The sequence below is a fragment of the Euphorbia lathyris genome, chromosome 1 (genome assembly GCF_963576675.1).
Source record: "Euphorbia lathyris chromosome 1, ddEupLath1.1, whole genome shotgun sequence".
In the NCBI taxonomy this organism is placed as follows: domain Eukaryota; kingdom Viridiplantae; phylum Streptophyta; class Magnoliopsida; order Malpighiales; family Euphorbiaceae; genus Euphorbia; species Euphorbia lathyris.
In genome coordinates, this window is record NC_088910.1 from 63,106,359 (window position 1) to 63,178,447 (window position 72,089).

The 72,089-nt window shown below is 36.7% G+C and overlaps 3 protein-coding genes across 7 annotated transcripts; 1 reads left to right on the plus strand and 2 right to left on the minus strand.

The window, feature by feature from the left end:
• The first annotated feature begins 35,338 nt into the window (after positions 1 to 35,338).
• Positions 35,339 to 41,305, plus strand: LOC136235385 (nicotinamide adenine dinucleotide transporter 1, chloroplastic). Of its 2 annotated transcripts, XM_066025044.1 has the most exons (10): positions 35,339 to 35,846; positions 36,005 to 36,100; positions 37,268 to 37,374; positions 37,993 to 38,041; positions 38,195 to 38,307; positions 40,150 to 40,244; positions 40,359 to 40,447; positions 40,537 to 40,631; positions 40,713 to 40,812; positions 40,907 to 41,305. In XM_066025044.1, exons 1-10 carry the CDS (start codon positions 35,768 to 35,770, stop codon positions 41,014 to 41,016), a joined length of 933 nt encoding a protein of 310 aa, XP_065881116.1. In that variant the 5' UTR covers positions 35,339 to 35,767; the 3' UTR covers positions 41,017 to 41,305. The 2 variants fall into 2 exon arrangements, with proteins under 2 accessions (XP_065881116.1, XP_065881108.1); XM_066025036.1 differs by having other exon boundaries at positions 35,341 to 35,846; positions 40,713 to 41,305.
• Positions 41,306 to 55,650: 14,345 nt separating this feature from the next.
• On the minus strand, positions 55,651 to 56,867 carry LOC136208187 (uncharacterized). Its single transcript, XM_065999008.1, has one exon. It carries the CDS (start codon positions 56,626 to 56,628, stop codon positions 56,182 to 56,184), a length of 447 nt encoding a protein of 148 aa, XP_065855080.1. The 5' UTR covers positions 56,629 to 56,867; the 3' UTR covers positions 55,651 to 56,181.
• Positions 56,868 to 62,424: 5,557 nt separating this feature from the next.
• LOC136235399 (LEAF RUST 10 DISEASE-RESISTANCE LOCUS RECEPTOR-LIKE PROTEIN KINASE-like 1.1) lies at positions 62,425 to 70,941 on the minus strand. Of its 4 annotated transcripts, none has more exons than XM_066025053.1 (4): positions 70,045 to 70,939; positions 63,934 to 63,972; positions 63,598 to 63,849; positions 62,425 to 63,479 (listed from the first exon to the last, which is right to left on the minus strand). In XM_066025053.1, exons 1-4 carry the CDS (start codon positions 70,832 to 70,834, stop codon positions 62,521 to 62,523), a joined length of 2,040 nt encoding a protein of 679 aa, XP_065881125.1. In that variant the 5' UTR covers positions 70,835 to 70,939; the 3' UTR covers positions 62,425 to 62,520. The 4 variants fall into 4 exon arrangements, with proteins under 4 accessions (XP_065881125.1, XP_065881134.1, XP_065881151.1 ...); XM_066025062.1 differs by lacking the exon at positions 70,045 to 70,939 and adding an exon at positions 66,361 to 70,030; XM_066025079.1 differs by lacking the exon at positions 70,045 to 70,939 and adding an exon at positions 64,209 to 66,306.
• Between the last annotated feature and the right edge of the window lie 1,148 nt (positions 70,942 to 72,089).

Sequence of the window (72,089 nt, forward strand, 5' to 3'; positions counted from 1 at the left end):
AAGACTATTAAATATAATAAAATCTGACATGCAGAGGCAAGTTTGTTTGTTATCAACTTTGGTTACTTACTAAAATAGATAACAAGTGAAATAATGGTTAGTTACCACCAATTGCTCCAAGGTTACAACTAAAAAGCTCCCACTAGGGATGCTCTAATTCATAAAGAAAAGTTTCCCAAAATATCCTCAATATGTTTGTAATTTTACAGCACGGTTGTCTCCCTCCCGTCTGACTTCGCGAATCGATGATTTCGCGAAGTATGCAAAGCTAATGTTTGGTTTAGTTGATGATTTTAATCCGTATATGCGAAATCTAGACGTGTTTTTAACAAAATTCGCGAAGTGGTATGTTAAAAAAAGGCCACACAAAAAGGGATTCTAACATTAAAATCATAACATTATCAAAATTTACAATAAGATTACCACAATAAACTCCTAACAAATTACTTCAAAGTGAACGTGATGAATTTGCATGGAAATTTCTCCCTGTACTGGAAGTTCAGACTTTTTGGGATGATAAATAAAAGTCCAGACCTTTTGGGATGGACGTATCACTTGGTACACAACAAGATTGACACAATATCTCCTAACCAATCATTTTAAAGTAAATGTGGCCAATCTTGATGGAAATTTCTCCCTATACAGGAATGAAAGTCATCTCCCATGCACCTCAGTACGCCGCCTTCTAGAAAGGGATGTTATGTATTCAACTACCTTCAGAAAAATTTAATCGTGTTAGGCAGAAAAAGGATGATTTGGCTTCTTGAAATGAGGATTAGCGAAGCATGCGAATATAAATATGCAGGGAAGATGATGATTTTACTTCGCGAATCGATGATTTCGCGAAGTCTGCGAGATCTGAAACGTGAAGATTTACTTCGCATATCGATGATTTCATGAAGTCTGCGAGAGAAAAATCATGAACTTTTCTACTCGCAGACTTCACGAAATCTAGTGGGAAAAGATAAAAAAAAGACTATTAAATATAATAAAATCTGACATGCAGAGGCAAGTTTGTTTGTTATCAACTTTGGTTACTTACTAAAATAGATAACAAGTGAAATAATGGTTAGTTACCACCAATTGCTCCAAGGTTACAACTAAAAAGCTCCCACTAGGGATGCTCTAATTCATAAAGAAAAGTTTCCCAAAATATCCTCAATATGTTTGTAATTTTACAGCACGGTTGTCTCCCTCCCGTCTGACTTCGCGAATCGATGATTTCGCGAAGTATGCAAAGCTAATGTTTGGTTTAGTTGATGATTTTAATCCGTATATGCGAAATCTAGACGTGTTTTTAACAAAATTCGCGAAGTGGTATGTTAAAAAAAGGCCACACAAAAAGGGATTCTAACATTAAAATCATAACATTATCAAAATTTACAATAAGATTACCACAATAAACTCCTAACAAATTACTTCAAAGTGAACGTGATGAATTTGCATGGAAATTTCTCCCTGTACTGGAAGTTCAGACTTTTTGGGATGATAAATAAAAGTCCAGACCTTTTGGGATGGACGTATCACTTGGTACACAACAAGATTGACACAATATCTCCTAACCAATCATTTTAAAGTAAATGTGGCCAATCTTGATGGAAATTTCTCCCTATACAGGAATGAAAGTCATCTCCCATGCACCTCAGTACGCCGCCTTCTAGAAAGGGATGTTATGTATTCAACTACCTTCAGAAAAATTTAATCGTGTTAGGCAGAAAAAGGATGATTTGGCTTCTTGAAATGAGGATTAGCGAAGCATGCGAATATAAATATGCAGGGAAGATGATGATTTTACTTCGCGAATCGATGATTTCGCGAAGTCTGCGAGATCTGAAACGTGACGATTTACTTCGCATATCGATGATTTCATGAAGTCTGCGAGAGAAAAATCATGAACTTTTCTACTCGCAGACTTCACGAAATAATCGATTCGCGAAGTAGATCATCGCGTTTCAGACTCTTTCTCATCCCAGATCTTCGCGAAATCATCAACTACGCGAAGTGATTTTCTGAAAAACGCAAAGAAAACAGTAGATACTTACATTTTCCGCACCTTTCACCCTTAAAATCAACAATAACAATATTATAAACTAGAAAAAATGATGAAAATAACGTAGAATAATCATTTCTTCGATGGTAACAAGAAGAAAGAAACCACGAAACGAGTAGGAACAGGAAGATGAAGAACCATGCTTCGTTTTTTACGATTAGGAAGATGAAGAATCAAGAGATGAAGAGAGGAAGAATAAAAATACATGGTGATGTGGAGAAATGGTGCAGATTTCGCGAAATTTAAAGGAAGAGAGGAAGATCAAAGGTCTGGGAATCATTTGCGGAAGAGCAACCATTCGCGTAACCAGAAAGAGGAAGGGAGAAGATGAAAAGGTAAGGGTATTTTGGGAAAGTCACACAAATATAATCTAAATATGTAATAGGTTGAGTAAATGAGTTAAATATGTAAATAGATTTCCCATTTAACTCAATTTTGTAAGTTTCTCTAAAAAAATGATAAATTAATAACTAAAACTTATTTTAGGACAAATTAATTCCACGAGTTAAACATATGGATCAAATTGATCAATATAAAAGTTATTTTTGTAAAATATGTTTAAAAAAAATTGGAATAGATATATTGTACCGTGGAGTGAGAGGACATAATGCATCCATTATTAAGGCCGTAATCCAGCGAGTCGAGCCGAGCCGAACTTTGGCCTGTTCAAGTTCGGCTCGCTATAAAATTAACGAGCTCGAGTCCGAGTCGAGTTTTATCTTGCTCAAGCTCGTCTCAGCTCATTAGAAAATAAACGAGCTCGAGCCGAGCTCCGAGCTTGTTTCGAAGCCCAAAATTCTCTTTGAACTTGATTCATTAAAAAAAATATCTAACCATGAATTGTTTGTGAGTAAATCATTAATTATATTTATGAAGTTTACTCGCACATAACTCTTTAATTGTGTTTATAAACAAGCTCACAAGTAAAATTCGTGAAAAAATAAACAAGATACTTACAAATAGTTCGTCTATTACTCATTTATTATGTATGTGAACGAACTCATTTAATAGCAAATGAAATAATATTACGTTTAGATATTTGTGAAATAACACAAAACCATATAGTTTTATACAAAATTAAAATTTGTTTATAAATATTTTAATCGAGCTTCCTCGTTAGATTTCGAGCCGAGCTTTGGCTTGCTTAAACTCGGCTCATTTATTTATAAACCGAGCCAATAAATCGTGCTCACAAACGGCTCGTTCATAAATCGAGCCAAATCGAACCGAGTTTTTATCGAACCGACCATCGAACCGCTCATGAGCGGCTCGACTCATTTACAGCCAACCTATCCTGCAAATTTTTTGAGCCTAGTGTAGTGTAGTGTAGTGTGTATATAAGGTAAAAAGCGCCATGTCCATGTGGTAGTTGCATCTAATCTACTGCATTTCTATATTTTTATTCTCTAATAGGCTTCATTATCACTCTACTCATCTACTACAAAAACACAAAACGACTACACATTTTAAAATTCTTAAATTTCTATGTCAAACGAATCCTATGTTACTCAAGTATAAAACAATATTATAACCGAATATCAAACCGGATTTATAGAAGAGTCACGAGTCATTTAGTCGGACTGAATGATATAATAAATAAATAAATAATATTTATATTCTATATATAATTAATTTAAAATTATTTTTTATAAATTATAAACCATTTTTGGTTTGTGTGATGAAGCTCTTAGCCTAGTGGTTGAGAGCTTACCTATGTCTTGGGAGGTCATGGGTTCGAATCACATCCGGGTCTGGTGGGGATTTTTCTTTAATGTAAGCGCATTGCGCAAATTTAAAAAAAAAAAAAACTACTTTTGGTTTGTTATTTTTTTTATCAACTTGAGGCTTAAAATAAATATATAAATGATAAACAGTGTCAAGTCATTTACCTTGATTTTGCTAACGGTTACAAACCACATGGTTTGTTTTTAGGCAAAATAACCACATTTACCAATCCGCGAAAATGTAAAACTATATGAATTTTTTTGAAATTAATTCAAAAGTAAACAACAAAATATTACAACTCCAAAAGCAATGAAATAGATACAAATTAAATACAATTACATTCAGGTATTTCTGGGTCTTCGGTCCACACCAAAACAATGTTCTCTCATATTTTTATCAATTAAAATAAAAGGTTAAAACCAAATAACATAACTATACAATTAATTATAGTGTAAAAATTTGACAAAGGACTAAACTGAGACCAAATTGAAAGAAAGAGAAAAAAAACTTCAAATTAAGAATTAAAATAAATAGGATATAAAGTTCTAAATTAGAGGCTAAAATAAAATGGATCCAAATTATGGACTAAAATAAATAAAATAAAAAGATATTAAATTAGAGGTTAAAATGAATAAAAAGAAAGTATTAAATTAAAGATTAATTTGAATAAAAAGAAAGTTATTAAAATAAGGATTAAAATGAATAAAAAAGAAAGTTTTTTAAATTATGGATTAAAGTGAATAAAAATAAAGTTATTAAATTAAAGATCAAAGTGAATAAAAATAAAGTTATCAAAATGAATTAAAATGAAAAAAAATTGTTAAATTAGAGACTAAAGTGAATAAAAATAAAGTTATTACATTAAAATGAATAGAAAATAATGTTTTTTTATAACTGTGGGTACCCAAACGACAAGCGGTCGTGAGATGAAATTTATCTCAAATTGATTTGTTTGTCAGATTATATTAACTTGTAATATTATTAATATTATATTCGAATATAAAATTATAAAAGACAGATTAATTGGCATAAATACAAAATTCAAAACAAGTAATTTAATTAATAAATTATTATTTTATGGTTAATTTAAATCAATTTAGGGATAAAAATTATACAAAAAATACACTGAAATAAAAATAAAAATGAGAAAAGATGAACAATTTATATTCTATGGTACAAAAAATCAAATAAAAAAGATTGGAGACAAGATATATTTCTTTACGTAGGTTGGGGTTTTTAAAAAATAAAAAATAATGGAACAGATTTATATTTTAGAAATTTGGAATCTATTCGAGTTATATAAACAAAATTTTAGCAAAATTCAATCTAATTTTCGTCCTCTTTTTGGCTGTCTAAGAAATGCTATTTATAGACAAAATTAGGATTGAGGGTTAAAGTTGGGAAAAGGTAAATAAAATAGGGGCTAAAAGGTTAGTTTAACCATTTTGTACGAAACCTAATGAATTAGAAAAAGGGGCACGCAGGGCAAGGCTGTTGGGCCGTGTTGGGCCGCTTGTTGGGCCATGGGTCCAACAGTAAGAGACCAACCTTACCCACGAATTACTGATGGAATTTTCGTGTAAACCGTAGTATTTATTTTTCATTTAAAAGATGACATTTTCAATCTCTAATTTCAACAATTCTTTTTTCGTTGGATTCGTTTCGACGAAACGAACATTTTTGTATTCATGACTTAAGGTGAAAAATGGTCTTATCTAAATTTCACCTGAAACTTCATCTAGTCATAACTTTTTCGTTAGACCTTCAAATTGAGTCCGAAAATACGCTTATGACATTCTCGGGGGGGACACGACTCACTAATGTATCCTAAAATTCAATTCAATTCTCTGATATGATTTTTGAATGAGAAAGGGTTGACCAAGACTTCCTAACGAGTGAAATTTCTGTGATCCATTTTCGATTGTATTTTCCAATCATCTTTCAAAGGTTTTCATCATAGGGCTCCGACTTTAATTCTACAGTATGGTGTAAGGACAATCTTCGAATCAAATCTTGTTAGGATATGTAACCACCAAGACATGTGAACCAATGAGAAATATTTTAAATTTACCTCGTACTAGAACACCCAATTGACGTAAGAATTACAGTTTTGCATAATACAAGCTGTCTAAATTAAATATGCCATTCAGGAGCCAACACGTGTCCTGAAAAGAGATTTGGGCACACAGCTTAAATCCACTACCGGAATTGCTCTCACCTTATAAATGAAACCGGATATCACACAATCAAGATACATACACACGTCTATTGTAAGTCATATTAATTATTTAGTGCTTTCCTTTCCAAACTCTAACTTAAACATCAGAGTGGGATCGATGATCGTAGCCTCTTTCTTGTCTCAGATGTAGGAGGAATATCAACTATCCACTACCCACAATTTCAATTGTATCACATGTCAATGTTAGCAAAATCAATATGTTTGGACTGGATCCAATCAAAAATCCCACCGAGAAACTAATGTTAACCCTACATGAAATCTTACTTTAATTTATGTTAGGATAAAATATGAAAAAAATGTTTCTTTTTATTTCAATAAATGAATAAATAAATAATCCTACTAAAAAGTATGGAATTGGATAAATCCAATCTCAAACGTTGGGATAAAAATTTGCAAACATTGAGATACATCTCAAACATTATCTTCGTCCATCCAAAATGTTGTTTTTGTCTTAATATATAGTTTTTTTATTCTTGTTTTTTCTTTGAAATAAACGTATATAGTATCATTCTAAAAAAAGTTTTATTATGTTTCTTTTCTTTAAGTTTGATTAAAATAATAGCATACTGTAATTTTCGTTTTTATCCATTTGTTCGATCTGTGTTTCTGTTTCGGTAATAACTTCTACACATGACTCGAGTTTGTTTACGTTTCTGTTGTATTATGAGAGATGATAACCAATTATAGTTAAAGTTGTCTTAAGGAGACTACCTTGATCAGGTCTCAAAATCTTCATCTTTGTTCATTGTTCGGCGGAAAGGTTTATTCTATGCAATATTCTATAATTTTCGTTACTGTAATTTAATTATATTGATTGCTATATTTCTTGTATCAAGCATAACATTATTTCATTTATTAAATTTCCATTTCATTATTTTTGGATTAATACTTCTACAATCTTAAGACATATTATTTATTTTCTAGGAGGTATATAAGAATAATTTGACTGGATTACCATGACAAACGAAATATACTTTCAAACTTTTGAATAAAACATTATATATGTACAAATTAGACTAAATTATAAAATATAAACGAAATTTTTATTTTTATTTTATTATTTGTTTATGTTTTGTTTAAACAGACTATAATTTATGATTCTAACTTGGTCTGTTTGAATTTCAGGAAAAATAATTGAAATTGAAGATGGATTTGTTTATAATAACATAGTTACTTTAGAGGCTTCATGCCCATTTGTACTAGTGGCAATATATGTCAGCCATAGTGAAAGGCCGGAAAAATTTACTAGAGTGAATTTTAAGATTTGACGACAAAAGATGTTTTACCTAACAATGTTAAATTTGGCTAAGTTCTTGAAGGATGATCATCTTGTTATCTGAGAGGATGAGGTAGACAATGGTACCGCATTCAATGGAACTGAGGTTTGGAAGTATTCCGACTTCCTTTTCCATGACTATATTTTGAACAAGTTGACTGATGCATTTTACAATGTTTATCAAGTTAAGCAAATGGAAAATGAACTATGGAAATCTATGGACCATAAGTAAAAATCAGAGGATGCATGAGTTAAAAAATTCTTAGTTGGGCAATAATTGAATTTTATTATGGTAGGTTCCAAAAAGGTTGTAAGTCATGTGCAAGAATTACCGCTTATTATCCATTAGATCCATGCTAAACATATGGCAATTAGTGAATCTTTCCAAATGAATTCAATAATAGAAAAATTGCCAATTAGATGGAAAGGCTTCAAATATTGCCTTAAGCATAGGCTAAAGGAAATGATTTATGAGGAGCTTATTGTCAGACTCCGAATTAACAAAGATAATAAAGACATAGGGAATAAGGTCTCCAATGTGGCCAGATAGTTTGTGGCTAGGGCCAATATGATGGAGATAAAGAAAAAGACTCCAAGAATGGCAATCAGTCTCAACATGGGTCCAAGTTGGATCCTAAGGGTGGCATTTCCAAGAAGCCAAAATTCAAAGGGAAATGCTACAACTGCAACAAGATGAAAGGCCTAATGAAGCAATCTTTGTGGAAACCATTAAATAAGATATGTCCAACACGGAAGTAATAAAGCGTAAATCTATACTTTAAAGAAAATGATGAATGTTATGCTAAACGGTTTTGGGTTGCCATGAAACATGTAGGGAGAAGCTATTTTATTAGATAAACACCTTTTAAATAAAGTACCCCGCAAGAAATTAGACAAGACATCACATGAATTATAAAAAGGAAGGAAACCTTGCTATGATTACTTGAAAGTGTGAGGGTGTCTTGCAAAGGTAAGGGCTCCATTTCTAAACAAAATGAAAATAGGTCCAACGATGATGATTGTATTTCATGGACTATGTGCTTTATAGTAATGCATATCATTATCTTATGTATGAATCTAAAAATTTGGAGATTCATAAGAACACCATCATAGAATCAAAGATCGCCTTATTATTTGAAAACGTAGTTCTATACAAGAAAAATTAGGATGGATCTAAACCTAAACGGACTTTAGAAACCATTGATGAGAATAATCAAGAATTTCAAACAAGAAGTTGAGGTTGGGGTTAAGGTTGAGGGAGAGATTGAGCCTATATGGAGTAAAAAAACATGGGCGGAAAAATCTTTTGGACTGTATTTTCTAACCTATATGGTATAGACTGAACCTTAAAGATACAAAGAAGCTATAAGCTCAATGGAAAGTCGTTTATGGAAAGCCTTATATGGAAAAAGGCTATAAAAGATGAAATTGACTTCATCTTATATAACCATATATAGAAATTAGTGGACCTTGCTTCAAAAACAAAACCACTGAGTTCTAAATGGATTTTCAAACAGAAAATGAAAGCAGATAGAACAATTGATAAGTATAAGGCCGGATTGGTCATAACAGGTTATAGAAAAAATGAAGGCCTTGATTACTTTGACACGTAGTCTCTCGTGTCCAAAATAATGTCTATTATGATGATACTTACAATAGAGATTTGCAATGAATAACATACATTTTTATTCACCTTCAGATACTTCTAATAATTCTCACTTATTGCATTTATTGTGTTTTAATTGAATATACCTTCTTTAGTTGATTTTTGTTTTTTAAGGATAGATTATAAAAAAACATGTGGTTACACATTTTCTGAAATAAGTCGTTGTTATTTTTTGTTGAAAAGGAGGACTAATTTTCTCCAATACTAAAAATGAGAATTTATGCTTACATTGGTAACTCAAGTCCAGCTTCTTGAGTTAGATCTCAACTCATTGAGTTGACTAGATAATAGATTTTGTTATCATTTTTGGCAGATTTGACGTATTTTCATTTTTTGCCATAACTCTCTCATACGAGCTCGGATTGAAGTGATTCAAAATGTTATGAAAAGCTAAGACATACACAAACAACGTAGTAATAATAATAATCATTTTCAAATTCAAATTGTAACAGGCTCAAAATATTGTCACAAGTGTATGCATTTGTTGAAGTTTAAGATTCTTTTCCCACTTTCACACATTTTGAACTCTCAATTTGTCGAAGTTGGGTGCCAACCTTTAAAGGTTAATTTGGAATATTACAGGTTTAGGGAACATTTGAAGACTTAAACTTTGGTTCCACATGTGACTTTGCCTATAAAAAGAGGCATTTTTTTTAATAAGAATGGGGACGAGCAAGGATAGGGTCTGACATCCCGACTAGGTCGGCACCCCAGACGCCACACCCGCAAACCCAAAAGAATCAAATAAATGAAAAAATATGAGTTCGTACAAAAAGGGGGGGGGGGAAGCTAAAGAAAACGCAAATGAGCAGTGTTACAAAGGTCTGCATTAATAAAATGATAGCAAAATGCTGGAGCTGAAGGCCACCATGTCAGCCCGGTTGCATTTGAACCTGCGCGGGCAAGAGCGTCTGCTGCTTGGTTTCCTTCTCTGTATATGTGCGTTGCTACAATGTTCATATGGGTTTGCTGTTGGAGACATTTAAGCCAGTCTTGCTTGAGGCACCAGGGAACCATTTCAGAACGCCGGTTTAGGAGGTTTACTACATATGTCGAGTCCGCTTCTACCCATAGGTTATGCCAGCCCTTTTCCCAAGCGATGTCAATTGCGAAAATCATAGCCTGAAGTTTCACAGTGTGGGCGTAAGCATGTGTAACCTTCATTGAGAAACATCCTCTCGGGAAACCTCTGCTTGTACGAAAAATTGCTCCCGCACCCGCTCGTCCATTTTGGGCCGAACCATCGGTGTTCACTTTGATGAACTCTGGCAGGGGGGGTGCACCAACGCACCAAAATCGAGCGAACTGGGCTTTGAGGACACGGCTGCAGACGAAGCTTCTCTAGAATATGAAATTCAGAGCTGTGACAGCAGTCGGGCGATAGACTGTCTAATTCGCGGATGAGGCCTAAGAGTCGAGTTAGAACATTTTGGATTAAAGGGAGCTGTGCCTCAAAAATAGCTTTGTTGCGGGAGTGCCATATGATCCAAATGCCGCTAAGAATGGCCGTTGCCTAGAGAGAATAGATCTGTTTGCCAGCACGAAAGTTCAGACAGCTCACGAGAAACTCGTTTATACCTATCCCGGTGACCACTGTATGAGCAAACACGGCACTGACATGATCCCATATCGCAGTTGTAAATCGACAGTGAAGGAAGAGGTGATCCGTAGTTTCCTCTTGCACCTTGTAGAGCTCGCATCTCGAAGCTATCTGTATTCCCCTGCGCTGAAGCCTAGTTTGAGTTACAAGCTTATTATGCAACAGCTTCCAGCCGATTACGGATCTAGAGGGCGGGGTGTGCTTGTTCCAAACAAGTTTGTGCCATCTTACATCAGGACCATCCGGGTGCAATTCTGCATACAACATCTTTGGAGTTAGCTTCCCAAAGTCTGCTGGTTCCCAGATGCAGCAGTCTGAGTCGCAAAGGGATCGCGAAGTGCATATGATATCAGATTGGATATCTATAGGAATTTCATCTAAATTGCCCCAAGTCTCCCCATTTAAATAGTTTTCAATGTTGCTATACAGCGACCTCTGCTCTTCAACATGAATGTTTAATCTGTCAGCCACCGATGGCTTTATCCATAAATCCGTCCAAAAGTTCAACTTAGACTGGGAGCCTATCCACCAGCGGCATTCTGATCGGATGGACTGAAAGACGACTTTACAGGAAGACCAAATTGTGGAGGGACACACGTATCGTCGGGGAAGTCCCGAGATTGAGAGGAAGCGTGTTCTCATGAGGGTGAGGAATCTAGACTCCCCTTGCAGAAGATCCCAACCGAGTTTACCCAGCAAAGCCCGGTTGAACAGACCAAAATCTTTAATTCCCAGCCCTCCTACTTTCAGAGGCATTTATAATGCATAGAAAGATCATTCTTACACACAATCCACACATCAAGCTTATGCTTACTTCTCCCCCTCTCTATGTTAATTTACTACTTCTTTTATTTAAGAATCGGTCATATATGTTGTTGTTAGTTTATGTTCATAGTTATAATTTGTTGCAAAGTTCATCCAATAAAAGTAAGTTTTCAATTCACTAAGCAAATTCTGTTTGGCAATCGTCATTACGGTTTCTTCTAATCCTTAATCTTCTATTATTGTTATAAACTCCATTACATATATTTCTAAGATCAGCTTTAATCTAACCATGGGCTAAAATTATCTTAACTAGAGCAAAAAGTGGATCTTAACCTAACATTTAATCAAGTTGCTTTCATTCACTTGAGAACTAATTTATGATTCTCAATGCTTATTGGAGATGGACTAAGTCCCAACTTGAATATACTTAATCGTTTATATTGATCATGATTAAATTGATTAATCTAAACTCATAAGTTGGACTTAATGACCATTTAGTGTGTCTTATTAGTTTTTCATGAAAATTAATGCTTCTTTTGATTAATCATTTTAGTTGGACCAAGGTAAAGTAATTAATCAGAAGTTTAGAATTAATAGCTTGAGACCTCAGTATTAGTTTAATAAGAAAAAATCACCATATCAAAAAGGATAAAAGAACTTGAAAATGGTTAAGTGTTGTTACTAAATAAAATGTTAAGTGAAACTAAAAGCTATATTTTCCCTTGTCATAAGTATTTTCTCTTACCATCACTTGTGTAATTCTCATTCCATTTTGTTAATTGAATATTCATTTGGTTACCCAACAAACTCAACCTTTTGATTTTTTAAATAATAATAAGTTGGTAAAAAGCTTAGTATTTCAATTATCATCCTCGTGGGAATGATACTCTACGTACACTTTATGACTTGATGCACAATAAAGGTGCACTTACCTTCATAAGCATGTGTATATAAAATACGCATCACACATAAAGCCCCACCATTGTTAGCCCACTTTGAGAAACAGGGGCGGAGCCAGGGGGGTAGGGGAGGGTCTCCCGACCCTCCGGCCCTTCGGAAAACACCAACAGGGGTGTTTTCCACCCTTGGGTAGGTGGTTTTTGTTGGTCCCGTGTAACGTAGTAGGATTAGTTCCAAGGGGGGGGGGGGGTTAGGAACTAATATAACTTTTTCGCTTTATAATGCTGAATTAATTGAATGTTTGATAGTTTAACTCAGCTTTAGGTCAGCAAGGCTGAGTGAGATGTAAGACAACTTTAATCAGATACTGACTAGAGCTGTTTCAATATTGAGTTGGGAAATAACACTTTAAGTTAGTTTCCAACTCAGCACTCTGGTTACTCAGCGTCGGCTTTTACAGATTATTTATTAAGCAATTTTAAGCAAGCAACATATATATATATATATATATATATATATATATATATATATATATATCAAGAGAAAGAGTTAGAGATTACTCAGCTGACTTATCCTGGTTCAGCCTCACCGCCTACGTCCAGTCCCCGGAATCCTTCCAAGCTTTTCCAATTCTCTACTGAGCTCTTTAAAGGTAGAGCACAAACCTTTTACAATAGCAACTGAGTATGCAAGAGTACCATCCTCTATTCGTCTACTCAATCCTATCTACCACTGAACACTATAACCGAGTATCCAGATTTTCTCTACCACTGAGTACTATAACCGAGTACTCAGCTTCACTCTTCTAACCTTTTACAAATGATAAGAAATTGTTCATAATACAACAAAGAACACTTTAGATGACAGAGTCAATCTAGACTTTTACACAATGATTGAAGTTGGGTGTAAGAGCTTGCTTTTTCTTTTCAGACAGTTTCTGTTTTGGATTATCACTTAGTGAAGATTTCGCTTGTCTTTATATCTCTTGTATGTGTGTTGTATGATCCAAGTGATGATTTGGCCTATTTATAGCAATCTTTGTGGCTTCAATCATTTGAATTCTGATATAGCCGTTGTATGATAAACGGTCTTCTTCGTCATCACGTGGTCAGCTTCCAGAGCTACAGGCCAATCCTGTCTTCTATTTTTACCAGACGCCAGGTTTGCCAGTTTCGTCTTCTTGTGCCAGGTTTGTCTTCTAGCCAAAAGTCAGATGGTCCATGCATCTCGAAAAGGTCCTCAAAACGGTTTTCCAAGACTTCTGATTTGTGTCAGACCTTGTCTGCCAAGTTGACGGATCATTGACGCCGACTTGTTTATTACTCAGGTTGACTTAGCGGCTTCGCCTTCAAGCTTTTCTGAAGAAGACATTTCTTTCGTAAAGCTGAGTTGCATTCTACTTAGCTTCTGCTGTGTGACTTGCTTATGATGACTTTGTTCTGTCTTTCTTTTATGGACTTTCGGTTCCTATTCTTGTTAGTTAACTTACTCAACATTGAACAAACACATTAGTATAATTAAATCAAAGCACTTAAATTTAATTGTTTTAATCATGGGAATAATTTTGTCAAATCAAAATCATGTGGAAAGGTGTTTCAACAAACTCCCCCATTTTGATGTTGGCAAAAATATTCAATTAAGGAACTCAGTGTTGAGCTTCCCCATGATAGTTGACCTTTTTAATTCTTTTGAAAGTGCTGCCCCGTAAGGGTTGGATCTCTGACTTAGTTCAACTCTAAACCTTCCAAGATCTAATTGAGTGAAACTAAGGCTTGATTTTGCTGACTTAGTTCAGTTCTAAACCTTCTAAGATTTAATCGAAAAGAGTCTAAGGTTAGCTTCAGAAGTAGGTCAATACTTGGAACATTTTATCCTTACTCAGTTTTGATTCTTAGTTAAGTTCAGATATCAGAGTTAAGGTATACTGAGTATATTTTACTTGTTTAATTTTTATGTTCATAAGTTTTAAGTTGTTGTTCAATGAGTAGTTACATGAGACAGATCAGCATATAAACACAGCATGTAAGCATCACATATATATAAAGACAGTTTGTAGAAAGGATGCTTGTATATATAGATAGTCAGCTCATCAAAGATAGAACATGCCAGATACAGATTACAAGTCTCAAGTTAAGTCTAGTTCTACTTCTTGATATTGGCTTGAACTTGGTTTGATTTGGCTATTCTTTGTTGCTGACTTGGGTTGCCCGGAACAGCAGAAGTTGAGCCAGGAGGCTTCTGCTGAGTTTGACGTTGAGTTCCGTCAGCTGGCTGTTGATCTTTCTCCCCCGTTTTGCCAGCATTATTAGATGGAAGGGGAGGAGCAAAGAGTTGACCCTGTTGAACAGCACGAGTCAATATGGTGGAATAATGTTGCATGTGGCTCGTACTACCCTTGAGACCCTTAAATACTTGCATGCCATCAGCCATACTTGAAGAGGGGATTTTGATGTGTGCGCTGAGCATACTGAGTAAAAACTCAAGAGATTTCCCTATCCAAGTGATGGAGTCCGTCATCCGTGCATAGGATTAATAGTACATCCTGAGCAGTGAAGAATCATACGAATGACGCTGAGCATTGATGTGCCGAACATGCGCAAGCGTTGTCCGGGTGCAGTGAAGTATGTCATTGGTCTTTGCTTGGTCAGTGTCCATTTCCTCTTTGCTCAGGTTAAGTAGGCGAATGGCTTCCCCAATCTGTTCAATGGAGCATTGGGAAGTGGAGGAGATAAGCTCACGAGCTCCAGTTAGCTCGGCGGTCAGCTGTGTGAAGTGCTGAGCGACTTCAGCAGAAGTTGCCGATGATGAGTTCACAGTAGATAGGGCATTGATTTTCCCTTCGATGGAGTCCATGTGATTCACCATCATTAATTGAAGTTCCGCCAGCCTGACCATGCATTCTTGCTTGGGCTGCTGCGAGACCAAGGAGGTCATAACACTCATCAGCTCCTTAAGACCTTTGAGTTCGGTCAAAAGTTGCGTGACAGATGAAAATTGAGTAGACTCATCAGGAGCGGCCCCAGCAGCATCGGCTTGAGACTGATCTATAGCTTGGAGAAGCATATGAGCTGAGTTGATGATTCTCCGGCCTGACTCAGAGGCATTAAGGAAATTGTAGGAATCATCTTCAGATTGTTTTTGCGTGGTCTCTAGGGCCATTTCGTTGTCAACACCAGATGTTGGAGGATTGTGGTGTTGCCCGGAAGTGGAAGTGCCAGCTTGATCAGTGGCTGCTCTTGTATTATTGAGGCCAGCAGCAGGAGCTGACTGGTTTACTGTCTGCTTGATAGGAGTTGGAAGAGGTTGATCAGCAGAAGTATTAACCTGCTCAGTGTCAGTCTAAAGTTGAGTTGGAATTTGAGGTTGAGGCAACTCAGAGCTGTCTTTAGTAGGTGCAGTTTCATTTCCTAACTCTTTGTGTTGAGCAGCAGGAACTTCGAGCGCTTGCTCAGTGGAAGGTGGAGCAGAGGTGTCGGCAGAAGTTTGACCCTTAGAGATTTTTGGGTCGGTTTGTTCCTTAGCTTGAGAAACAGAGGCTTGTTTTTCCTTGACTTGGTCCGGAGTGGGTTCAGTGATGTCGGTGAAGAATTGGAATTGAAGCCCTGTTAAGTCAGTGATTGGGTCCCTCAGTGGAGATTCATCCAACAAGTCGATGATGTTGGGATTTTGAGCTTTGCGTTTGAACCGCTTTTCCGTACTGCCCTTTTTGGTTTTGGTTTGAGGAGAAGGGTCAGCAGCAATAGACTCTGATGACTCAGAAGAGAGATCAAGTCCAAGGTTAGCATAGAGGTGCTCCACAACCTTGTCTTTCGCTGGAGACACAGCTCCTTGTTTATCAGCTTGCTCAGCAGTAGCTGTGTTATTAGGCTCAACAGGACCCTTCTTATCAGCTTGAGGCTTTTCGGCAGTGCAGCCTTGCTCTTCTTCCTGAGGACTCTTTTCCAAGTCAATTTCTTGACTTCGCACGAAGTGTGAATCTTTTGAGATCACAAAGTCAAGTGGGTCAGCTTCTAATGGCGTCATTCTAGAGGTTTTCTTCCTCTTTAGAGGCTGTTCAAGTGTCTCCTCACTTTCTTCTTCAGGGTCAGCTCTTTCCTTTCTTTTCTCCGCTGACTCTGCCTTCTTCTGCACTGACTCAGCTTGTGCAGCTTTCTTCTCACCAACCACCACCCTGATTTTCTTTACAGTCTTGTTAATATCTTTTGCTAGTGGGGTTGAGGATTGGTCAGCTTTTCTTTTTCTTTCCTGCCTAGTTCGCTTAGCTGGTGCTTCCTTGACCACAGTTTTCTTCCCTTTCTTTGATAGCTCAGTAGTTGTCTCTTCAACCACAGCATCCTCAGCAGGTGCTTCTTCAACCATGGGTTCTTTACCCTTCTTAGGTTTGATGGGAAGGCTGTGAGCTAAGCCGAACAAAATTGCTGAGGTGATCTTAGTGCCTTCTACGTCAATTTCCCCCTTCAAGCTAACCTGGTGATCCTGAAGGATTTTCGTGATGAGAGAGCCCATCCTGAGGATCCCAGTGCTACGTTGAAAAGCCCCAATGAGAAAGACAGGCATATTGAGTGGCTTGTAGTTCAGCATGTGCCAGATGAAGCACTGCTTAAAGTTTGAGGCTGAGGAGGAGGAGTTGACCTTGGGAAAGAGAAAGTTGGTCAGGATGTAGTGAGCTTGTTTTTTGGGCTGACCCATGCTGGTGCTACAGATCTCTCCCTTATGGTTTTTGGGTTTACAGAACTCAGCAACGTACTGAACCCGCTTATAGTCATTCGTGCATCGTAGTTCTGCACCTTTTGCTTTGAGCTTTAGTAGGATAGCAAGGTAAGAAGGGGTAATGGTGATTTCCTTATTCTTAACCTTGGTGACCAAGTATTCATCGTCGTCCTCAGCGACCATTAGATTTACGTAGAACTCCTTCACCAATTGTGGATAAGTAGTTCGAAGGAGAGAGAAGAGGGCAGTCCACCCATTCTTCGAAATCCAGTCACAGAAGGGTTTTTCCTCCTCGATAAAGCTTCCGGAAAACCATCAAGAATGGTAGATGTTTAGGCCTTTAATGCTGTTGAAAACTTAGAAAAACTTCCTTTCTTTAGGTTGTTTGTTTTTCTTCTTCTTCTTCGAAGGAGTCGTTTGGTCAGTGCGAGGGTTTTCACTGAGGATGCTGACCTTGGGCATCAGTTGGTCATGCTGACCATGGATTCGTTCCTGAGACTCAGAGGAAGTCTCGTTATATTCCTGCTCAGCAGGAGAGGGAGGATTAATGTCGGAGCGGTTGTCATCGTATTGCTCACCAGACATATTATGGGAATCGTTCGACATAGTGTTCTTGAGGATTTTTGAGAGAGTTAGAAGATTAGGGAATTGAGAGAGAGAGATCGAGTGCTAAATGTTTCAAGCGTAAAGAGGAGTTAGTGGGCATTCGTCCACTATTTATAGCCGGTGCGTGTTGATCTGATAGGTCAAAATGGCGGTTCGATTTTGAATCAATCAACAGCATTTAATTCTGACATTAATGACACATTCGGTGCATGGGTTCCTAATCATTACGCCTACGTTATCCTAAGTGTCTACATAAATACGCGTGCAAGTATTCTACTCAGCATCTAAGATATTAAACGTTTGGTGTTCTGAGTGCTTAGTTTAGCATAGAAGGGGTTCATATCATGTGGAGTAACTCATCATTTAGCAATCACTCAATATATATAGCAATTCAGCAAGTAGTGATTTTATGGCATTCATGTCTACTCAGTATATGATAGCTACTCAACATGTAATAATCACTCGACATGATATAATCACTCAACATTCATTTTACTCAGAATTTTATTGAAGATGATTAGACATACCGATAGCTTCTCTTAGTATGCTAAACTGCTCACGAGCCAATGGCTTCGTGAAGATATCTGTAAGCTGTTCACCTGTTGGAACATAGGTCAGTTTGATTTCACCCTTGAGTACATGATCTCTGATGAAGTGATGCCTTATGCTGACATGCTTCATCCTACTGTGTTGGATTGGATTTTTAGATAAGTCAATGGCATTTTTGTTGTCACATTTGACTTCAATTATTTTCGTTTGAACTCCATAATCATCCAGCTGTTGCTTGATCCATAGGACTTGTGCAACATAGCTTCCAGTAGCAATGTACTCAGCTTCAGTTGTTGACAGGGCAACTAACGACTGCTTCTTACTGAACCAAGACACCAGACAGCTTCCAAGGAAATGACATCCTCCTGAAGTGCTTTTCTGCTCAAGCTTGTCTCGTCCATAGTCAACATCAGTGTATCCAACAAGTGTGAAATCGTCCGTGTTGGGATACCATAAACCTACATTCACTGAGCTTTGCAAATATCTAAGGATTCTTTTTACAGCTATGTAATGAGATTCCTTAGGGTCAGCTTGATATCTTGCGCAGTAACATACTGAGTACTGTATATCTGGCCTACTTGCCATTAGATAGAGTAGAGAGTCTATCATACCTCGATATAATTTGTTGTCTACTGACTTACCTTTCTCATCAGCACAAAGCATAGTGTCAGTACCCATTGGGGTAGATATTGGCTTACAATTTTCCATATCAAATTTCTTCAATATCTCCTTAGCATACTTAGTCTGACTAATGAAGATGCCATTCTTGCCTTGTTTGATTTGAAGTCCAAAGAAGAAGTTGAGTTCTCCCATCATTGACATCTCAAACTCAGTTTGCATCTGTTTGCTAAATTCCTTGCACATAGACTCATTAGTAGCACCAAAAATAATATCATCAACATATATCTGTGCCAACAGGGTATCTTTACCCTTTTTCTTAATGAATAAGGTTGTGTCAGCTTTTCCTCTGACGTAGTTCCTAGTCAGTAGAAAACTGGTCAGCCTTTCGTACCAAGCACGTGGTGCTTGCTTCAGGCCGTACAGAGCCTTTTGGATCCTCAAACCCTGGAGGCTGACTAACATAAACCTCTTGGTTTATAACTCCATTAAGAAATGCACTTTTAACATCCATTTGGAACAATTTAAAGTTCATAAAGCTAGCATACGCACACAATATTCTTATAGCCTCTAATCTAGCTACGAGTGCAAAGGTCTCACCATAGTCAATACCTTCCTGCTGACTGTAACCTTGAGCTACAAGTCTGGCTTTGTTCCTGACTACGTTTCCCTGTTCATCTAGCTTATTGCGGAATACCCATTTTGTTCCTATGGTCTTTTGATTCTTTGGTTTAGGCACTAAATCCCATACTTCATTTCTCTTGAATCGATCGAGATCCTCTTACATCACATTAATCCAGAATTCATCGTTCTCAGCTTCTGAGAAGTTTCTTGGTTCAAGAACTGACACAAAGGCTACATTGTTGAGGTATCTCCTAAGTTGATTTTTGGTCATCAGGGTGTTCTCAGCGGCATTAAGGATGCTTTTCTCAGAGTGTCCTCTTGGAACCTTGATCTCCTTTGGTAGTGTAGTGTCTTCAGGGATAGGTGTTTCAACATTTTCTGCAGGATTGTATTGGTCAGCAAAGATAATTTCAGGTTCATTCTTACCTTTGGTCAGCCCTTGAGGTTGTGACTCAGTGGCTCCATTTTGGTCAGCGGAAGCTGAGCATGTGTCATCTTCGGTAGGCTGACTTGTTTTCCCTGCAGGGTCAGTTTCATCGAACTCAACATGTACATACTCTTCTAAGACCTGAGTTCGTTTATTAAACACCTTATATGCTTTGTTGTTTGTTGAGTACCCTAGAAAGATAGCTTCATCAGCTTTTGAATCAAACTTAGCAAGGTTGTCTTTAGTATTTAGGATAAAACATTTGCAACCAAAGGCACGAAAATATCCAATATTGGGTTTTCGTCTTTTCCAAAGTTCATAAGGGATTTTCTTAAGTATAGGTCTAACTAAAGCCCTATTGAGTATATAGCAAGCTGTGTTGACAGCTTCATCCCAGAAATACTTTGGAAGCCTATTCTCACTCAGCATTGTCCTAGCTATTTCAACTAAGGTTTTGTTCTTCCTTTCAACTACCCCATTTTGTTGAGGAGTTCTAGGAGCAGAAAATTGTGGTCAATGCCGCTGACTTCACAGAATTCATCAAATTGCTGGTTTTTGAATTCTCCTCCATTATCACTTCGGATGTGAGCTAATTTTAGGTCTTTATCATTTTCAAGTTTTCTTACCAATATTGAGAACATCTCAGAGGCTTCATCCTTGCTAGTCAGCAGGATGATCCAAGTGTACTGAGAAAAGTCATCTATAATGACCAAAGAAAATCTCTTACCACCCAAGCTCAGCGGCTGGACTGGTCCGAAAAGATCCAAGTGTAGTAATTCTAATGGACGCTTGGTTGAGACTACATTTTTACTTTGAAAAGATTTTTTAGTTTGTTTTCCTTGCTGACAAGCATTGCATAATTGATCCTTCTCAAATCTGAGTTTGGGCAAACCCTCAACTAATTGCTTTCTTGCTAGTTTGACTAGGAGGTCCATGCTTACATGACCAAGTCTCCTATGCCATAGCCAGTAATTATCTTCCTTTAACACTAAGCATATATTGTTAGAAAACTTCTTTTCTAGGTTTAGCATGAAAACGTTTTCAACATGAGGGGCAGTTAAAATCAATTCATTTGTTTTTCCCTCGAGTATCCTACACTCAGTGGCATCAAATACAACCTTTCTACCGCTGTCACACAGCTGAGCTACGCTCAATAGGTTATATTTAAGACCCCTGACTAGTGAGACTGACTCAATAGTAGGGTTACCACCGACAGTACCTGACCCTACTATCTTACCCTTTTTGTTGTCTCCAAAACTTACATTTCCTCCTCGTTTATGCATAAGTGTGATGAACTGAGTTTCATCACTAGTCATATGCCTCAAGCATGCGCTGTCAATGTACCATAGCTTTGACTTCTCAGCACACCTCAGGCTCACCTGCAATGTAACTAGTTATTTTTAGGTACCCAATTCTTTTTGGGTCCTCGTTTGTTAGAGTCAACAGGTGATGCATCATATTGAATTTTGTGATGGCATACATGTATAGTGTGGCCATCTTTCCCACAAAAGTCACAATAAACTACCCTCTGAGGGTATTTCCATTTTTGGTCAGCACGATGGTACTGAGCATACCAACACACTTTTATAGTGTGTCCTTTCTTTCCACAACAGTCACATTGACTGTTCTGCTGAGTGTACCGCCTTTGCTGACTAGTACCTGAATACTCAGTCTTTGAATAGAACCTTTTCTTAGCCGATGAACTCAGCTGGTTCTGTATGGATGTGATGTCCTTTCTCAGCTTTTTAGCGTCTGATTGGACTTCAGAGACAAACTCATGCATGATTTTCAAGTTTTCATCTTGCCTGGTATTGTCCTGGAGAAGATGTCGGAGGTCACTGAGTTTGACCTCTTCAATCTCATCACATCGCCTGCTGAGTGCTCTTATTTTGTTGTTACACTTTTTGATTAGTGTATAGAGATCACTCAGGGCATTAATCATTTCATTTCTGAGCAAGGGTAGAGATTTTACCTCAGTTGAGTGTTCCTCATGGTCAGACCCACCAGACAGGTCAGCTTGCTCAGAGTGGCAGGTGTCAGCAGATTCATCAGCCATAAAATAGATGTTTGCTGACTCGGTGGCATCAGCTTCTGACGAGGTTGACTCATCACTATCACTCCATGTGGCCACCATTGCCTTTCTACTTCCCTTATTGTCTTTCTTCAGAGTGGGACAACTTGATTTGATGTGCCCAGCCTGATGACATTCAAAGCAAGTAACAAGCTTTGAGCTGTCCTTCTTGTGTCTGTTGTCGCTAGACTCAGCTTTGTATTTATCGTTTCTTTTGAATGGCCTTTTGCTGTACTTGTCATTTTTCTTAAATAGCTTCTTCATCTTCCTGGTAAACATGGTCATCTCCTCATCATCTGATGAGTCAGCTTTGGTTGAGTCAGCTTTCATGACAAGAGATTTTTGTTTCTTGTCCTCAGTTTTTTTCTTTAGCCTCAAAATTTTTCATGGAGATCTCATGGGTCAGCAGAGATCTGATGAGCTCATCATACTTGTACGTGGTCAGGTCCTGAGCTTCTTCAACAACTGTCTTCTTTGCTTGTCAGCTCTTGGGGAGACTTCTTAGAATCTTCTTCACTTGTGCATCGAAGTCGTCCGATTCTTGATAGTGTCCTGGAATTTTTTTTTCAAGTTCATGGGTTCTTTTTTAGCGAAGGTAATTTGATTTTTTTCTTATTATTGTTTATTAATATTGGTTCTGTATTTTCTTATTCTTCAGCATTTATTTGATCTAAAGTTACTGATTTTAATATTGGACATGGATATCAAAGTGGTGAAATTATTGATGTAGGTGATTCTCAGATGTTATCTCTTTGTATTATTCTTCTTATATTTTTTACTCTGTGCTTTACAAAGGTAAATTCTAAAACCTATTGTGTATTCTTCTATCCCCCTCCTACTTTTGCAGTATCAGTATTTACATTTCCACTTAATTTCAGCTTCCGCCTACATTTCTGATTAATTTTCTATATAAAGATACAAGAATAGTTGAAATTATGTGCAGTAGTTATTGTTTCATTTTGTATATTTTGATGGATGAAAAATTTTCAGATTAGTCAAGAAGGTTAGGAAATTTGAAACAACAGTAATTTTGCATCTGAAACTCATTAGAACGATGCAGCTTGTAGATGAATATTGGAAATTTACATTTAAGAGAGAGGTAGGTGGCTTAGAAAATAAGCCCATAGATATATGGTTGGCTTTGTAGGTAAAATACAGGAACTGAGAAGCTGAAATAAGTGTTTAAGTTTCTCTTGGTGTGTTAGGGTTAAATGGAGAAAATAAAAAAGAAAAAGCAAGTGGTTGGATTTCTCTTGGTTTTGAGGCTTTCAAATGTTGTGGTCATTATATTGTACTCTGTTTCTTCGACAGGAACAAAAAGCCCAAAGAAGGCTTGCCCTGTGGAAGAGTTTAATTATCCCAAAGATTCATTTTTTTCTTATATACTTTAGCCAGTGAGATGGAGAAATGCTCACGATTTGTATTAGAAACAATTGTGGTTATTTGCTTTCCAAATCGTTATATATCTTGGAATCAATATGCATATTGAGTAGTTAGATGAACTTTCTGTATCAGATTTAATTTTTCAATAATTTAACAATTATCTATATATGGTATAATCGAATCAAAGCAGTTAAAATATGTTGAACTATCTTAATTTTTTGATAAAATTATTTTGAAAGTTTAATATGTCAAACAAGTCTGTTCAAATTTTGGGCAACTTAGGGACACATTATTTTTATTAGAAATGTTATAGATAAATTTACAATATTTTCTAAATTATAATTAAATGTGTACTTTCCTAAAAACTATCAACCTCACCATTATTTTTACGTACAAACTTAAATTATAAAAGGATAACCGAATTCAACTTTTAACGTTTAAAAAAAGTGTTAATCTTTTTTAAACAAGTTTGTCGATGAATTAAACGAGCTTCGTACATTTTATTTTGTGACTACATATATGAATATCGCAGTAAATATTTCAGATAGTTTGATAAAAAAAAAATGTGATTACCTCTTATGTAACAAACTTATTTGTTAGTGTTTGAATAATATTTTTGCGATTTTGTTAATAATACACTAAATATCTTATATATCATGGATGTCTGGAAGGTTTGAAATGAAAGTTAACTAATATTCACACCATTATTATATTTTTTCGATATTGTAGAGTTAAAATTAATCTTACTTGAAAATGTCAATGGTTAAAATGTTTCTAAAAAAATCACTTTTAGTTATGTGTTACAAAAAATGTGAAAAAAAATAAGATTCAATTGATAAAGATAATGTATAATAAGATAGGTTTGAAATGAAAGTTAACTAATAGTCACACCATTATTATATTTTTTCGATACCGTAGAGTTAAAATTAATCTTACTTGAAAATGTCAAGGGTTAAAATGTTCCTAAAAAATCACTTTTAGTTCTGTGTTACCAAAAATATGAAAAAAAATAAGATTCAATTGATAAGGATAATGTATAATAAAATATACCTTACCCGAAGCAAAGTGAGGGTATCCTTCTATTTTTTGAACAATTTTATTACAGTTTAATGTTTTCATACACTTCTATAGGTGCCAAAGTAGATAGTAATATAAACAAAACCCCAATTACATATGTTATTAGGATTTACGGACAGAATCACCATGTAATTGGTTCTTTGTTGCCTCCAACTGATCAACCACCTAAATTTCTCCAAAAAAATATATTTACAATACAATTAATTATATTACCTTCTCTTGGTCAATGAGGACCGAGGATGATATCGAGAAGGAAATAGGCAAATAACACGAGGATGATGACAAGAAGAAGTGTCTCTGTGATTAGGAGGCAAGAGATTTCATCTATGGATTCTCGCTCTTTTAGATTCGTCATTCTTGATGTGGACGAAGAGAGTCAGAGAGATGGTGAATATGCAATTTGATTAATGGAGGCGTGGAGAGATATATAAGCGACATTATATAGTGTGAAAGTTTTAGGGTTGAATATGAGTCATTTAATGATTGTTGTACGATGACGTATTTGATACAAACGACAATTATATATTTCAGTTATCATGAAGTTTTTTTTGTTAGGTAATTTTCATGGATTTTTTTATTATAAAAATTTATTTTTATTTGCTACCATATTATTTAATTATTTTCTTGGGATACTGTAAAGGAAGGTATTTATAAGTTTATTGAAGGAGTGTTTACTAATCCTGATAATATTAGGCATGTGAATAAAACTTTGCTTGTTCTGATTCCTAAAGTTGAAAAACCTTCTTCTTTTTTACAAATGAGACCGATAAGCCTTTGTAATGTTATCTACAAAACAGTTACTAAAATGGTGGCTAATAGATTCCATAATATTCTTCCTGATATTATTAGTCAGAACCAAGGTAGTTTTGTTCCGGGTAGACAAATGATGGATAATGTCGTTATTGCCCAGGAGATGATTCATTCTATGAAGATTAAGAAGGGTAGGAAAGGTATTGTGGCTCTCAAACTGGATCTTGAGAAAGCTTATGATCGCCTTGACTGGAGTTTTTTGCTTCAGTGTCTTGAAAAAGCAGAGATTCCGGAGAGCTGGAGGAAGTTGATTGAGGTTTGCATTTCTTCTCCTACTTTTCAGGTTTTGTTTAATGGGGATATGTCTGAAGAATTCTCCTCTTCTAGGGGTATTAGGCAAGGTGATCCCATGAGTCCCTTTCTTTTTGTTATAGCTATGGAAAGATTAACTCATCTTATTCAGGATGCTATTAATAGTAAGACTTTTCATCCGGTTGCTATTAATAGATTTTGTCCTGCTATTACTCACTTATTTTTTGCGGATGATGTTATGATTTTTGTGGAAGGGACTGAGGATCAAATGAGGGAGATTATGAGAATTATTAATTGTTTTTGTGAGGCCTCTGGTCAAAAGCTTAATATTCAGAAGTCTAGAATGCTCTGTTCTAAAAACATGAGTACTGGATTGTGCAAGAAGTTGAGTGATATTTCAGGAATTCCTTTAACCAATTCTTTTGGTAATTATCTTGGGGTTCCTCTCCATAGTGATAGAGTCTCTAAAGCTTCTTTTAAAGAGATTCTGGATAGAACCAATAACAAGTGTGCTAATTGGAAAGCTAAGACTTTGTCTCTTGCGGGGCGTCTTACTCTTATTAAATTAGTCAACTGTGCGGTTCCTAACCATATTATGCAAGCCTGTAGATTGCCGGAGCCGGTCCTTAATGATCTGGATAAAATTAACCGCCGTTTTCTGTGGGGGAATTCTGGGGATAGTAAGAAGATTCATCTGGTCCCGTGGAAGGAGGTTTGTAAGCCTAGAGATAGAGCGGGTCTAGGGATTAGACAGGCTAAAGATAATAATAAGGTTCTTTTGATGAAGCTTCTTTGGAGAATGTGGCAAAATCCTTCGGCGCTTTGGGTTCGCTTACTCGGTGGAAAATATAGAAAAGATAAGATTTTTGGAGGGCCCAAAGATAGAGTGGTTAGTTGTTCCTTCCTCTGGAAAGGCCTGAGTTCTATTTTCTCAGAATTTTGTACTGGGATCGGTTGGGATGTGGGAAATGGTAAGACGATCAGCTTTTGGCATGATAAGTGGATTGGTGACAAGCCTCTGTTAGAGGTTTGTAACTCTCTTCCGCCTGTTAGTTTTTACAACTGGAAGATTGCGGATGTGGTTGATTCAGAAGGTGATTGGATTTGGCCTAAATTTGAGGCTTTCTTTAGCTTGGAGACTCTCCTTAGAATTAGAGGAGTTAAAATTAGTAACATGGATGAGGATATGGATAATTTTTGTTGGTCTTCTACAAACAGCGGTGCTTATACTTGTAAGTCAGCCTTTGAAGCTTTTAGCAACGGTGATGAGGAGCCTCATTCTGCTATTTGGAAGTTGATTTGGTCTTTAAAAGTTCCGTACAGAGTTAGAAGTTTCTTATGGCTTGGGATCAAGAACAGGCTTCTTACTAATTCAGATAGGAAAAGACGCCATTTGGTGGAGTCAGGAGATTGTAGCAGATGTAGAGGGCATGAAGAAACTATTTATCATGCTCTGAGGGACTGTGAGAGAAGTAAATGTATTTGGAGTAAAATTCTCCCCAGTAATATGATTGATATGTTCTTCTCTTATTCTAATCTGGATTGGTTTGAGCATGGGGTCAGTGGGAAATTGCTTTCTAATCTTCACCATGGAGAAATCTTCTTTTCAATTGTCTGTCACCAAATCTGGGATTGGAGGAATAAGGAGATTTTTGAATCAGTTTCTATTAATATCCCTGACTTGGTGGACTTTTTTGCTAAAAAGGTCTACCAGGTTATTAATAGTTTTTTGGAAGATTCTTTTGATCGTTATATTCAGAGGAAGTCTCTTCACTTTCTTTGCTGGAGAAGACCTCAAGAAGGGGTGATAAAGCTCAACACGGATGGATCTTGTCTTACTAATGGTAAGATTGCTGCTGGTGGAGTCTTGAGAGATGATGGGGGTGCTTGGATTTCTGGGTTCTCGCATAATCTTGGCATAGGGTCCTCCTTCTTAGCCGAGTTGTGGGGTATTTATTCTGGTCTTGCACTGGCCAGCAGTATGGGGATTGTTAATCTGAGTGTTGAATCTGATAATCAGGAAGCTATCAGGTTAATTTCCAGCAATTTAGCTATTGGGATGAAAGGAAAAAATATTATTAAAGGGATCAAGAGGCTCTGCCATTCCTTTGCTTCTATCACTTTCTGTCATATCTTTAGAGAGCAGAACAGGGTGGCGGATCGTCTGGCGGCTGCAGGTCATGAAGGAAGTTGGGGAGTCACTAATTATCCTGTTCCTCCGGCCTTTCTCTCCTCAATCCTTCTGGAGGATGTGGTGGGAGTTAGCTTTTCCAGACTAATTCCGGGTTAGGTTTTGCTTTGTTTGTTTTTTATTTTTCTTATTCCTACCAAAAAAAAATTTAATTATTTTCTTCCCGAAGCAAAGCGAGAGTATCTTTCTAGTTTTTAATAAAAGTGAATGAAGTTGATGTATTAATTGTTTTCATTTATTTTGCTATTGTAGTTATTTTTATATATTTTGAATTGGTTTTTAAGATGTTATTTGGATGAGAATTAGAATGATGTTGTAATAGATGATAATGGGTTAGACTATGCTTACTTTGTTTTTGACAAAGTAAGCCTTAGGGTCCGTTTGGTATGCCGTAATGCAATGTAATGTAATCAAGGTCGTAATGTAATCAAAGTTGTAATTTAATGGAATGGAATAGTGATTCTATTACTATGCTTGGTTGACAATTATGATATAATGTAATAGCCATTACAATATTATATTTTCCTAATTAAATGCAATCATAAAATTTTATTTACATAATTAAAATCAACGAAAAACATGAAAAATGTGAAAAATCGAATCGAAATCAAATACAAAATTAGATTAACCGAAATCAATAAATTAGTATATAGTTTTTCGCTTTTTCATATTTTTTTTTACATTTTTCTCGTTTCTTTTAATTTCCATTTTCAACATTTTTTACCGTTTTTCTATTTTCTCATTTTCCGGTTTTTCATTTTTTTTCATTTTTCGCATTTTTTCGGTTTTTCGTTTTTTTTTCAATTTTCATGTTTTTCTACTTTTTGCGTTTTTTACAAGAATGAGAGGTTAGATGACAATGTAATGAGAATTCAAGTCATTTTTCTATGTAATGGAGATTACAAGATTTCTTCAACAAAATTTAACTCAAGGTTTTCTCATTCCATTACAATGAAATTGTAAAATGCAACCAAACATGGTAATGAACCTTCAATGTAATTGAATTACATCTTACCAAACGGTACCTTACTTTGTTTTTTTCTACCATTGGATGATGATGGACTTTGACAAAGTAAGCTCATCCAATGGTAGAAAAAACAAAGTAAAATTTACTTTGTCAAAAACAAAGTAAGCATAGAAGACACCAGATGATAATTGTTATTTGTTGTATTGTTTTTGTATTTTTTTTAACTGTATATTTTAATATGTTTTGGATTTTTGTATTATTCGTTAGTTTTTGTATCCATCCCATTATATAAGTTATTTTAAAAATACAATTAATGTAGAATAAAATTAACCAATTTACATTGGTTAGCTGAAAAAAAAACTCACTCTTATTTAATGGTTGGAGAATAAATCTTGAAACATTAAAAAATACATAAATACATTGAAAATCAACGTAAAAATACATTGCTTAAATTGAAAAACCAAACTGAAAATTTTTAAAAAACTAAAATGACTTATATTTTAAAAAAAATCATGTTCTAAAAAAACTTGTATATATTGTGGGTTAGTATTTTAGGAATAAAAAACAAGTTTTTTATTATTAAACAAAGAAAGAAAAAAGGGATATGGAAACGACGCGATATAGCAAAATATACCGCGATACCGCCGCCATCCCGTCTATCAGCACCTCCGCCGCAGGGACCTATTAGCTCTGACGCAGGCCCGTTGTCTCTCTCCGCCGCTGTCGGTTTGTGGGAGGTCGTTTGTCCTTCCGGCGCCGTGGTGTCTGTGGGGGTTTTAGTTATCGCACGGTTCTGTCCCTCTCGTGCGGGGTTTCGATTTGTCCGATCTTGAGGTTTTTCTGATCCACCGCTCCTGCCGCCGCCTCCTCCGCCGCCCGTCGGTTCTGGTGTGCCATTCTCGCCATTCCTCTGCTTCAGGGATGTTGTTGGTCTCGTTTCTTCATTCTGTTCGGCTCCGTCTCTACCGTTTAGGTAGCCGGGTTAGTTGCTTCTATCTTGATCTCTCTGTTTGGTCTTGGCTGGATATTGTGCTGCATTTGGGTGTTTTGATTGCTTAGTTTTGCCTTGGCTCTTGTTTTGCTCAGTGTTGTGGACATTGGTCATTGTTTTGGATTTTAGAATTGTTTGTTTGGTGCTTAGGCTTGGGCGTTCTGCTGTTTGGGGCTGTTTTGATTGGGTTGAGTGCCCTGCTTTTTGGTTGTTGGCCTGCTGTCCGACACTTCTGTTTTCTTAGTTTTGTTGATAATAATGGTTGGTGTGGAGAAAGCAATAGGCAACTTGTCGTTGTCAGATGGTGAGGAGGAAGCTCTTGACCTTAGTGGTCCGTCTTCCAATCCTATTGCTAAAAATGGAGGCCTAACCTTGATTGGTCGGTTTCTCACAGAGCGTTCTATTAACACTATAGCCATGAAGACTAAAATGGCCACAATATGGAGGCCAGGCAGGGGAGTGGCTATATCAGAGCTCTCCAACAACAAATATGTCTTTGAATTTTACCATGCTATTGACTTGGCACGTGTGGTGGAAGGGGGCCCTTAGTCTTTTGATAATCATTTGCTTGTGGTTTCTCTCTGGAAAGATGAACCGTCACCTGACTTGGTTGATCTGTATATTGCCGATTTCTGGGTTCAGATTTATGACTTGCCTATTGGGTCTATGTCGGAGGGAGTGGGTAGACAGATTGGGGATTTTATTGGTAAATTTCAGGCTTATGATATCAATAATAACACCGGGTTACGTATGCAATTTATGAGGCTAAGAGTCTCTATTGATGTGAGGAAGCCGTTAAAGAGGATGAAGAAAATCCGTAAAGGGAAGGAGGAGTGGGCTTATATTTCGTTCAAATATGAAAGATTGGGATCGTTTTGCTATATATGCGGCCTGTTGGGGCACACTGATAGATTTTGTGATAAGATCTTCACTCTGAAACCTAAGGAGATCACTAGGGAGTGGGGGGACTGGTTGAAGGCGCCTGTTCGCAGGGGCGGGGATGTGTTGAGTGTGAAGTGGCTGAGAGAACCGGGTAGTCAGGCTATGACCTTCAATTCTGAGGGTGGATCTACCTTGGAAAACACTGTTAAAACTATGAAAGCAGGGCAATCGAGTGGGGGTAAGGAAGCCGGGAAGGAGAATATCCCCGGGGGTCAAGAGGGGGCAAAGCTGAAGGGTAAAATGGTAGCAGGAATAGGGAACCCAATTATTCAGCCAGTGCAGGAGGGGGAGATAGTGAATATGGCCGTGGATAGTGATGATGAGGGACTTGAGCTGGCAGATGATCGAAAGCGTAGGCGTGCAGGCCCAGATTCAATATCAGTCCAGGCTATTGTGAATAAGCTGTAGGGGAATGGGTCTGATCAGGTACTTAATACTCCGAAGGGGACAGTTTCTACAAGCCTAGTAGATTCTTCTTCTTCACATGATACAGAAACGGCGAGGTCTGTGGAGCAGGCCCGCCGAGGATTATGAATTGCCTAAGCTGGAACTGCTGGGGTTTGGGGAACGCCCGGGCAGTTCGGTCTCTCGGTGAGCTTGTCAAGACAAGTAAGCCAGATTTGGTGTTCCTGATTGAAACTTTAGTTACTAAATCCTGTATTGATGGGCTAAGGAGGAAGTTTGGATTTGAAGGTTCTTTTGCAGTCGATTGTAGAGGTAGGAGTGGGGGTATTGCCCTAATTTGGAGGAAGTTTGATATGGCTTCAGTGGTTTCTTTCTCTGATCACCATATTGAAGTTCAGATGCATGATGCTGAGAAGGGGGATTGGAGGTTGGTAGGGTTCTATGGACAATGTAATCGAGCCAATCATGTATGGTCCTGGAGTCTCTTGACTCAACTGTGTTCATGCTCGATTCTACCTTTACTGGTTATTGGGGATTTTAACTGCATTCTTTCTGATTCAGAGAAGGTTGGGGGCCCATGCTACCCTCAAGGGTTGATGCGCCGGTTTAAGGAGGCGGTGGAAGAGAATCTTTTAATTGATCTCCCTACACAGGGCAGTCAATTTACGTGGGAGAGGAGTTGGGGTTCTAGAATGTGGGTCAGGGAGAGGTTGGATAGGGCTATGGTCACTAGTGCCTGGGCGGACAGATTCCCAGCTCATCGGCTTCGTACTTTGATCTCAGCTTATTCTGACCATGCACCCATTTTCTTAGAGTTCGATAATCCGGTTAGTAATGAGAGGCGTAGCCACTTTCGATTTGAACAAGAGTGGCTTTTAGATCCTGAGTTCAAGGTGTTGGTGAGAACCTATTGGCTAAGTAGTAGCTGTCATAACCTTGCTGCAAAGCTGGCTGCCTGTGCCAGCAGCATGGAACAATGGGGAAAGAAGTATCGACTGAGGTTTAGAAAGCAAATTGAGGGATGCAAGAAGAAATTGGATAGGCTTGTGGATAGCAGTGTCCCGGCTGATGTGGTCAGCTTCCTTCAGGCCAAGAGTGAGTTGAATTCCCTTCTTGATTGTGAAGCTATACATTGGCAACAAAGGGCTAAGAATTTCTGGCTACAGGAGGAAGATCAAAATACTAAGTTTTTCCATGCCTGTGTCAAAGCTAGAAAGCAGAGGAACACCATTCGCCGTCTTAAGGATATGAACGGTCTGGTAGTGGAAGGAGTGAATGATATGGGGACTATTGCCAAAGATTATTTCTCTGATCTGTTTGCAGGCCCTACTAGCCCATGCTATGATGCCGTGGATACTCTTGTCCCGCGTGTTACGCCTGAAATGCAGGCTGACCTGTGCTCCCCTTTTTCTTTTGAAGAATTCAAGACTGCCATGTTTCAAATGCATCCTGATAAGTCCCCTGGTCCTGATGGGTTAAATCCGGGTTTCTTTCAACATTTTTGGGACCTCATTGGCCCGTAAGGAATTTCCTCCACATCTAAATGACACAATAATTGTTCTTATCCCTAAGATTGATAGGCCTGAATGTATGAAGGATTTTCGCCCTATTTCCCTGTGCAATGTGCTTTATAAATTGATTGCCAAGGTCCTAGCCAACAGGCTCAAGATTGTGTTACCTTTCCTGGTATCTGAGTCTCAATCAGCTTTTGTCCCTGGCAGGTCTATATCTGACAGCATTACGGTGGCCTTTGAGTCTTTACACTTTATAAAGAGAAAGAATAGGGGTAGAATTGGTGAGGTGGCTTTAAAATTGGATATTAGCAAGGCCTATGATAGGGTTGATTGGACCTTCCTGAGACGTGTTATGCAAAAATTAGGCTTTCCTGGGCTGTGGATTGATTGGATCATGTTATGCATTTCTACCGTGGAGTACTCTGTGTCGATTAATGGTACATTTGTGGGCCCGATTAAACCTGGAAGGGGCCTGAGACAAGGCGATCCCCTGTCGCCGTACCTTTTTATACTGTGTGCCGAAGTCTTATCTAGCCTGATTACAAGGGCGGCGAATGAGGGTTCCCTCCATGGGTGCCTCATTGCTAGGGGTGCGCCAACTATTACACACTTGTTTTTTGCAGATGACAACTTCTTGTTCTTCAGGGCTTCTATGGATGAGTGTAACAAAATTGGGATGATCCTATCTGAGTATGAGGTAGCTTCTGGCCAGGCTATCAACCTGCAAAAATCTGGAATTTTCTTTAGTCCGAATGTTGGCCTGGAACTGCGAAATGAGGTATGTAACTCTCTTCAGGTCTTTCATCCTCTGGATACTGGTCGCTACTTGGGTCTCCCTTCACTTATTGGGAAGTCCAAAGTGGCAATTTTTAGTTTCCTTAAAGATAGACTTAGGAAGAGGTTAAGTGCGTGGTCCTTTAGATTCCTTTCTGCTGCGGGCAAGGAAGTGCTAATTAAGGCGGTTGCTCAGGCTCTGCCAACTTTTTGTATGAGTGTGTTTAAACTTCCTAAATCCCTTTGCCTGGACTTGGAGAAGATTATGAATTCCTTTTGGTGGGGTATGAAACCAGGGGGCAGGAGATCGATTCATTGGCAAAGTTGGGATAGGCTTAGTAGGGATAAGAAAGAGGGAGGTTTGGGTTTTAGGAGCCTCCAAAAATTCAATCTTGCCTTATTAGGTAAACAGGCCTGGAAGTTGATGGTTACTCCAAATTCTTTAGTGGGTAGAATGTTCAAAGCTAAATATATCCCTAGAGACCCTTTTCTTTCCTCCAAATTGGGCAATAATCCTAGTTTTGTTTGGGGGAGTGTTTGGAGAGCCATTGAGGTATTGAGACTGGGTGTTAGATGGAGAATTGGGGATGGTAAGTCAATATATGTGTGGAAAGACCCATGGGTGAATACTGTGGCACCTTTTAGGACCCAGGGTGATGCTGTCATGCAGCAGGATGATACAAAAGTGGCTGACCTGTTTATTCAGGGTAGGAAAATCTGGGATAGAGGAAAGGTGGAAGAGCTGTTGACTGAGGCAGATGCCAGAATTGTGTGTAGGATGGTATTACCAACAAGAGAAGTAGAAGATGGACCAATGTGGAATTTTACCAAAAATGGCATGTACACAAGTAAATCAGGATATAGAGCGCTTTGTGATGGATATGGTGGTGAGAATCAGGATGATGGGTGGAGTAGAATTTGGAAGATGCATGTTCCTCCAAAAGTTAGAATGTTTGTGTGGAAGTTGGCTTCGGGTTGCGTGGCCACTAGACATAGACTGGCAGGGAGGGGGTTGTCAATCCCAACGCAGTGTCCCTTCTGTCACTCTGATACTGAGCATGGCCATCACCTCTTTGTGGATTGTGTATACGCCCAAGAATGTTGGAACCTATCCGGGATCAATACGGATGTATTCCAACCTGATTATCTAACGGGTTCTATTTTGCAGGTACTTTTGTCCAATGATCAGGAGACCATAACCAAGATGGCAATGACGCTTTGGGTCATTTGGAATCAAAGGAATCAGATAGTCTGGGAGAGCAAAATCCAACTACCAGAAATGGCAATCTCTCTTGCGGGTAACTACCTTGCTGCCTGGCGCCAGTCCCAGCTGAAGAACCTCCCTGTGGCTGTCTGTCACCTGTCCACGCCCTCAGTGGTCCAATCCGAAGCCGGCATCGCACAGAATCGCCCAAATCCAGCTCCTCGGGCAAGCCAACCGGTCACCGTCCGCCCAGCTGCGCTACGAAGGTTGCCCACTTCCATCACCAGCGACGCCAATGCCAACGTTAACACTACTGCCCATCGCATTGAACATTCAGCGCGGGCGACAATGCCACAGGTACGACATATTAGCTGGTCTCGCCCCCCTTTCGGCTTTGTCAAATGCAATTGTGATGCGGCTACCTTTAAAGCTGAGTCTCGAAGTGGGGTGGGAGCTTTACTTAGATCTTCTGATGCATCCTTCATGGCTTATCGTAGTCGCATATTCCCAATTGTTGATGATATTAGGGAAGCTGAAGCATTAGCTCTACGTGAGGCATTGCATTGGTGTGTCCATCTTAATTGTATTAATGTCTTGTTTGAAAGTGACTCTTTGAGTGTGGTTAATAGTGTCAAATCGGTTGATCTAGACTTGTCTGTTTATGGGTCAATTATTCAGGATTGTAAGGTGTTGTTAAGTAGTCGACACGATTATAAAGTGTCTTTTTCTCCACGCCTAGCGAACAGGGGCGCTCATGTTGTTGCACGACATGCCCTGTCCAATGCTAGCGAGTTCGTATCTTTTTCTGCTCCGGTATGGTTGCAGGATACTATTGTTGCTGATTCGATTTAAGGAATGAATTTCTTCTTGTTTCAAAAAAAAAAAAAAAGTAATAAAAAACAATATTTCATAAAAATTACTTTCGATATTTTTTTTTTGAAATATTGATATTTCATAAATTATAATTTGATTCTGACCGGGCAAGTCAGTTTACGAGGAGAGGTAGTAGATGATGAAGAAGAGAGTACATAACACGGTCAATGTCTCTCTCTATTTCTTAAGAGACCAAATTAAAATTTGATTTTGACATCATCACCTTCAGCTTCCCAGTAGTGAGAGAAGAGAAGGAACCCAATCCTCCCTCCTTTTCTATATGCAAATCCCAATGAAATTATCCACCAAAGTTCCCATCTTTGACTCTCTTTCTCTTCTTTGATTCCTCATCGTCCTAGAATTTTTACTTGTTCAAAGGACTCTCACTCCACGTAATTCACCTTCTTCACAACAACCCCCCCTTCAAACAAGTCTTTCCGATTCCCATTTGAGGTCAATGTAACAGACTAGGCATTTTTACCTGTACTTTATATAGATCTTGAATGGGGATTTCTTATTGAATTATAGAATTCTTGGTATTTTTGAGAGGTTTAAAGGATGACTAGAAGTGAGGGATCACCTCATAATCCAACCCCCAGGGAATTGATATGCCATGCGGGCGCTGGTGCCGCTGCAGGTTGCCTTACTAAAGTTTTGAATTTTTTTTATTTTTATTTTTATATCAGGGTTTTTCTTTAGGGTTTTATGTATCTAATTGGTTTGATTTGTTGTTTGAAGTTGTTTTCATACTGGACATGTAATTCCTAATCTAGTGGGAGTTAATGATGCTTGTAGGTACTATTGCCGCTACTTTTGTTTGCCCATTGGATGTGATCAAGACAAGGTTGCAGGTGTATGGGTTGCCTGCTACCCCCAATTCGGGTCGTGCAGGTATGAGGGATTCTGTTCTCTTTTAGTGTGGTTTCAGAAACAGTAGATTAGTATCTTTAGAAGCAATTCGAATACAACTTTTAAAGGACAAGTCATTCAAATTTGAACATCATAATTCGATAAGACCCTGATTTATGGTTTATGATTAATATATCTGCACTTATTTGTTCACTAAGGTCTGTATTTGTCACTTTAATTGTACATACTATTTAGCATAGTTGTTAAAGGTGATCCTCGAGCAAGGTTCAAGGTCTTGCGCCTTAAACCTTGAAATTGAGGCGCTGTTCAAAAGGCTCGCCTTGTGCGCCTCACTCACGCCTTGGACCCTGGACCCTGGTGCGCTTGTCAGTTTTACTTAGGTTTCTTTTACAATTTTTTATTTTTAGAGCTTTTTTTTTTTGTTTTTTAAATAACTGCTTTATTAACTGTCACTAATCTAACTTAAATAAGATTAATCTTAACCTTTAATTTAAATAAGAATATGAAGAGTCCTAGTCATAATTAAATATATATAGAATAGAGAAAGATTAGAAGAAGAGCCACGTACAGAAGTCTCCTCCACTCCAGTGAAAAACAAATTTCCAGAGACAGCTTGAAGAAGAATGAACTTCATTGGCTCTTTAGGTTAAGACATTAAGTATATGTTAGCACTTTATAGTTAGGTACTTTAGGTTAAGACGTTAAGTATATGTTAGTGTCTTCCTGAAGTATGAACTTAATTTGGTGTTTTTGACATTTATGATTTAGTATTATGTTTTTATGTGGTTTTATTTTGTTTGCATGGTCATAAGTATATTTTTTTGGTCTACTCTTAACTAGTAAAAGAGTATATATTTTTATTTTATTTTATGCACCTCGTGTTTCTAAGGCGCGCCTCGCCTTGCGCCTAGAGCCTAGGCTCTAGGACCCCTTAGCGCCTTAGTGAGCCTTGCGCCTTTAACAACTATGCTATTTAGACATTATAGGGAACAGTAGAAGAGATGCCAGGTTTACTATCTTCTGTTTAGAATAAAGTTTGAGTTATATTCTCTGTTTGCTCTATTGAATGGTTACCGTTTAAAAAATTTATTTTCAAGTTATCCTTTTCCTGATGTCTATATTGCTTCTTTGGGTTATCAATAATTGTCAATTGACCCTGCTTTACTCGCTATGTTTTGTTATGCTCAGGTAGCATAATTGTCACAAGTCTCCAGAACATAGTCAGGACTGAGGGTGTTAAGGGACTATATAGAGGGCTCTCCCCCACAATAATAGCACTTCTTCCAAACTGGGCTGTAAGTTATTTATTTATTTTTTCTTGTTTTCTATGGGGCCATTGTTTGAAGTGCAATTAGGGTGCTAATAATGTGATTGCCTGAGCTAGCATGTTAGATGCTGCTGATTAGGATGCGATTAGTATTTGTGATATTACACATTTGTGCCCTTGGTAATCTTGCCTCTGTGGATCTCCATTTTTTTGAAAGAGGCATGCTGGTTTATTTCTAGAAAAGACAGTGCATTTGTTTTCTAAATGATTACAACATAGGCTCAGGGAATTTGTAATTTTCTATTTCGAAAGATAATGACCTTTAAGACTTGAACTTCAATAGCTTCTTTGCAACAGCTTACGGAGGCTTCTTGCAGAGAAAAAGGGTTATAGTTGTAATTGCTGGGACATTTTGCTTTCAAAAAATGTCTATTTGGAAAATATTTCCACCTACATGCAGTAGTTAATATTGTCCTTAGAATTCATTCAGTAGGAAAATCCCAGTAAATCTTATAGTTATATTGATTATAAAAACTTCACAAGTCATGTTCTATTTTCTGTGTCAGCTAGAAAATGCGAAATATTGACATACTGTCATATAACCTTGAGTTGCGGCCAGTGACAACTGTGCTTAATTTATTTGTAGGTGTATTTCTCAACTTATGAGCACCTCAAAGGCCTACTTGTTTCACATGGTTAGTATTTTCCTACGATGCTTGCTGGAAAATTATCCTTTGGCGTTGTCTTGAGTTCTTATGACAAAACACAGTTATCCAACCAAGAAAAGGGATGACATGTTCATTTATTTGGTTGATGTTATGCTTTTAACACTTGGTATTGTATTGTAGAGGGTGGGGACGGTCAACTCACGGTTGGGGCAAACATGATAGCTGCTGCAGGTGCTGGTGCTGCCACATCCATTGTGACCAATCCATTATGGGTCGTGAAAACCAGACTACAAGTAAGTGTAGCACTTTGCAATATAATATATAATCTTCTGAGTAAGCCAATGCCAAATACTAAAACATCTATATTTCTATACTAAAACATGCCAATGTCCATAGCTTCAGGTTATTTGTGTTTATGGACAACTTCCTTGTTGAATTTAGTTTGTGTTATACTTATTGGAGTACATTGTTGTGTTGCAAGTTGCAAGAAGTATTTTTCCCCATGTACACAAGTATCTAAAACAAGTCATTACTGGATATTGGTGGTGGAATTCTGAGGGTCCAACTCCTCATTGATGCTAGAGACATATCTTGCCTGAGTAGGCATTTAGTTGGGACCGTTTTGCATAAGATTAGGCCTCAACACCATGTGAAAAATATTGTTTTCTTTCTTTCTTTTAACCTGGTTGAACTCAAAATTGGGAAATGTAGTCACAGTGGTTATTGTTTTTAATTGTGATCTGCAATATATGAGCAATTCTAATGCTTTGCTTGGGCAATATACTACAAGAATGGGATGTGCTACTATGCTCCGCCTCACTACCTAACCACTAAGCTAATTGTCCAAGTATACAGGGATTTGTATGGATCTTTGGCAGATTTAAAATTTCTGTTGCTTTTTTGCTCTAAGAAATGTAGGTATCAGAATCCATTGCTTTTATGCTATCAATGTCCTGTAATACCAGGGTAAACGCTTGACATTATAGGAAACCAGTATCCTTGACAAGGCGGAATGTGGTTTTAAATTCAATGCATAACTACAAGCATCTGTATTTGGCTTTAGAATGTGAAATGTGGATTTGGTTTGAAGTTTTAGTCTCAAGGTGAATGGAAATGTAAAAACCCGAGAAATTTTATTCTGCAAGGAACATCAAAGAGACCATAGTAAGAAAAAAACCCATGCATAAAAATAATTACTTTTGGTGTATGCCAATTAATTATATTGTTTAATTAGTTTCTCTGGTGCATTATCAAATTCACTTTCTGTGCATATGCTTAACATTAACCAGCTTAAATTAAAAAATAAGTAAATAACACGTTTTTATCAGCAATAATTTCTGCTCAGAATTGGCTGCTCGATCTTCCAAAAAAAAAAAAAACTGTTTTAATGGTCCTGCAGGAAGTTAACAGTTCTCTGTATTAATAAATGAAGCAGGACATTATCTTTAATTATTTATAGGCTACTGAAAGATTTCATCAATGAAAGAAGTTAGCTTTTTAAATAACTTAGTTTCGGACCTCAGGGAAGCGCCGGGAATTTCTATTAGAATTTACACTCTTGGCTGGTCTGTTGATTAAAATATATTTATTACCCAATGGGTGGTAAAGATTGGCAAGATATGTTTCCCATTTATTTTTGTTAGTTGATTGATCTTTTTTGCTAGAAGAGCCAAAAAAGGCTGGTGTGTTATCTGCATAAATCTTGCAATTTGTTTGTTTCCCCTTTGAAACATTTTTCAACAATTTGATATCTTATTTTAAAAGGGGAAGAAGAAAATCACTAATAAGAGAAAAAAAAACTCTTCTCAACTCAGTTTCAGAGATTCTATATTTCTATACGTGCCCAGTAAATCCCCTTTCATTTGCAAAGTTAATGTTGTTGATCATAGTTTTCTTATGGTATGTATGTGTATTTATTGGTGGATAATTCAATCGAACTATTGCATTATGCGACACACTAGGATGGTACACTGTGAATCCTTGGGTTAAACATTGCTGGTTTCATATATTTTGTGTTGCTTTATGTACTCGAGAATATCAAGGGTAACATATTTCTTGTAGTGGCTTATCATAATTTCTAGAATTGATGTATGATTTGAATTTCATTTGATAATCATTTTTCATATCTTTCTTAGACACAAGGAATGAGGCCGGATGTGATTCCCTACAAAAGTGTACTGTCTGCTTTGAGAAGGATTGTACATGAGGAAGGCTTTCGAGGGTTGTATAGGTCAGTGTATATAACTGCCAAATATTTGAGCTGAGTTGCAAATGCATGTCACGGTTTTATTTATTTGGAATTTATTCTCATAATGCTCAATTCTTGATTCTTGATGTGAAACAGTGGCATTCTACCTTCTTTGGCTGGAGTAAGTCATGTTGCAATTCAGTTTCCTGCATACGAAAAGATCAAGTTTTATATCGCTAAAAAAAGTAATATTTTGTATTCTGTTTCTGAAAGATTCTTATGGGAATAATTATGTTTGTTCGTTGCTGATCTTATTCGTGGGCGACATCTCCAGATAATACAACTGTTGATAATCTAAGTCCTAGATATGTGGCCATTGCTTCTTCAATGGCCAAAGTTTTGGCTTCCTTGATGACTTACCCACACGAGGTATGTATTAACGAACTCTGTATATCGTCTTTGACACATGCAAATGCGAGATTAATATTGTTGTAATCTCTCAAATGCCAGGTTGTACGGTCAAGGCTTCAAGAGCAAGGGCTGGTAAACAATTCCAAGATCCATTATACTGGGGTTGTTGATTGCGTAAAAAAGGTGTTCCAGAAGGAAGGTATGCGTGGTTTTTACCGCGGATGTGCTACAAATCTAATGAGAACAACTCCATCTGCTATCATTACATTTACCAGTTATGAGATGATACACAGATTTATGGACCGGACTATACCTCCGGACAAGAAGCATCGACAAGCTCAACGAAAGTCTGAGGAATGTGCGCAACCTCCCCCTCCTCGGGAAAAAGAAGGAGATGGGATAACTAACAACATAGTTGTAGGGCAATCACAAACGCAAAACAATAGTAGAGGGGCATCTACTCCTCTGGGAAAGAAGGATCAGCTAACAGCTGCTCCATAGTTTACTATTTTTTCTTTCTGATTTCCCTTTTGAGGGATAACACAGTTAAGTCGTGGATATTCAAATGTGAAAGTGATTACGATTTTTTTCTTTTTTTGTTCTTTTACCATTTTTTTTTTTATTAACCATTGAAAAGGGCCAGCCAAATGTAATGCTTGGGGAATAAAATGGAAATCTTTTTGATTCGTTGATTTAGTTTATCTCTATGTTGGTCTTGCATTTGTGCATATATTAGAAAGAAAGAGATGAGCATGGGTTTTTCTTTCTTATAGAAATCAGAAAGCGACTGAATCTGTTAACTCATTACAAACAAGCAAGTGTTTGAGCTTTTTTTTTCTTGGTTGGATCTCATGTTCAAAAAGCATTATAATAAGCCTCCCTTCAACTTAGCATTAATTTGGTGGATATGTTGTTGGTATAATTAATATCACTTTCAATATATTTTATAGGTTCTTATCAAAAAAAAAATATATATATATATATATATATATTTTATAGGTTTAATGCATTTTCTGAATTTGTTCAAAAACGTTTGTTTAAACTCGAGAACCTTTTTAATTTGCTTAAAGTATTATGATGAGGGGTGTAAATAGTCGAGCGGAGTCCGGACCTAGGTAGATGTAGACTTGTTAATATCTTGAACTGAGCTCTAACGAATCAAGCTTTGACTGAATCTAGTCGAACTTTTAACGAGCTTCAATCAAATTTATGATACATACATAGCAGATAAAAAAAAAACTTATATCATATTCATATGAGTTAAAAATATTTAAAAAAAAATTTACATGTTATGGTCGGGATTCAACTCCGCCTGTGAGGGTCACTTGGTGGCCTTTACAGCCGGTCCCAAGCCCGGACAAAGGAGGAGGGTTGCGGTAGGTTTGTGGCGGCCAGCGTAAAACTTAGCCACATCTTATGACATGAATCATACTATAAATACCGTTGGGGCGTTCCCTACTCAGCGATGCGCTGAACTTCCTAGACCCGGGTGTAGTGATAAATGTGCAAGGGTTGCTAGGTCGTCGTCCCGAAGCGGCGCGCCACCCCAGGACCGGGGGGTGATGTCAAATATGCAAGGGTTGAGGGTAAATAAGCTAGTCTACGGTAGGGGTAGGGGTAGGGGTAGGGGTAGGGGTAAGGGTAGTAGGTTACGCTTTGGGACATGGAACATAGGTTCTTTGACAGGAAGATTAGCTGAAATTGTTGATGTTATGAAGATGAGGAGAATAAATATAATGTGCCTACAAGAAACCAAGTGGGTTGGAGCCAAGGCTAGAGAGATAGCTCCTTGGGGTTATAAGCTTTGGTACTCAGGAAAGGATAATGGTAGAAATGGAGTAGGTATTCTTATTGATAGGGAGTATATTGATGATGTAGTAGCGGTGTCTAGGAAGAGCGATAGAATTATGAGTGTCAAGCTAGTGATAGGGGATGAGGTTGTGAATGTCATTAGTGCATATGCGCCACAAATAGGATTAGATGTCTCTATAAGACAAGCTTTTTAGGAGGACTTAGAGGAAGTGGTGCAACAGGTTCCTAGGGATGAAAAAATGGTACTGGGGGGTGATCTCAATGGACACGTGGGTTCTAGGCGAGATGGGTTTGAGAGTGTTCATGGAGGGTATGGTTTTGGAGATAAGAATGAAGCAGGAAATGATATTTTGGAATTCGCATCGGCCTATGACTTGAGTATCATGAACACATGGTTTATGAAGAGAACATCCCACTTAGTGACTTATCGGAGTGGCGGTAATGCGAGCCAAATTGACTTCTTCTTAGTAAGGAGTGCTTGGAGAAAGAGTTATATTGATTGTAAGGTGATCCCTGGTGAGAGTACGACAACCCAACATAGAGTAGTGGTGCTTGATTTTCGAAGTAGGAAATGTATAAGAAAACAAACACCACAAGTAGAGACTAAGATTAAGTGGTGGAAATTGCAAGGAGAGAATCAACAAAAATTTGTGGATGAGATGACCAAAAAAGATGTTTGGACTTGTAATATGGATTTAGATATAGATTCGATATGGACTAAGATGGAGCATAGTATAAGGGAAGTAGCGAAGGAAGTTCTAGGGGAATCTAAAGGTAGCATGCCACCGGGTAATGACACATCTTGGTGGACAGAAGAAGTACGACAAACAGTAAAGAGTAAGCGAGAATCCTATAAAATATTGGGGAAATGTAGGAGTGACGAGAACTACAAAAAATACAAAGAGGCTAAAAGGGAAGTAAAGAAGGTCATACGAGATGCTAGAGCAAAGGTGAATCGGGATCTGTATACCAGATTGGATACGAAAGAAGGGGAAAGAGACATATATAGAATTGCTCGGATGAGAGAAAGGAAGACGCGAGATCTCGGAAAAGTTAAATGTGTGAAGGATGTGGACCAGCAAGTCCTAGTTGGAGATAAGGATATCAAGGAACGATGGAGGTCCTATTTTGATGACTTATTTAATGGAGATCGCAGACAAGATGTGGGAGATATAAGTATCCATTACGATATGATAAATCATGAATGCCTGCGGAGAATTCAAAAAGGTGAAGTCAAAATGGCATTAAGTAAGATGAAGTTGAAGAAAGCAGTAGGACCTGATGGCATCCCTATTGAGATTTGGAGATGTTTGGGAGAAAGAGGAATCAAATGGTTGACGACGTTGTTCAACAAAATTTGGAGAAACAAGAAGATGCCATCAGAATGGAGGAAAAGTATCTTAATCCCTTTGTATAAGAACAAAGGCGATGTCCAAGATTGTGCCAACTATCGGGGAATCAAATTAATGAGTCACACTATGAAACTTTGGGAGCGAGTGATCGAACAAAGGCTAAGGAGGACGGTGAAGATCTCGGAAAACCAGTTTGGCTTTATGCCGGGAAGATCAACTATGGAAGCCATCCACCTAATGAGACAATTAATGGAGCACTATCGAAATAAGAAGAAAGACTTGTATATGATTTTCATTGACTTTGAGAAAGCATATGATAAGGTACCAAAGAAAGTACTTTGGTGGGCCTTGATAAGGAAAGGCATTTCGCGGAAATATATTGACATCATAAAGGACATGTATGAGGGAGCATGCACGAGTGTACGTACTAGTGTTGGAAAGACTGAAGAGTTTCCTATTACGATTGGAGTGCATCAAGGTTCCGCACTAAGCCCATTTCTTTTTGCCATCGTTATGGATGAACTAACAAGTTCACTTCAAGATGGTATACCATGGTGCATGCTGTTTGCAGATGATATTGTGTTGGTTGATGAGACAAAAGAAAGAGTGGAGAGGAAGTTGAAACTATGGAGACAAACTCTAGAATCTAGAGGCTTTAAGTTGAGCCGAAGTAAGACAGAATATTTGGAGTGTAATTTTAGCGGCCATAGGAGTAGGGAGGCAGGGACAATCACCCTAGATGGGAGAGTTGTTCAGGCCTCGGATTGCTTCCGGTATTTATGATCTATTATCCAAACGGATGGAGAAGTAGATGGAGATGTTGCTCATAGGATTAAAGCTGGTTGGTCGAAGTGGAAGAGTGCTACGGGTTTCCTTTGTGACCCCGACATGCCTAATAGATTGAAGGGGAAATTCTACCGGACGGCAATTAGACCAGTATTGTTATATGGTACGGAGTGTTGGGCAGTGAAACACTGCCACATCCATAAGATGTCGGTGGCGGAGATGCGTATGTTGAGATGGATGTGTGGTCATACGAGAAAGGATCGAGTGAGTAATGAAATAATTAGAACAAAAGTAGGGTCACATCTATTGAGAATAAAATGAGAGAAAACTGACTAAGGTGGTTTGGTCATGTGAGACGTAGAGCGCTTGATGCGCCGGTTAGGAGAACCGAAGAGTGGCAAAGGGATGTAGTGGTGAGGGGTAGGGGAAGACCTAAGCAAACTTGGAGGAGGGTGATTGAGAGTGATATGAGTTTACTGGGAATTGAGGAAAATATGGTAGTGGATAGGACGGAGTGGAGGGAGCGAATTTGTGTTGCTGACACGACTTGATTTCACGGTTTTATATGATGGTTCATGTTAGCCGACCCCGAATCATTTCGGGACTAAGGCTTTGTTGTTGTTGTTATGGCCGGGATTCAATAATAGTAGATGATACTCGTGATTAGAGAACACAAACTCAGAAAAAAAAATTAAAATAATGAAATATATATTAAAATTTGTAATATATTTTTGTTGTTTATTAAAACCTAATTTTCTAGGCAAAAGCGAAAGTTTTTTTTTTATATCATTTCTTTGTTAAATCTTATGTGAATTGTGATGAAAAGTTAGTAATAATTAATAAAAAAAAGGGTAATTAATTTATTAGTCCCTATATTTTGACAAAACACACTGTTTAGTTCTTGTATTTTCAAAAACACATGATAAAGTCTCTAACCTTTTTCTCGATGAACTGTTTAGTCCCTAATGTTTTTCTCAGTGAACTGTTTCGTCCCTGCCGTTAGACTCTCATGAAAATTTTGTTAGTCAATTTGGATTTGTGTTATTCTTTTCCTTTATTTTCCTTTCCTTTAAACTCTAATGCATCTGAAATCAACTTTGAGTGTTCTTCTTCTTGATTTTCTTCTTAATCGTTCAAAATCGTAAGCATTGGGTCTGTTCTTTTTCTTGTTCTCCATACAAACGACTTCTTTTTCTAAATTGGATTTCCTCTTCTAAAGTTTGAGGGTAAATAGTAAAGGATAATTTAGTCATTTCCGAAGTCATAAACGTTAAAAAATCTAACAAACAGACAGAAGGACTAAACAGTTCACTGAGAAAAAAGTTAGGGACCTTACCATGTGTTTTTGAAAATACAGGGACTAAACAGTGTGTTTTGTCAAAATATAGGGACTAATAAATTAATTACCCTAAAAAAACAATGATATATATATAATAAAAATTAATAATATATATATATATATAGTAATTAAAAAAATAACCGAGTCTATTTGTGAGTTTTTCAGCTGAATCAAAAGAAGTTCAGACTCGTTAGTGCTCGAGTTGAACCCAGTCAAGCTGAGCTCAAATAGTTTGCAAATTATCAAGGCTCATTAATACTCTTAATTTTGATAACATTCTCAACTTGCTTAAAATATAGTTAATTAATCTCTCGGTAGCAAAGAAGTAAATTGCATGCGCTCCTTGGAAAATTTAAACGGATTGACATATAGAAAAAAAAGGAAGGGGGTTACTTGTTGTTTTCACCGTGAAAGCCCTAACTTCGTGAATTATGTAATAACATTGTTCACTTTTGGCTTAGTTTTAATAGTGTGATACAGTGGGAGGAAATGTCGTTACAACTAGAGCACAAGGAATATAAAAAATACTCCTCTAGTAACAGGAGATATTAGATTTCACACTAAAAAAAATTAACCCCCTTTTCCTTTTTTTATGTAACTTTTCAAGTCTGACATATCGCTTACGTGTCAATATATTTGACTTTTCTAAGGCGTGTAACATACTTTCGCGTGCAATTTACTTCTTTGCAACCGATGAATTAATTAACTATATTTTAAGTAAGTTGAGGAAGACTATCGAGATTCTTTCAGCAAGTTGAGTTCGAAAGTTTAAAAAGCGAATAGGACAAGTGACATGTTAAGTCTATTTTATACCTTTTCCATTGCTGTTCTACACTATGGAGTTTGATTTATGTTGCAGTTATACAAATTTTTTAAGAGTATTAATATATTAAGGGACAAATTGAATTTAACTTTTTTTGTATAGTCCAAATTCGATCTCAAACGTATAAAATGGTACAATTTTAACTTTAAAATTTTCAAGTAAGATAAATTATAAATTTTTTTATAAGATTGGTTTGATTATATTTAATTATAACATTGGATATTCCAAATATCATTTATGTCTAACATATTTAATGTGTTATATACATAGTTACTAAAAACATGTATATAACAATTAAATCTGCTAGATATAAGTTATTCACAGTTTTTGTTTTGTCAAAATGTCTAAAATATTTACTATGTTACAAATGACTAACAAAAAAGTGTACGAAACTTAGTTTATCGACTAACTTGTTTAGAATGTCTGATGTGATAGTTAAATAACAATTAAATCATTTTTTACAAATTTTTGGGGTAAATTATGTATGTGGTGTACAACCTTTACCCCAAATCACACTTTGGTGTACAACCACAATTTTGTCACACTAAACCGTACGAACTTCAAGTGACCTCCCACTAAGGTGTACAACCGGTTTTTATGACCGGTCAATGCTGGTCAACTATGCCATATCAGTATTTTTTATTGTAGAATTAAATAAAGTGGGACCCACTTTTTATGAAATGACTAATATAACCTCATTCCTTATAAAATTACTAAAATACCATCATCTTCTTCCTTCAACCCCTTTCTCCATTTTCTCTCTCTATGTCTTCTCTCTCACTCCTCTCTCTCTACCATTTCTCTCTCACTCCTCTCTCTCTACATCTTTTTTTTTATCACTATCCGGCAAAGACCTCTTCCGAAACTCACTCGAATTCTGATTAGATTGATTGTATCTACTAGCTGAAATCACCAATAAACACTCAAATTCAACCCTAGCTTTTTCTTATTACACGGTGCCTATAAACTGTGTGGGCACCCTCTTGCTGCCATTTATTCACCTCTTCTTTAATCAACAATTGAGTGGTTGGATCATCAGAATCATCTAGAACTTGAATCAAAATTCTCGATTTAGGCCAGTCCAAATTGCAAACAACAGCAATTGATTGCTGATAAACCTAAAAAAACAAAAAAAAAGTCTTCATATTAAATTCCAATTGACTGTAGATGACAAACAACTTCAACTTTCAACTGAAAATAAGTAACTGGAAGTTATAATGTGAGTTCAAAAATTTGAACAAGAATTTACCTCTTTCTCGTTGCACATGGGGATCTGGACAAGAACCATGGGAAAGAAGCCATCTTCGCCGGATTCAAGATCGGCAACTGCGTCTTGTTTGGGAATGGGTTTAATCTTTTTAATTCGGATCCAGAAGCAGCCCAAGCAGAGAACAAACCTATCCAAAAAGACGTAGAGAGAGAGAGAGGAGTGGGAGAAAAATGGTAGAGAGAGAAAAATGAGAGAGAGGGATTGAAGGAGAAAGATGAGGGTATTTTAGTAATTTTATAAGGAATGAGCATATATTAGTTATTCCATAAAAAGTGGTCCCATTTTATTTAATTCTACAATGAAAAATGCTGATAGACTAGCGTTGACTGGTCATAAAAACCGGCTGTACACTTTAGTGGGAGGTCACTTGAAGTTCGTACGGTTTAGTGTGACAAAATTTTGGTTGTACATCAAAGTGTGATTTGCGGTAAAAGTTGTACACCACATACGTAATTTACCCAAATTTTTGGTAACGCAAGGGTAAAAGTGATTTGGTTTGGAAACATTATTGTTAAATTTTCATCATTTTATATCTTAGGATTAAATTTGTACTTTTTAAAAATATGAGGGTCAAATTTATGTTTACTCTAAAATGAAACTTGATAGTTTACTAATAATAACACTTAATTCAAAAATAGTTTTCTATTTTACTTTTTTCTAAAAAGAAATTTGTAATAAAGTGAATGGTCAAATATGAATTGTGGTAAAATTGTCCAAATGATTTTGAGGGTGATTTAAAGTAGGTTGATGATGATGGGTCATCCATATCCTTTGCTTTTTCTCCAAGTGGAATTTGATGCTTTTATCAAAATTGGTATTTGGTACTAATTCCTAATGCTCCAACTCACTTTATCTTTCCACAACATGGAATTTTTTGTAAAGTATTCAACTTTGGATTTTGGGAGTCTTTCATCTCATTTATTTAAATTGCTTTGTTAGTTTCTAGATTCATGTCTTAAGCTACGCATTATTTGTAATCATTTATGCTTATGCATGCCATGCTTAGCCATCAATTTTTAGAGATCCCACATTACTCATTTTATTTTCTTTATTTACCCACTCTCAAGTATTGTTTGAGAATGGTTGCCTCATCCCATCCTTAAATATTATTGGAAAGTTTTATTACCATACTCCTATATGAATCAAGTAAAACTCTCTCCATTTTCCACACTACAAATTTTTTATTTTGTAATTTAATATTATATAAAATTTAAATTTGTATAAAATAAAATATAATTATAATCATCATAATTTGAGACTTTATTTTTGTTTTTTAAACCAAATAAGATTAATGAGCTTCAAAATCACAAAAAAAAAAAGTATTACAAGCAAGATAAAAATCGAAATGTCATGAAAAAACATAGGACAACATGAAAAAAGAGAAAATTGAACAAATGCATAAGTCAACTCGTTAGCTTGTCGCATGACAAAATGGACTAAGTAAGAGTCGTTTTCAAAAAGCATCTCCGGACAGACGATGGATAATGTACCCAAGCTCGGAATGATCGACAGAGGAAGAGCGAATAAAATTGACAACAACATTACTGTCTGTCCAAAAAATAACGCATTGGAATCTCAGATAGGAGACATAAGAATTTGCTTCCAAAACTCCAAGCACTTCACACTTTGCCACAAGACTAAGGTTTGGAATCTTTGAAGTTCTGATACAGATTACTCATGAATGGTTAGTTTTAATCGTAAACTAATAAAAATATTTCTTCTCAAGCTAAACTTGAAGGAGTTAATCCCAATAGTTAGGTATGAAAACCTTGCTCCAAAGGAGTTTTGATAATTTGGTTCATAGAAATTGCATATCCTTACAAACAATAGGGTTTAAATACCTCCCTTAAACTAAAGGTAAAAGACTTAAATAACATAACTAGGGTTACAAAACATAAAGGAGATGATAAGGGTAAGGTGGGGTAAAGTGGATAAATGGTAAAGTGGTTAATGTGCCTAAATGGCAAAACATGAATCTGGCAGAAATCTAGGCAACATTTGTCTCCTTACTGGCTAAGTCATCCCACACGATGTGTGCCTTTCATCGATCGCACCATCCAGGCCCCTCTTCAACATATCACACGATGTGTGGTTAATAGACATATGTCGTGTGAATTAGCATTGAAGTTCCATAGCCTACACGTTGTGTGTCCCTAGCGACACGTCGTGTGGGTGTTTTTTCTCCCAAATCTTCAATGAGCATTGGGCTCATACGTCATGTGGCCTATGGCATATGTCGTTTGAGACACTTCCCCCTCTCACCTTGGATTTTCATTGGAGATGCTTGCATTGTTCTCCCATTCTTGAAAAGATTTGGACCCCAAGTCTTTCACATGACAAGAAAAAATGTGCCTCCCTACATGTATTGTATGCTCCGCACGCCCAAGAACTCCATTGCTAACCCTAAGCTCGATGGAACCACTCCCGACCATCAACAACTTGCCAAAGCCCAAGGCGATTGCTGAATACGTTGTTGAAACACCTTTCCACATGATTTTGATTTGACAAAATTATTTAAGTAATGATAAAAATATTCTAACACATTAAATTTAAAATGCTTTGACTTATTACACTAATGTGTTTGTTCAATGTTGAGTTTAATTGTGTATAAGACATTGAGATTAAAAAGCCCAAAGGCCCATAAAGTGGAAGTCAAGCCCAAGTCAACACATCAATACCATTCGGCCCAAGAGTTCAAAACGAAGCTGTATCAACTAAAATGACGACTCAGCAAGAGAAGGATCGAGAATCCTTCGTGGCAAAAGCTTCAAGTAGAAGCTGCTGAGTTGGACGACAAAGCAGTCTGGACAGCGGCAGACAATGTTCAACTTCTAGACAAAGTATTTCTACTTTGGGAAAAGTTCAGAAGGCGCAGAAAGCTGTCTCGTGGACTTTTCCTTAAATGTCGAAACATTCTGCTGAAGACTGACGAAGATAGAAGATGCGTGAATCCTATTGGCCAACGACGCTGAGCACGCCCAGAGTGACAACGACAGGAAGCCGTTTCCCTCCAACGGTTATTTCGAAATTCGAAGTGACCAGGTGCCTCAAGTGTCACTATATAAAGGCCATCCATTTGCTTCAATCGACACAGAACTTCAAGCAGTCGAAACGCTGACCAAATTCACACTCAAAGATTCTGTGAGAAAAGCAAAGCAAATACTTTACACCAATTTCCATATTATTGTGTAAAAGTCTAGAGTGATTTCCAATCATCTAAAGTGTCTTAGCAATCGTTGTTTAGGACAAACACTTTATCATTTCTAGAAGAATAGAAAGGAGAGGCTAAGTACTCGGTTATAGTACTCAGCGTAGATATAGGAGTGAGTAGAGGTATAGAGGAAGGTACTCTTGTTATACTCAGCTTCTATTTGTAAAAGGTTTCGTGCTCTACCTTTAAAGAGCTCAGTAGAGAATTCAAAAAGCTCGGAACGAGTTCCGGGGACTAGACGTAGGCGGAGAGGCCGAACCAGGATAAGTCTGCTGAGTAATATCTTTCTAACCCTTAAACTCCTTTAATATATATTTCTTGCTATGAAAACTGACTAAGTAAAGAACTCACGCTGAGTTAAGTTTACTAAGAAGCCGAGTTCAGGAATAGACTCTAAGTGCTATTTCCTGACTCAAGTAAAGAAGCGGACTTAGTCACAAGTTGACTAAGCTTGTGTCTAGAATCTACTTAGTGACGCTGTGTAAACCTTTTCTTAAGAAAAGAAGTCAGCCTTAACGGACAAAATTTTAAATAGTTCATATCCCCCCCATTGGAACTAACTTGTCACGTTATAAGGGACCAACATACGCTATCTCACGAACTTGTGTCATGGGAACTTCATGCTTATTTCTCCATTTAGGCTCTCTATCATTGATCAAGGGTTGTAGCATATGCCTATAGAGGGTGCACTTTACTTTGAGGTCCCCTATAATTCTAGCATGGTTTGGGGTCTACCGATTACGGGCTTCCCGCTGATCTCCCTCTTTGCCCCACATATCGATGTCATTCTTGGTACACTTCCTGAGCCTTAATCTCCTCCTCATGAGGTGATGCTTTATAATAAGAACATAGAATTGATGTCTTCCCAACAAAGATGTCATAACTCTCAATTTGAGTAAGTTAACCAAATATACAACAATGGGTTTCGAAATTACCCAATAGGAGGCTCGAGTCAACAATTGATTACTTAAATTAGGGCCAATGCTTGCTCTATGGGGCAACATGACTAGAGAACTAGTAAATCTATCTCCAAGAGCCAACGAAGTGTGGCATGCCTCGTGCACTCCACCAAGACCAACTTCACTTTGAAAGGAACTATTCTTTACCACCATGTTGAGGGTTTGAGAAGTCATCACACTCCCTTTCGGGATCGGTTCCCGAGTTAGGCAAACAATCATAATGGCTTTCTTTTCCCCACTATAAGAACCCCTCAAAGGTGTAAGAACATATTTGACCCCATCCTTGAATATGGACCCTTCCCGCATGTGTGGCATCTTGATCGAATTTCCAAGGCTCCCTAAGAGCAAATGGTACACGTCCATCTCAACTACATCACACATAACCCCATCTTGGTAGGCCCTAATGGAGATAGAAACCTTACACTAATGAGTGACATTAAGTTTCTCCCCATCTTTGATCCAACCAACCCGATATGGATTTGGATGTGGTTCGGGTACTAAGCCAAACTTGCTCAAGGCGACTTTACTTAGTATGTTCTATTGGCTTCGCCCATCAATGATAATTTCACATTTCATCCCAAGGCTTAGATAACGAGTTTTAAAGAATTGGTGTCTCAGATTATGCTCTTTCTCACTCGACATTAACACTCTCTTCACCATATGGACGGCTCGTTCATCCCTAGAGGATCCACCCTCAATGGGCTCATAATACACCCCATCAACATCTTCCTCTTCACCTTCATGTACTACCATATTGGCACTCCTCCACTTTGGGCATTCATTGGACCGATGGCCCGACTTGTTACACTAAAAGCACTTGAAATGGGCTAGTTTGGCATAAGGGTTGTTGTTCCTAAGTGGAGGTGGTACCCCTACCTTTCTTTCCATCCCCAAGGGGCATCCTCCTAGTATTGAGTCTTTTAGTCCTATTAACACGTACATTTCGCTTCCCATCATCTATTGACTCTAAGTGTTCCCGAGTGGAGGTGTTGACGTCCCCACCCATGCTTCGAGAATGCTCTCTACTCCTTACACACAATTGGGACTCCGCTTTAAATGCTAAGTTCCTAGCATCTTGCACTTGTATGATTATTTTTGTGCCAATTCGGTCTTAATTGTTATTCATTAAGTCTTTTGACTTTCATTTTCTGACAAGTTTTCCCTTGTCAAAAGTCTTAAGAACTTCAAGTTATATTGGTGGACGCTCCTAGCTCCTTGCGAACACCCACTGTAAGAATTGTAAATATATTGCTTATAGTGGGGCGGTAGAAATCTCTCCTCAACATTGCTTTCATCCGAAGCCAATATCTTATGGATCCCTTCCTCCTCTCCTCATCTCTTCCCTTACATGGTTCCACCAAACCATTGCTCCACCTTTCAATCTATTTGCTGCCAAATGGACCTTCCGCTTATCCATAATTCCCACATACTCGAAATACCTCTCGACCTCCGACAACCAATCAAGGAATGAAGGCAAGCCTATTTTCAGTTTAAAAGCATCATCCCAATCATAATTTCTCGTATATCCACCTCTAGCATACATATCATCAATCTACGGGTTTCCCCACAAAGTTCATATTTCTATTACCAACTACACCAATATTTTCATCATGCTCCACATTCCTACCAACTATATCATGCTCAAAATCATCAAAACCATCACCATCACTATCATTATCCGCATTATGAATGATAACATGATTAGGCCATTTTACCTCAGGAACCATAGGCCCCACTTGTGGTTGAACTATGTTTCTCCTTTGTGGTGGAGAACGTGGTGGTGTAGGTTGTCTTTGCGGTTGGGGTCTAATAATTTACTCTTGTCTCTGGCAAAGACCTCCAACGGGTTATTGAAGTATGTTTCACATCCTAATCTTGAAATCTTCACAAGAGGCAGCTAGCTCCCTCATTTATTTGTTGTGCTTTTGCTTTTTCTCCATACGAATCTCTCCAAGCCCTCTTATGCTAGCTTCCACATCCTCAAAATGCTTATCTATGGATTCCATAGCTTTTTCGGGTAGTCGAGGTTGAACCATCGCCAAAATGAAGTCTCCGAGAAGGAAAACGATTTGGTCTGATACCAACTGATATAGATTACTCACGAGTGGTTCGTTTTAATCGTAAACTAACAAAGATATTTCTTCTCAAGCTAATCTTGAAGGAGTTAATCCCAACAGTTAGGTATGAAACCTTGCTCTAAAGGAGTTTTGATAATTTGATTCATAGACGTTGCATATCCTTACAAATAATGGGGTTTAAAGACCATCCCTAAAATAAAGGTAAAAGACTTAAATACCCTAACTAGGGTTAGAAAACATAAAGGAGGTGATAGGGGTAAGGTGGGGTGAAGTGGATAAATGGCAAAGTGGTTAATAGGCCTAAATGGCAAAACAGTAATAGTTGAAAGGCAAAATAGTAAATAAGAGAGCAGGAATTTGGCAGAATTGAGGCAACATATGTCTCATTGCTGGCTAAGTCATCACACACAGTGTGTGCCTTTGGTGACACGTCGTGTAGCTATTTCCTCTGCCCTCCCAAGGTTCGTCGATCACACCATCTAGGCCCATCTTCTACATGTCACACGACGTGTGGTTAATAAGCACACGCTATGTGAGTTAGCATTCAAGTTCCATGAGCTTTTTCCACAACCCACATGCCATGTGCCCCTAGTGACACACTGTATGGGTGTTTTCCTCCAAAATCTTCAATCAGTACTGGGCTCACATGTCATGTGGCTAATGGCACACGTCGTGTGAGACACTTTCCCCTCTCGCCTTGGATTTCCATTGGAGATGCTCGCATCAAGTTCTTACCATAAAAAAATTCCCACAAGTGTCCCACTACATTCTCTTATACAGTAAAACATCTATATAAGAATACACTTGAGACCGGGCTATTTGTATAACAATTGGGAGGTTATTACTAAATAGAGTTTAGTCATAGAGGTTATTACTAAGCTGGGACCGGTGTTTTTTTTATAACAAAATAGAGGTTATTCCTATATAGAGTATTCCTATATAGAGGAGTTGCTTTAGACATAGCTAAGATTGTAGCTACATATGTGATACACTTATAAGTACTAGGGAGGACGATGCCATGATAAGCACGACGTAGCTGCAAAAGTTAAACAAAAAACCCTTTTAAGATCTTTCACCCTTAACCAGACACAAAAAGATCCACAACCAAGTAAACAATCAGGCGAGGCAGAGTCACAACATTATTCCATAACTTTTCATGTCAAGCCACAAACTCTACAATCCGTCGAGAAGTTTCCTTTTATTTATATTGAAACACCTTATAGAACGGAAAAATAAGATATCAAAACTCAGATTCTAACTAAACTTATTTTCATAGATAGTACTCAATAAATAAGTGCCAAAAAGATCTTCATTAGGACACTCTCAAGATTAGGACAATTACCTCTGGAAGCTACTATATATATATATATATGATGTTAGCACCTCTTATTCATATTGTTTTCAACGTTTGCTAACTTAAATATCAGAACCGGTTCGCCGGATACAGACCTATCTCTGACCAGTTATTGCTTATGTTTCAGATTACTCGATAATGTTTTAAAATGCACCACATATTGCAGGACATCAATTAATAATGAAATTTCTTTGTAAAACAGTAAAATAAATTTATATTTTAAAGATAAAATCGAACCATTTTATGCTGGAAGAACAAAATGAGTTTATCCATCCTAAGTTTAGTCTTTATTGGATGAATGACTCAAATTTCAATATGGGTGGAAGAATCGATTCTGAGAATAACAAAAATGATTGAGTTTTCCTTTTGCTTTATTTGCCTCTTGCAGCAAATCGAATCAATTCTTTTTTATACATCTCTTAAAATTTTAACCACGAACAACTTTAATTAGGTAATAATCAGATTTTAATTTGAAATACTGAAATAATTTATATGAGCGAGTAAAATGAATGCCAAAAGAGAGAAGAAAAGGACATAGATTAACCGAAAAATTATTTACTAGAGAAAACAAGGATTAAATGATTTCAGTCCTCATCTTCTGGAATTCCAATGAGCATCGGACGCCAAGCTCTCCTAATCAAAGACCTATACCTAAACCCGATCCATCCCGGTCTAGGTGAACCGGAAAGTTCAGCTCCTAAACCGTTAACTCTCATTCGATAGACTTCACACTTGGCGCTGATCATTTCTCCAAGTTTTCGTTTGTTTTCTTCCACTTCAAATGGCGGAGACGACACGAACAAATCCTTAAGAGAGTCTCTCTTTTTTGGCGGAAGGATACTATGGATTGGCGATGAGTCTTGGCGACGAGGTGATCGGCGGCCAGATCCATAGGTCCGGGTGAGTAACATGCGGAGAGTAGTTTTCTTTCGGCGGAGGTGGACGAGAGGACTAGTTCTGGGGCTCCGAGTTGGACTCTGAGCAACGCCGCATTGCGTAGCGAGTAGCTTAAACTTTTGCAGAGCAGCCATGAATTGAGGTTCCTGTGTGAGGAATGAGTGGTGTGCGTTTAAATATAAACAAAGGTGAAATTTGAATTTAAAAAATGAGATGATGAAAGTAGGGAACGTGTTTGAGGAATTGCTTTGTTGCGGTGTGGTGGGTTTCTTTTGATTTCTTTTTGGAATATTGAAGTGCGTGCTTTGAATGCAATTTTGGAAAATCAGAGCTGAGAGAGATTAAAAAGAAAGGGTGGGTACGTTTTCCAAAGTAAATACCAACTGTTAAAAACAACTACCGTCTCTTTCTTTCTTTCCCCTCTCTATCTCTCTCTCTCGTTCCAAAGAAATATCGATAATTAGGCTTGTAGATTTGATTTTTTTTCTTTTTCTTTTCTTTTTGGCTAAACTAATTTGTTCTCTAGATGAAAACAACTTTGACTGCTATATCTTAGATTCAATTTTATCCATAATCCACTAACTGATGCTGCTTAGCATCTTCTTTAAAGATCGAGTCCCGACAAGGAAAGTCGAAGGATGAACGAAATATAGATAATCAAACGATAAGGCCGGTCCCGACAATTTAGGGGCCCTAAGCAAAATAAATAATAAAGGTCCCTTTAATAATAAAAAAGTTATACATAACAAAATAGATCTTTTAAATTTTTTTATCAATAAGGTTTCAGAAAGAAATAGGTCTTCCTATATAATTTTATCACTATTTATATTAAAAAAATTAAATTTTATATATACATATAAAGGCTAAAAAATTTTTTGGGCCCCTCCAGCCGTGGGCTCTAGGCCGGCGCACCCCAGGCCTATGCCCAGGGCCGGCCCTGTCAAGCGAGAAAATGGGTAAAACAACCCCACACGATGTGTTAAGCCTTCCACACGCTGTGTGGAGTATGATCTGATCCGAGGGAGTAGCCAGTGGCGAATACAAGATTACTCGGTTGGGGGACCGATTTTACATGTGCATTCGGAAAAAAAAATTTACTAAATCGAACTTGCTTAATTTTTTTTTTTTTGTATATATACGTGTTATAATTTGAATGGTCAAGAACCAATTTTAAATATTAATGTACAATTTCTCAGAATTAAGCTAGATTTCGTTTAATAGTCATAATAGTAAAAAAAAAATTAGATTTAGGGAGGGCTGAACATGTAAAAAAATTAAAAATATTCGATTTGAAATGGCCTACAAGGCCCAAAAAAAACTAATAATTTGGATTTAAGGAGGCCTAAGAGACAAAAAAAAAATTAGAAATTTGGATTTATGGAAGCCTAACAGGCAAAAAAAAAATAGAAATTTATATTTAAACAGGCCTAAAAAATTAGAAATTTGGATTTATGGAGTACCTAATAGATTCAAAATATTGAAATTTTGAATTTTGGACAAACTTAATACGTAATGAGATATATTTAATTTTTTTATTAGTTCAATGTTAATTTCTAAAAAATTAACATTTTTACATTTTTTTATTTTTAGTTTTAAAATTTTAAAATTTAATTTAGAAATTCAGTTGTTTGAGTCTCAAAAATAAGAAATTATTTTTTTAATTGAAAAGACATAATAAAAATGAGTTCAAAAGTGTTATGAAAATAAATAAATTAATTAATAATGGTAAGGTAATTGAACTTATGACCTTTTAAAATAAAGCAAATGTTTTTAACCATCTCATCTACCTTTAAACAATTAAATGTTACTACGTAGAGACTATATAGACTATTGCTAATATTAGGAGGGGCGAAACTACTCGTAAGACTGTATCCGTCCCTGAGAGTAGCACGAGGAGCTGGCACGAAAAAAACTCACTCCTAGAGTCAGAAACTGGCCCACACGGCGTGTGGGGTTGCTCCTTCCCAAGACGGCTGAGTCCTGAGCTCTTTGTGGAAAGGCTCCATCTTTGGCGACGACACGAATCTTTTCTGCAACGGAAAATACACTTTCAGCGATGACGAACCACCTTTTCGGACCAAGAAGAAAAGACACGCAATGTTAGGAGACAAAGAGACAGGCTGCCACAATTACTTACGTCCCTTAATTACCATTGTGTCATTTAAACCCTATTGTTTGTACTATTCTTTTATTTGCATAAATGTCATTTTGGCATTCCCTTCCCATTCTACCCCTTAGCACTCTTGATTATTAGTAACCCTAATTAGGCTTTTTAGTCTTTCATCTTTTATTTTGTTGAGCTATATAAACTCCTATTATTGTAAGGATATTGAACTTTATCAAATATAATTTTATTACCTTCTTCATTGAAGTTTGTTAAGATTTCTAACCTTCAACAATAAGGGAATCTTTGGTTTTTCTACGGATTTAGACCGTAAACCCGGGATCCACTCCTTCTAGTTTAGCTAAAGAAGAACATCTGTATTAGTTTACAATTAAAACTAACACGTCCCGATTTAAATTTGTATCACTCACAACAAATTTACCATTGAAATTGACAAGTTGATTCAACCCTATTATAAAAGATATGTAATTTTCTTTCTTATTGTACACTTCATATCAATTGGTTCTAAATAAACCCATATTATTATTATTATTATTATTATTATTTAATAATAGAATTAGATGAAATGGGTTTTCTTGTCCAAATCGTTAATGTTATCAGAACGGGATCGAACATCAAACAGGATTTATAATTAGATCACAGGTCACTTGATCAGACTGGATAACATAATAAATAAATAAAGAATATTTATATATATTAAATATATATAATTAATTAAAAATTATTTTTATAAATTATATATATCCAAAACAAATTATAAACAACTGTTGTTGTTATTTTTTGTCAACTTGAGTCTTAAATATATAACGGATAAATAAAGTTTTGAATAATTTGAAATATATCAACGTATTCTATACCATGTGATCTTTTTAATGGTATATTATAAACTCAAAATGGACAAGTGATTAATGAGAAATTAATGCTCAAAATGAACCACTTGAAATGGTTGGAAAAAGATAAAAGGAAATTAAGCATTCACATCCCATGTAGGAAAGAAATGAGAATCTGAACTAATTTATAAGTAAATGGCCTTTACAAATCTTTAATCAATTACTAACAAATCGTACACAATACAATAATTTTTTTAATTTTTTTATTAAAAAAATTCACGTCTAGTTGTGATAGGTTACTAATTAGTGATCAAATGACGCACATGTGAAGTGTAGATGACATGATTTATGAGTGAAAAAATACTTTAATAAATTATTTCTTAAATTGACTCAATTTGCTAACTTTAGGGGATAAATTTGCTATTCGTTGTAATGTTAGAGGTAAAATTGCTTATATCTATCAATATTATAAGTATTTTTGCATCTTATCCTAATTAAAAATAGAATAAACCTATTGATGCTATGCAAATACAAACTTGCCACATGGAACTATACACATCTCAACCTACCCTCTAGAAGGTTGAATATACACAACTTATTATATAAAACACAGTCAAACGAAGACGTACTAGAAGCTTAATTCGAGAGACCTGTAAGACCCAATCAAGAATCCATCTGTTTCCATAACCACTCCTGATCCTAGGAATCAAGAGCCAAATGGCCTTGAGCAATATTAGGTCTCGATATCTGGACTCACACTCTCCTATCAACAACAGACACGTGACCCAGCTTGCTCCACAGTCCATAATTGTCTTCTACAGCTCAACATCAGTATAAATAGAGTAAGCTCAGCTCGAGGTAAACAAGTTCATAACACATTTACATTATAGCTTCAAATTACTTATTGTGATCATCCTTCAGTCTTCTCCACCAACTGACTTAGGCATCAGAGATGGTTCGTCGTGCAAATGGTCCCCCTTTGACCTTGCTTGTATGTAATTGTAGCTTGACATATGGACTTACAAAATTTAACCACATAAACTTGGTGCGGTAAGTATGGATTGATACAGTGATGGCTCATTTAAACAATTCTATCGAAATCCCTTCCTCTAGTGCACTACCAAAAATGGAGATCCAGAGAAACATTGAAGAAGAAGCACACCAAATTTGTTGCGTCACTAACGATCCAACCCTGAAAATGGTGGAAGAAGGAGAAGCCCAAGAGCCCCAACAACAAAGGCTCTAGGGTACGATCTCAAGGCGCTTGACAAAAAACCTTGACTATATCGAGGAGGTTGTTAGCTATCATGAGGCATTAGCATACCATCCAAATGACAGAAGTGAAAAAAAAAACTAGTGATAGCAGAAGAAACATTTAGGTACGTGAACAAACAGACACCACACTATCTGAAGTTGCTATCGCCGATATGATGGATCTCTGAAGAGCCGAAGGAAAGATCTGGACACTCAATCCAAGGAGAAATGGATCAATCACGTGTGAGATTGTCCACAGAAGAGAAGAAAGACAACCCTCCACAAATGGGAGGACACCATAATCCAACCATATATGGAATCTTCACTGATCATTGGTCGATCATCCAAGAAAGAGCGGCCAAGCCTTGAACTAGAGAGCATTGGACACCAAAAAAAGGTACCTCCTGATCAAAGATAAGAATATCGAGGCTAAAGTCGAGGCAATGCAAAAAAGAGCTTAACCAGCTCAGGAGCACCATTACCGAGACAGGGATCAATGTTGAACATCCTCACATCACAAAAGTAGAAATACCTCTATGTAAGAAAATCATGAGCAAACCGATACCCTGAGTGTTCAAATAGCCGCCACTGAAGGAGTATGACGGGACAACTGATCCAATTACTCATGTGAAGAACTTTAGACAAGCTATGGACACTACCATGGAAACGGATAATGTGATGCCTATTCCCTACCACCCTAAAAGGTGATGCTTCCTATTAGTATGAATCCTTAGGGACCGAGAACATTACAAGCTTCAAGTAGATGTCTAAAATCTTTGCTGATTACTTTGTCACATCCATTCCTGAAAGCAAGACCATGCAGGATCTCAATTATATGGTCGAACACGAGAAGGAAACTCTTAAGGACTATGTGGAAAGGTTCCAACAAGAGGCCATCTAGGTCAAAGTGTTGAACGTTGAAGGAGCATTCGACATCATGACAGCTAACTGTCGTAGCAAAGAGCTATCACGGGAGCTAACCACCTATCGATCCCGAACCATCAAATATCTGATGACCTGGGCCAGAGACTTCTGTGGGTGGGAAGCCAATAAGCTAAACCCTTTACTAAATGAGAAAGCCGCCACGAGTAGACCGCGAAGAGAGAAAGGGACCGGGAGAGGAAGAAGCCACAAGAGCACCTGGAGCGGTCACTAGTCTCCCTAAATGCTCCATGTGAAGACGTCTTTTACTGGGTAGAGAAAAATAGAGTACGCATCACCTATCCTCCTAGAATGAAGAAATCACCTTTGCACAATGATGGAACGCACTGCAACTTCCACAATTATGTAGGTCACGACACGAAAGACTGCAGACACCCCACCTTTGAATTGGAAAAGCTCGCAACCCACTGAAAACTAGATCACTTCCTGAAGAAAGTTAGGCGAGGTTCGGCATCCGAGAAAGCCATAAGAGTAAGACCCCCAGGGTGTCGTCAATGTTTGAATTTTCTCTCCAGTAGCAAATAAAAGATACATGTATATCTATTTGTTAATGTTTTTTATTATTATTATTTCAGGTTTTGATTTTATTTTGTTATGTATACTAATTAAATTTAATTTTTTTTATATTGGTTTAGTAAAACATCTTGTCTGTTTTATGTTGTTTTTTTTTTTTTTATTGCGTTTTTTTATTGTTTGTTTTAATTTCTATTGGTTTCTAACACTTCTGTTTGAAAAAAAAAAATATAATCCTTCATTTTGATCTCTTCACTAGTGTTTCAGTTGCACATAACAAGAGTATTGTCTGTATACATCACAAAGTGTTAGGATGATACTTCGAGATTGAGAATATTGACAATGGTACTATACACACTTCCTTAACTGCTGATATGAGGTGTAGTAGAACAACTACTACTCCATTTAGCTGTTACCGTATCCGGTGAAGGCGGCAGTCTGATATTCTTCAAGAGAGACTCCTCAACACAATCTGGTGGTGAAGGCGGTGGTACTGTCACCTCTTCTTCTTTCTCCATGTGTTCCCCTTCCCCTTCCCCACCCTCAATTATCTTCAATTCTTCCAACACCTCATCCATGGCAGGTCTCATTTCCTTATCCTGTTGCAAACATCTAAATGCTAACTCTCCTACTGCAACTGCCTTTCTTCTTACTTCATCATCCGACTTGTACCAAAAACATGGGTCTATCAACTCCTCAAACGCACTCTTCTGAACTTTGTTCACTGCAAAGTTAGCCAGATTAATCTCATCCCTATGCCTACTAAAATCTACAGCTGCCATCGATGATATTAGTTCAATCAACACAACTCCAAAGCTATACACATCACTCTTATCAGTCAGCTGGTAACACTGGTGATACTCTGGATCTACGTACCCTGGAGTACCTTGCGGGGCTGTTGACACATGAGTAACATCATTCGGGAACAACCTTGACAGACCAAAATCAGCAACTTTCACGCAGAAACTGTTGTCAAGAAGAATGTTGTTAGTTTTCACATCCCGATGTATAATATCAGAAGCATGAAGATAAGCTAAAGCTGCAGCTGTTTCTATTGCGATGCTCATTCGAATAGGCCATGTCAGTGGACTAGAATCTGCTCGATCACCATGGAGATGATCAGCTACGGTACCATTTGGAATGTATTCATATACAAGGAGGAGCTCACGACTGCGTCGTGAAGTGCATCCATAAAGGGAAACTAGATTTCTGTGGCGCAGTCGAGTGAGGATTTTTATTTCATTCAGGAACTGCTCAACCCTTTTGCAGTTGTGCTCATACAGCCGCTTCACCGCAACCTCCCGTCCATCTTGGAGCTTACCTGGTTTGCACATTTCAACATAACATTTAATTAATTGCTCAAGTATTTACAGAACTTTGTTTTCAGCAAAGCAACTATTCTAGTTATCATCAGAAACAGTAGAGGTTTATCTCCTTACCGTAGTATACAGTTCCATAACCTCCGTCCCCAAGCTCTTTCTCACTATCAAAATTTCTAGTAGCTTTTTCAAGTTCAGCATAGGAGAAAATGGGAATACCGAAGTAAGCAACGCCCAATTCTATTTCTGATTTTGAAGAGAGACCAGATGAGGAAATTGGTGACTTTAAGTTTGAGGAACCATGCCTTCTTATGTATTGACGCAAGACAACGCAGGACAACAGTATTATGACTGCTACTGCAACGGTTGCACCTGAAAAGGCAGAGTCAATTCAATTTAAGCATATATAGAGATAGTTAAGGAGACATTGCAAGTATAATTTAGCTTTGGACTCACCTAATCCTAATCCTACCTTCATTGCCAATCTGTTATTTCCTGCAACAGAATTTGGATAAAATATTAAGTAATGAAGATCAACACAAGATTGGAATCAATAACATAACACTCAAAACATATATATATATATATATATATATATATATAAAGATTCTAATACAAGTTCATTGTTATAATAGTTCTATCAATGACAAACTTTTCAGGGGAACTCTTGAAAATTCAGAGTCCAAAAAATAGATTGCATAAGAAGGACAACTGGTTTTTCAATTCTGTACCATCTTTTACGTTGGCACAATAAAACTTTGCATTGCTATTCACGTGACAATCTCCTCCTCTATAATGACACCTCCAACAACCAGGAGATATGTCCACATCAAGCGTGAAATTAGCAGTTAGCAATCTAAATATGTCACCGTAGTTTCCATCCGGATTCAGGGGAAGCTGGAGAAGTGAACAGTGAGGTGGAAGACTTGGTAAATTTTGTCCTTTCCGAGAATAATAGAGACTTGAGTCATTACATGCATGCTTTAACAGGGAAACATTACTGAGCTTGTGGGCACAGTTGAACATGGTTATATTGAACTTAAGCTGATAAGAAAGATAAGGAGATCTAGGAAGACTCCAATTTTTTATGGTTTCACATTTACGAGAGTCCAACTGTTCTGATAACACGTCATCCCGAATAAAAATTTCATTTGCCTGAGATATATTTGAAACAATATACCATCTCCCTTTCCTCTCCAATTGTATCTTCTGTGTATCCTTATCACATCCATCCACAACTAACACACCACAGCGTGAAGGAAGTGTGGTGTTGGTGAAGGGAAATTTGAGCTCACCCAATTTCCCACAAGCAAAACCTGAGCATTTGGGATGTGGTCTCCTTTCCTCTTCAGCATATTGAAGTCCAAAGAGACCCAGGAAAAAGAATACCAGAAGAGATACATATGACATCTTAAAATTTCCAAGTGGGAAAACACAAAATATCTATCTACACCAACAAGGATGTATGGTTCATGTTATCTATCTACACCAACAAGGATGTATGGTTCATGTAAAAGCTAAGGTGTTTATGTCCCTTCATTTTTCACTATATATCTAGCTCTACATCCATCACGATAGTTGACTTGGAAAACTGATAAAATGTCTTGAGGAAATAAACAAAGAATATGTAGAAGATGGACTATAGAGTAGTTTGTGGATTAAGAAATTTCTAAGTCCACCTCCCAATTGACCTGCACCACATGTAAAGGCAACTGTTTGACTTTTCAAACCTTCTAATAATTCCAGACATATGAATAGGGAAGATGAATAGGGTTTGGCTTTGTGTATAAGGACATAATAGCGATAGCGCATCAATGTGTATTTTGTCAATAAGGAAAATTTCAGTACATGGTCCCAAACTTTGAAGAAGCTATTGGTGGAATGAAGTAGGGGATAAGATCAAAAGGTGGCCGAAAGAGAAGCAAGTGGAGGTCATTGGACACCAACTTCTTATATTGTCATAATTATTTGTTAGAATTTAGAAACTAGAAAGAATATCATCAGGTAATTTCAAAGTTTCAATGGACAACCATTTTCTTGTGAGTGAAGTCCAGGACGGGGTAAACAAATGGTAGTGATCTTTGTGGCCCACTTTGTGTTTTGGTTTTTGAAGGAATCTTATTAAGCTACTAAATCCTATATGGTTCATACACACACATGTGTATATATGTATATAATATATAAACGTTCACCTTTGCAGCTTTAGTTGCGGTAAGCAAGAACTGTCAGCTGTATACTGTTCACCTGACTTTAGATTCTTACCAAAAAGAAGTTATCTGCGGATATTATTAGAATTTCATGCAGATCCATTCTCTATTGTAAAAGGAAAATAGAATTATAGTTATTCTCTTGAGTTCAGAGTTTTAGGATAGAACAACGTCAGATATTAATATGAATTGGGCTTTTGACTATTAAGGATTTGATTCAGAGTTTAATGACATGGTATCATAGCTTTTAAGGATTTGATTCCTAGCAATCCCCATTTGTTGATTTAGTTTCAACACATGGTAAAATAGGTCTGTGTTTGTTGTACTAGCTTCAAGCCGGTGGGCATTTGTGTGCAGATGTGTCAAATATTAATATGAATTCAGCCAAATAAAAATGAAAGTAGGTTGCGAATTTTTTCCCATGAGCCTTAACAGAATTAATTTGGATTATACCAGATTTACTCATTAATTAGCCAATACGCTATCAGGTGTACTTAAGTTGTACATTGATGAACAAGTCAAACAGCGTGCATAAGCGTAAGTTATCAACCAACTCCTTCAAATGGAGTTCTTCTTGCTAACTTCAGCTAGCAATGGGTGGTAAGCTGACTAGCATGAGCATAATACAGAAAGAAGACACAGGACAAACAAAAATTTGAAAAGAAGCAAAACTTACCATTCTTGCAGTGTTTGGGATGGGTTCCATCGGGGCAGTAACAAACACTATTCTCCTCTTCAAACCCACATAAACCCCCGCTTGATTGGCAGTCAGCACAATTATATTCTAAGCCAATCCACTTTAATGTAAACCCATCACTTAACTTCTTCTTATAGTCGATGTTTGTTATTGTTTGATTAATCTCCCATTGACCCAACTCAACAGGTGCAACAACTACAAATTCGCAAGCTGTTCTATTCCAGTTGAAATGCTCATCCCTAGGTACTAACGCTATATAGATTTTAGTAGTAACACTAGAATTGCATGTGACCCTAGATTCAGTGTAGTTTGTAGAAATTGAATGATCACAGTTGTAAAAGAAGAAAATATCAGCATGATAGGGAATAAAATCAACAGAAGACCGATCGAATGAGTAGTTCTGTTGAGGAGTGGGACAAGTAGTGTTGTTAAACACTTGAAGATCAACCAACCGAAATGACTGTCTTTCATAATTGATGTTCTGAATGATGTAATCAGCAGCTGAGGTCTTATAGATAGGCCTATGATCTGAACAATGAACTCGAAATCCTGGATGGCCACAATAATCTGTTTTGTTGCCATAGACATAGAAAGGATAACTTATATTTGGACCACTACCACAGTTTTTAGGCTTGCAGGATTCATATTTTGATTCAGCAGCTGATAGAGTTGACTCCACTAAAATGGTAGCAATGGAAAAATTGAATCCTAATAGCAGTAGTACTTTGAAATTTAGAAAGATGGGATAAAAGGTAGGCATGAGGCGGAGGAAATCAGTAATCAGCCTAGCTAGATCACCCTCAGCAATCTAATTCTGCCTAAACCGTTCTTATTCCAGACTGAATGTTCTACCTAACTTATTCAGGACTTGCTGTAGAACAAGAGATTATTTTAATATGCAAATAACTTTCAAAAGAAAACTATCAAGCCATCCTCATCCATTGGATCACACTCGGTCTTTTATAGCTAGAACTTGACTCTTCTTTATATCACAAAACATGGTTCGTAACCCCAACTAATTTAAAAATATTCATCGTTTTTTGAAAAGGCCGCATACATCATTTGCCTTGAATTTGGTCCATAGAAAGATGGATGGGCTCTATAAATTTTAAGGATGGCTTTCTTTAACTTGTTTAAGATTACAATTTACTTCTAAACTTACTTAAAATGCTCCTGGTATAACTACATGATCTATTAACTTCCTGAACTAGTTTAAAGTCATATCAAAATCTCTTCTTATTTCTCTAGGTGGATTTAGGAGGCTAATAAGAAATTTTAAACAATGTTAGTTTAGAAATACTTAAAATTTAAGAGGCCAATCAATTTTTCTTAAAAAGGTTCTAATGTATTAATAATTGCAGAAGATTTCCAAGTCAAAGTCAATAGTTATACATCAACTGCTAATTAAAAAAAAAATCCAATGAAATTATCAAACAAAAAAATCCAATTAAAATAACTGGATCACCAAGCATATATTTTATTTTTCAAGTTTCCTACAATATAGACTGGAAGATCTTATCAATTTAAATGAATAATCTCCTATTATTAAATTGGCACATCTTTGTCTAAAAGAAGTGCATAATACAAGATCATTAATTAGGAAATATATGCAAACAGTGCAAGTTTCTTTCTTATATAATTAGCTGTTATTAGCATTTTTACTGATTTATTTTTCTGTTTGGTCCATAGTATTGTATTCTCGCCATTAGTCTAGCCTTAAAGTCCAAGGAATATATTTGACTGTGCCGACTTCACACGCTTATACCAAGAAAAAGCCATCACCAATTACTCCACCTATACACTCCCATTTTGTCAATTGTAGATACTAGCTAACACGATTTTTATTCATTAAGTTTGAAATACTTGAGAAGAAAATTTATAAATAATGAAACTCCAAACTCCAATTATATATATATATATATTGAGAGTAGCAAAATCCTAGATTTTATACACTCTAATTGTTAAAAAGGCACGCAAAAGCGATAATATAATAGAAGGGGAAATTGTTGAAATTTAAGTAATTTTACTTTTGTTATACAAAAAAAAAAAAAAAAAAAAAGTAATTTTACTTTCTTTTCTTTAACTAAAATGTTTCTGAATGTTAAGTTCAACCCAAAATCCAAACCTAAAAATTGCTAACAAGACTTTAATTTTAAAAGAGGGGCCGGAAAACTGCAAAAGACCGCGTTTCGTTTTTTCTTTTCTTTATAATAATAATAATAATTTGAAAACTCATGAAGAAGAATCCCACATACTTTCGCCAAAAAAATAAAAAAAATAAAAAAAAAAAAATCCCACATACTTTGCACAACGTTATTCATCTCCAGCAACTATTGGTGCCCAGAACAATTGTATTTTCATATTTATATGACAATCAAATAAATCAGAAAATATATAATTTTGAAGTATAAATACTTTAAAAGATTTTGTTTATTGAAAATTGTTGATATAATTTTGAGGCAAATACATTTTTAAGGTACTCCATGCATTCCCTTATATAATTTATTTTAGCAAATTGGTTTTTTCCTTAAATATAAATCCTAATTTTCCAAAAACTATTAGTTTAGTTTTTCAGTCCAATCATTAAATTTTTTGTCTTATTTCATGTGTTTTTGAACATTCTAAGGCTTATTCCCCAACCATAACATGAAAGATAAAAAAAAATTTGTTAACCAATTTAAATTCATTAGTTTGACTCTATATTAATTGTATAACTTAAAATGACTTATATAAAAGAATTGAGGGAATTTGATCAATCTGTATTGTTGTAAGAGGCTGAATATGTCAATTTAAACAAGTATAAGTGATCAATAAATCATTATAAGCAAATTCATAGACTATGATATTATTAAAGTTCACGGGTCAATTAATTTTTTTTTATCAAGTTACCATGATGTATTCACCTGATATAGGTCAACATATAGCTGAAAGGTTTAAATGGATTGGGTCACTAAACTGTGAATTCAATAAAAATTAAAAAATATTTTAATTTATTATTTAAAATACTATAACTAAATAGTATGTTAAAGTAAAAATAATAAATTAAATTGTCCAAAAAAAATATTATTATGTGCGACATAGAAAATCCATGCATTAATTGAGTTAAAAAAAATAACAAGTTCAAATTGGAAGTATATGATTCCATAAAGATGTTAATAATATTTTGATTTTTTTTTTTTTTTTTTTTTGAAAGGAATAATATTTTGATATTGAGTTGCCAAAAGCCACCATGTATTTTAATGAAAGAAAGTAGGAGGAGGGCCCTAGTGGCCCTTGCTCATAAAAGGGTTCACTGCCTACCACGAAACTCAATTAGACATTGCAGATGCAGACCACTTTACAGGATCCATAAATATAGATTTTTATACTTTGAATCTTTTGTAGTAAATAATTTAGTACTTGGGTTAAGATGGAAGAAATTACAGTATTATGAATCATATCACAGCCACCCTCTTTCTGCCTAAAAATTCAAGATTGGCTGTCTTTATTTTAATGTCTTCCATCTTAACCAAAGTACTAAATTATTTATTCCTATGACTTCCATGAGGTTCACGTTACAATCGTATGTCCACAAAAGCATATTATAAGATTTAATCAAACACAATAGATAAGAACAGTAAGAATTGAAATAGAAGCTATGAAATTGAAATAAAGGAATCTTACCAGGAACGCAATGCCAAGCATGAGGCCTATCTGGGCAAAAACACCTAAAATGGACCATGTCGAAATCAAATCCGCATTTGCCTCCGCTACGTTGGCATATGGTGCAATTGCTTGCTACCCAGTTCAACAGAAAACCCCGTTCTAGCATCCATTGGATCTGACTGGCACTGCTCTCTCCTCCTCGTTCAACATCCACATCCACATCCACTGCTGCCACTATCGCATTTTCACAAACAGTTGATGCGCTACCCAACAGAGGATCATCCTTGAACATCGAAAGAGTTGAATTACTTGCGCTATCAGTTGAGCAATTGACCTTGTATTTCATAAGGTCACTATTACTACCTCCTAAAAGTGAGGAGTTGCAATGATACAGAAAAACGAGTTCTGTTTGGTTGGAGTATAATTTGAACTTGTCATTAAGTAAAAAGGATGTGTTCTGGAATGGAGGAATGCAGGTGTTCCTTGTATTGAACACCGCAGTATTTGAGACACGAAAAGTTTGGGTTTCATAGGAGATTTGGTGAATGATGTAATTGGAACCCTGTAAATTGATAACTGAATGGCCATTCAGGCAAGAGACGTTAAATCCAGGATATCCACAGAAGTTTTGTTGCTGACCTTGGATGTAGAACGGAAAGTTTATGTTTAGGCCATCACCACAAGTTTTAGGGTTGCAGGCTAAGAAATGAGTATCTATGCAAATGGCTTGTTTTGGTAGAAGAAAGGAAATGATTAGGAAGAGGTTTATGAAGGGATAAAAGACAAGTAGAAACAAATTCTGGTTCATTTGGGAGAGAAGAGAGAGAGAGATGGAAGAGGATAAATTAATTTTATATAATAATTAATAAGAGGATATAGATAGAAGAGGGAAGGAAGGAAGATAGTGATTGACTTTTGTATCGCAAGTTGTAATGTAAGGGATTGTATCCGCCTCATATCTTGGACTGTTGAATTTATTGCTTGCAATCACTCAATTGCCTTTGGGTACTTCAAATGATATTTGTACAAACGACCAAATTCCTCTTTACCTTTTTTTTTTCAGAAATTACTTACCATTTCATTAGATTAAAAAAAAAAAAAAAATACGACAAGTAAATGTAAGGCATAAAATCTCACACGATTACAGATAAATACAATATTTACGAAGGGATAAAAATGACTACAAAAAGCAAAAGAAACTCATAAAATGCATAAAAAACATAAAACAATAACATATTTTTTTGTAAATCCAAATCTGTAGAAAGACATCTACAATCCAAATTTCATCTTTCAGACCATTCCGAACATTCCGATCTGAGTCCTTTTTTGTTGCAACCACGTAGATTTATTAATATACGGACAAGATAAACCATTTCTGTTCTTGTTAAATAAAAAAAAAACATAAATGAGAGAATAAGAGAGAGCAGATACAATCAGACGGATAAAGAGTTTCGATGAAATATATGACTAAAGACTAAAAAAACAATAAAAAAAATACAGAAATCTAACCCAGTGTGAGGAGTAAAAAGGAAGATCATTCGTCCTCCTCAAAGTAGATCAACAAAATAGAAAGATTGATAAAAATAAGAAACAAAGGAGGAAGATGAAGATTTTGCAGTTTTTTCTTCAGCAACTCCTATAGAGAACTGTTTTCCCGCTAAACAGTGATATTGATAATTTTACCCTTATTTCTTTAGATTTTTATTCAACAAATATGAAATTTTAGTTGCTAAAGTTTTCTTTTGGTTTAGAAAAACAAAAAAGAGTTACCTAGTAAATTTTAGGCAAATTAGAAATAAAATAAAATATTTTGTGGTTACATCAATTTTGAAATACATGCATTTGATTTTTTTTACAATATAGTATGACCACGATATTTTCCATCGAGATCCAAGAATTTATTAAGATACATCTTTAAAATGGAAAAAACATTTTGGGAAATTTTCATGATTTTACCTTTCTTGGTGTGTTTTTTTCCTCCCACTGATTTGCCTTTTATGGTGCACTTCCCATGGTTTACCTTTCTTGATGCACTTGGAAACTAGGAGCAAACCTTTTTTGGA

Excerpts from the sequence above, each read along its gene's own strand:
- LOC136235385 (XM_066025036.1), top strand. The coding sequence starts at position 35,768 with ATGACTAGAAGTGAGGGATCACCTCATAATCCAACCCCCAGGGAATTG. Across the intron at positions 36,101-37,267 it reads CCCCAATTCGGGTCGTGCAG|GTAGCATAATTGTCACAAGT; the intron begins GTATGAGGGATT and ends TGTTATGCTCAG. Across the intron at positions 38,042-38,194 it reads AGGCCTACTTGTTTCACATG|AGGGTGGGGACGGTCAACTC; the intron begins GTTAGTATTTTC and ends ATTGTATTGTAG.
- LOC136208187 (XM_065999008.1), bottom strand. The coding sequence starts at position 56,628 with ATGGCTGCTCTGCAAAAGTTTAAGCTACTCGCTACGCAATGCGGCGTT.
- LOC136235399 (XM_066025053.1), bottom strand. The coding sequence starts at position 70,834 with ATGAACCAGAATTTGTTTCTACTTGTCTTTTATCCCTTCATAAACCTC. Across the intron at positions 63,973-70,044 it reads TGCTTGGCATTGCGTTCCTG|GAAATAACAGATTGGCAATG; the intron begins GTAAGATTCCTT and ends ATTCTGTTGCAG. Across the intron at positions 63,480-63,597 it reads TTATGGAACTGTATACTACG|GTAAGCTCCAAGATGGACGG; the intron begins GTAAGGAGATAA and ends TGTGCAAACCAG.